Source organism: Panthera uncia (assembly GCF_023721935.1).
Source record: "Panthera uncia isolate 11264 chromosome E2 unlocalized genomic scaffold, Puncia_PCG_1.0 HiC_scaffold_19, whole genome shotgun sequence".
NCBI lineage: Eukaryota > Metazoa > Chordata > Mammalia > Carnivora > Felidae > Panthera > Panthera uncia.
In genome coordinates, this window is record NW_026057588.1 from 25705383 (window position 1) to 25777471 (window position 72089).

The 72089-nt window shown below is 42.6% G+C and overlaps 1 protein-coding gene and 2 non-coding genes across 3 annotated transcripts; 2 read left to right on the forward strand and 1 right to left on the reverse strand.

Moving 5' to 3' along the window:
- Positions 1-11611: 11611 nt before the first annotated feature.
- LOC125915729 (nuclear receptor coactivator 5-like) lies at positions 11612-57501 on the reverse strand. Its single transcript, XM_049621702.1, has 10 exons — positions 57439-57501; positions 49085-49151; positions 29405-29485; positions 26794-26876; positions 26517-26643; positions 22483-22682; positions 19264-19539; positions 17912-18106; positions 15360-15506; positions 11612-11942 (listed from the first exon to the last, which is right to left on the reverse strand). The coding sequence occupies exons 2-10, from the start codon at positions 49141-49143 to the stop codon at positions 11887-11889; spliced, it is 1224 nt and encodes a 407-aa protein (XP_049477659.1). The 5' UTR covers positions 49144-49151; positions 57439-57501; the 3' UTR covers positions 11612-11886.
- LOC125916210 (small nucleolar RNA U3) lies at positions 42812-43020 on the forward strand. Its single transcript, XR_007455829.1, has one exon. It is a non-coding gene; the product is annotated as a small nucleolar RNA U3 (small nucleolar RNA).
- Positions 52463-52569, forward strand: LOC125916215 (U6 spliceosomal RNA). Its single transcript, XR_007455833.1, has one exon. It is a non-coding gene; the product is annotated as a U6 spliceosomal RNA (small nuclear RNA).
- Positions 57502-72089: the final 14588 nt, after the last annotated feature.

Consider the following 72089-nt stretch of genomic DNA (forward strand, 5'->3'; position numbering starts at 1 on the left):
ATGGCAGCAAGGAGATAAATGCCATCACCAAGGGCATTCCTAGAACAGAAACTAGGGAGGAGAGGTCACCTCTGGGATGTCTGAGGATGGAACATAGGGTTGAGTCAGGAAGGTGGAAAGGAATTCAGCAGGTACATTAAAGACTCCGGGTGGGGGGCTAGGGAGGGAGCCATGGCACAGGATTCACATGGGCAGAGACTGTGAAGGGGAACATGAGCCTGCACACAGAGGTCCCTGTGAGCTGGATGTAGGAGTCTGGCTTTAGCTCATTACCCAGTGCTTCTCGAAGTTCATACAGCTACACACACACACTCTCTCCCTCTCTCAAAAACACCACATGAACAGTTAAACCCCTAACACTTTGGATGTTCTCTTGGCACCAAAGCAAGCCAAACAGAAATGCAGGCACTTAAATCGCACAACAGGATCAGTTATAAAGTAGTGATCCAGATAATCTAGTGTAAGCTTATATTAAAAATGTCTTGAAGAATATCATTAAAACTGAAACACGAAATCAAAATATCCTCATGGAACTCATAGTCATCTTGGTACAATTTTAAAGACCCCCAGGGGGTCTGTGTCCCTAATTTGAAAAATACTCCTGTAGGCAATGAAAGGTTTTAAGTATATATTCGGGGTGGGGGAAAGCACAAGGGGGCCTGGATTAGATTTATGCCACTTCCCTAACACGGACTCAGCGTTACAGAAAACTGCACCTGACAGCAGGCAGGAGGACCTGGACTGAGGGCACCACTGTGGGGGTGCCTGCAGCCCCACAGGCAACGAGAATGGGGAGGAGAGACTACATTTCCTACACACCTTCTATGTTCAAGGCCAGGAGCTCCACACGTGGAGACTCTGAAGGAGAATGCGTCCCCCCGACTACTGGAACATGGACCCTAGCTGGAGATCTGAGACAGGAGCCTCACCAAAGAAAAGAGCTGAAAAATCATTAAAAAACAAAACACTTAAATGTCCATCCATGGACCAATGGGCAGATAAAATGTGGCATGTACATATATATTTTTTTCCTTAAAAAAGGAAATTTTTTTTGCTACGATAGGGATGCTACATTTTTTTTGCTACAATAGGGATGAACTTGGAAGACACTGTGCAAAGCGAAACAAGCCAGACACGGAAGAGCAAAGACTACAAGATCCCACTTGTATGACAAATCTAAAATCGTGAAACTCCTAGAAGCAGAAAGTTGAATGGTGGCAACCATGGGCCGGGGGTGGGGGGCAAGGATCAGAGAGATGTTGGTCCAAGGGTACAAAGTTTCACTTAGGCAAGAAGAGAAAGTCCCAGAGACTTACTGCACAGCACAGACCGTGTAGTGAAGAACACTGTGTTGTATACTTACAAACTTGTTAAGAGGGTAGATCTTATGTTAAACTTCCATACCCAAAAGACAAAAAAAAGAGGGAAGGAGGAAACTTCTAGAGGTGCAGGGCATTGTACATGGTGACAATTTCATGAGCATATACTTATATAGTTACCTTCAGACGCACTGAGATACGCACATAAATATACACAAATGTTTTGTATGTCAGTCACACCTCAGTGTAAATATATATACAAACACATACATATAAAAACAACACCAAAAAGTAAAAAGCCCATCAGAAAAAGGTAGGATTCTACTAAGGGCAGATTGTCCTTCAGACGACGAGCCCGCTCCCCATAGGAAAGACTTCAAGGCGAATGAGAACTTGATTTTTTTAAACGTTTATTTATTTTTGAGAGAGAGAGGAGAGACAGAGGATCTGCGCTGAGAGCACAGAGCCCAATGCCGGGCTCAAACTCACAAACGGTGAGATCATGATCTGAGCCAAAGTTGGGCATCTAATTGACCGAGCCACCCAGGTGCTCCAGAACTTAAGACTTTATTTTTTTTTTTAATTTTTTTTTTTAACGTTTTTATTTATTTTTGAGACAGAGAGAGACAGAGCATGAATGGGGGAGGGGCAGAGAGAGGGAGACACAGAATCGGAAGCAGGCTCCAGGCTCTGAGCCATCAGCCCAGAGCCCGACGCGGGGCTCGAACTCACAGACTGCGAGATGTGACCTGAGCCAAAGTCGGACGCTTAACCGACTGAGCCACCCAGGCGCCCCAAGAACTTAAGACTTTAAAGCTTGGAGAACTGGGGCAAGAAAATGGCATCTGTGGAGACAGGAAAACACCATCCATGGAATGTGCTGGAAACCTAAGGAGCAGGTCCGGCTTGCAGAGGCCAGTCTCTTTTCCTGTCCTCCCGGGAGCTCCCAGAGCAGCACAGTGCATTCCATCAGACACCCAGACGGACCCAAAGAAATCACAGTGCACCTGTTTGTCACCGCCCTCCCCAGGGACAGGCTTCTAATCCCAGACAAGCTGCACCTCCTCTAAAAGCAGAAATCAGGATGAAGCTCAGCGCCATGGGACTCAAAGGTGGTTCTGCCATGTGCACTTTTTCTCAATTCAGAAAAGCAAACTCAACTGCTTTTAAAGGTTGATGACTGGGGCGCCTGGGTGATTTGGTTGGTTAAGCGTCCGACTTCAGCTCAGGTCATGATCTCCTAGCTGGTGAGTTCGAGCCTCGCATCAGGCTGCGTGCTGACAGCTCAGAGCCTGGAGCCTGCTTCGGATTCTGTGTGTGTCTCCCTCTCTCTCTGCCCCTCCTTCACTTGTGCTCTCTCAAAAATAAATAAATAAACATTAAAAAAAAAAAGGTTGATTACTTCCCTCTGGCTGGACGCTGAATAATAAATATTACCCTTAGGAAACCACCCTCAACTTTCAGTAAAACAGGAGGCTTTTTCCAGTTGCACTTTCTCACCTGAAACTGAACTTCACTGCCCAGCGTCCTTCCTTTAGGGCATCATAACCATGCTCCAGTTTCCCTTTGGCAACTCTGGTCAGATCTGAGCCCCAAGCACAAGTTCAGAGGTGGTTCGTACAGACTAATAGAAAGGGCTTTCCCCACACCAGCCCCCAAAACGAGATTCCCTAACACCTATGAAAGCAGTGGAGTTAAGAGATGAGAACATTCCAGACGGTGGGGCACCTGGGTGGCTCAGTCATTCAGCAGCCGACTCGTGGTTTCCTCTTGGGTCGTGGCCTCACGGTTCATGGGATTGAGCCCCGTGTCAGGTTCTGCGCTGGGCATGGAGCCTGCTTGGGAATCTCTCTCTCCTTCTCCCTCTGCCGCTCCCCTATTCTCTCTGAATGAATAAATAAATAAATAAATAAACAAATAAACAAACATTAAAAAAAAAAATGGAATTCCAGAGGGCACACGAGGATGGTGGTGGAAGGAAACACTTCTCCAGCACAATGATTCTTCCTGTCTTACATAGTGGTAAAAAGACTCCTGCTATTAGACAACAGTATTGAGAACGATTAGCAGCCCAGGGAGTTGGCCTGTAATGAAATAACATGATGTTTTAGGGTTGAAGGAAAGAAACAGAGAAGACTCTGACAAGAGAGATCCCTTCTGAAAAGCCAATGGTTTTGACTAGGATGCAATTAAGGTAGGGACGAGCGGAACTACTCACCTGTCCATTGTGATTTAGGGACTGTCTTACATAAAAGGTAAAGAGTAATAATTGTCCAGGGGCGCCTGGGTGGCTCGTTAGTTGAGCGTCCAACTTTGGCTCAGGTCATGATCTCACGGTTCATGAGTTCGAGCCCCGCATCGGGCTCTGTGCTGACAGCTCAGAGCCTGAAGCCTGCTTCGGATTCTGTGTCTCCCTCTCTCTCTCTCTCAAGAATAAGTAAACATTGAAAAAAAAATTTTTTTTAATAAGATAAAAAAACATTTAAAAAATTTATTAAAAAATATTAATAATTGTCCAATTACTAAGTCTTCATAAAGAAAAGGTGTAACAATTCTAGCTTGTCCCCCTATGGCTGCAGCACTTAAAACTCCAAAGCATGCACCGAGGGAGCCAGAAACCTAAGACGACCCCCAAGATTCCTGCCCCCTGGTGTACATGCCTTGCATAATCCCCTCTCTTTGGGTGTAGGTGAAACCAATTAATATTATGGGAGAACGCTTTGAGTCCACCAAATGGGAGACTATCCTAGGTGGGTGGGCCTGACCTAATCAGTTGAGCACTTTAAAAGGTGAAGCCTCGGAGTCACTCAGTTTTTGTGGGTAGACCTCGGGTATACATGCGGTATTCATGTTATTAAACTTATTTATTTTTCTCCTTTAAAAACAAACCGTGTCTCCTTTGCTGTCCTGCCTTCCCCTCCCTTGCGGTGTATTCAATAAACTACTATCTTCTCTATTCTGCCTTGGGTGAATTCTTTAATCGCCCTGTGCTGTGGGCCTCCACCCAATCCGATCACCCCACATTTGGTGTACCCTGCACGGGGAGCATTTGCTGACCCTGGGGCTCTCCCGGGTTCTCTGGGGATTTCTCAGGGCTTTCCCTGAGATGACTCTAGCACGCCTTGGGGAGCTGACGACCTCCAGGGGCGGAGGTTACTCCTTGGTGAGGATCTGAAGCCCCAGGGGGAACCCACCAGACCACCCTTGCCTGAAAGAATGAGGGACTTCCCCTCTTGCTCTCTGGAGGGATCTTTCCCTCTCCCTTCTCTTTACGGCCCTCCGGCGGCCTAAACCTAGTACTCCTCAGACCATGAAGGTCCCTGGCCAGGGCGGTTTCCAGGCGCGGTGTGAGGGCGATGGACCCCTTTCCTCTCCTCTCCTACTCCATCTGCAGCTCATCCAAGGCCAATCTGCACACTTGGTTGGGAACCTTTCCTGATGCTGCCAGACTCCCAGCCACCTTGCCTCTTTCAGCTTCTCTCCTCTCCTTTGTTCCCACGGTCCAGCCACCACCTTGATCTATAGGCAGAATACATTCTCAGGCATCTGAGTGAATCCAACAACTCCATATACAAATGATGGTTCAGCAAGGAGTCCAGCCCATACCATGGGAGGGTCCCCTCCCCCTAAATGCCATGCATCTGGCCACCAAGGAGTTCCATTCAAATTGTCTATCAGCACGTTAACCTAATACCATGCTCTGGTCTGTAACTGCACAGAACCCCTGATGGGTGACAAGTTTAGGTAGGGACCGCGTCCCCACCCCCACCAATCTAGTATGAAGCAGCTACTGAACACAAGACCTCCACCCAAACGCAAAGATTTGTCATCGTCCATTGTCAGGGGGGAATGGAGGCCAATTTTAGGCAACAGACTTGAGCAATGGAAGCCTGAGTTAAGTAAAAGGGCCCACGGTGACCACCAGGCTGAATGCAAATAGGCCCATTAGATGACCCACCTCGAAATATCCACAAACCCTAGCTGATCAATGGGCTACTTGCAACCAGGCACAAGTACCAAAAAAGGAAAATTCCATATGTTCTCATACTTCTTCACCTTCCCCCCTTAAGTACAGCACCCGCCTCCCCACCACTGTCTCCTGGAAGACAGTCTGTTTTGCTGTCCTGCCCACTGCTCCCTTGCATCTCCTTAAATAAAAAAAGGTGAAGCCTCAGAGGCTCTCCTGGTGGCCTAGAAGAAAGCAAAATGCCATGTTATCTGAAGAAGCAGCCACATGGCAAATACCTGAGAAAGGTCTCCAGATGGGCGTCTCCAGCTGACAGCCAGTAAGAAGATGGGGCCCTCAGTCATACAGCCACAGGGTGATTAATTCTGTCAACAACCTGTGAGCTTGGAAGTGGACCCTGAGCCTCAGAAGAGACCCACCTCTGCCCATCACTGCTCTTCAGGCTGGTGGCACTGAGGACCCAGCTAACCTGTACCCAGACTCCTGCCCTATGGACACTGCAAGACAATAAATATGAGTAGTTTCAAGCTACTAAGTTGGTGGTAATTTGTTACATAACAATAGGAAACTAATATAACCACATATCAACAGGCCCTTAAAAATCTGGACAAAGGGGGTGCCTGGTGGCCCAGTCAGTTGGGTGTATGACTTCGGCTCAGGTCACAACCTCATGGCTTATGAGCTTGAGCCCCGTGTTGGGCTTTGTGCTGACAACTTGGAGCCTGGAGCCTGCTTTGGATTCTGTGTCTCCCTCTCTCTCTGCCCTTCCCCCACTCATATCCTCTCTCTCTCTCTCTTTCTCTCAAAAATAAACATTAAAAAAAATCTGGACAAAGGCTTCAGCCTGGTTCTTGTCTTCACTCACATAACAGCTCAGACAGACCTGCTTTGCTCCCAAGGCATTTAAAACAAAAATCACAGACTTAAGTGGAAAATAAAAATATATTTAGCAAACTATAGAAAAAATAGTATTAGAAGTTTGTCTAGCAAACATTTTTATCCAAAATCCATATGGGATAAATCAGTGTTGATCATTATACCCCAAATTTCCTACTGTAATGCCAGAAAGTATACCTCATTGGACCTCCTTTCCAAATATTACCCTAGCCTACTAATTTATGGCCTGAAGATAGGCATACGTTTGGCCAAAGTGATATACTTTTATTTGTAAAATTCACAACACGAGTTTTCTTTACACTCCTAATAGCAGAAATCACTTTTGTCATTTCTTATTGAGTAATAATTAGGAATATTTGAAACCAGCTTCAAAACTTGTTGCTTAAAGCAGAAAAAGATTAGAAACGACCTAAACTGTCTGTCAGTAAGATCTGATGAATTAAGGCAAATCTATACTCCAGAATGATGTGTAATCATTAAAAAAGAGGCAGTAATATGTTTGACGTTAAAATCATTTTCAAGATACAATGAAAAGCCTACCTAAAGAGGCAGAACAGTGTTCACAGGATGTTACCATCTGAGCATAAGTCTGTATACGTTTGCATATGGATAAATATCTATACAAATATCTGTGAGAAACCATTACTAGAAAACAGAAATGGGACAACTATTTTTTACTGTTTACTTTTTGATTTTTTGAATTTCGTATTGTGTATATGTATCATCTACTTTTTAAAAAAGAATAAACCAACATCAGAAAAATCTGTGTTTTTAAGAAATATACAAACTATCTTCAAAACCTTAACACAAGTTACTGTTCTAATCTTGTTCTACTAAATTATTTATATCCCTATAAGAAAATAAAGTCTTTTCCCTGTAGATGCTAGTGATTCATCCCACAACTCTGTCTCCAGAAAGAGACAGATGTATATTTGTCTCTTATGTATATTTATGTGCAAAGGAGGGCTCAGACGCCCCTCAGGAAGTCTCTTGAAGGCCGGCAGAGAGCAGAGAGCTTGGTGACTAACACCAGCATCATCTGAGGGCAGACTCGCAGGACAGGACTTGATGGCTCCATTGGGATGAGTTTCTTAACCTCCTATCCCTCTACAACTTGGTATATGACCACCAACCAGGGCCTCCACCTTGCCCCATGTCACCCACTTGGCAGGGCAGGACACTAAATGTCAATAGAGCAAGCCAGAGAACTCCCAGCCAGATGTAAGCCTTCCCAGTATGCAGGAAAAGACCTACAAGTTTGTGTCATCTAAGGAGATGCCTTGAGGTAAAGGGGAAAAGGTTTCTTTTTAAAGCTGTTGAAGGAAAAAAAAAAAAAACCATGCATAGGGTACAGCCAACATAGAGACATACGAGGAATGATGGCCATGTGACAACAGAGGCAGAGATGGGAGCGGTGCTTCCACAAGCCGAAAACCACCAAAGATCCCTGGCAAACGCCAAGAGCTAGAAGAATCAGGAAAGGGTTCCCCCGGACAGGTTTCAGTAGGAAGCAAGGCCTGGCTGACACTTTGATGTCACACTTCTAGCCTCCAGAACTGTGGGACAATTTCTGTTGTTTTAAGCCACCCCGTTTGTGGCACTTTGTTACTACAGGTGGTGCTCAGAAACACAGAGAAAAAAAGCCTTTCTAAGTCTTCACTAGCCTGTTCCCGAAACATAAACAGTGAAAAAGAAAAAGGTGCTCCACATCCTTAGTCATCAAGGAAACGCAAACTAAAACAAAAATGACAAACATTTCATGCTCGTGGCAAGACTGACGGGACCAAAAGCGAGGCAGGGTGTGGAGACACCAGAGCTCTCAGACACTGCTGGCAGCTTTATCAAATGGTGGTGCCACTTTGGCAATTCTTATTAAATTCAACAATTCTGTCCCTAGGTATTTACCCAAGAGAAATGAAAATGTATGTCTACAAAAGGACCTGAATAAGCAATCTTATAATAGCCCAAACCTGGAAACAACCCCAAAGTCTATCATCAGGGGAATGGATGGCCTGTGGTATATCCATACGATGACCTTCCCTATAGCAACAAAAAGGAACAATCTATGCACTCAGGCAACAATAAGGGTGAACTTCTACAGCATTCTATGAAGCAAAATAAGATAGTCTCCATAAAATATATACTGCAGGATTCCACTTAAAAACATTTTTTTTAATGTTTATTTATTTTTGAGACAGAGACAGAGTGTGAGTGGGGGAGGAGCAGAGAGAGAGGGAGACACAGATCCAAAGCAGGCTCCAGGCTCCCAGCTGTCAGCACAGAGCCCAACGTGGGGCTCAAACTCACGAACCACGAGATCATGACCTGAGCCGAAGTTGGACGCTTCCGACTGAGCCACCCAGGTGCTCTCCCCCCGCTTTTTAAAAAAATTTTTAATGTTTATTTATTTTTGAGAGAGAGACAGAGTGTGAGTGGGGGAGGAACAGAGAGAGGGAGACACAGAATCCAAAGCAGTGGATTCCACTTTTTAAAAATAAACATGCATTAAAAATTTTATTTAAATCACTATTAAAGAGGCAACCAGTAAAGTGTCACAACCAGTTTAAAGAACAATGCAAGCAAAGTCACACTTTTATTTTTATTTTATTTTTTAAGTAATCTCTCCACCCAACATGGGGCTTGAACTCACAAACACAAGATCAAGAGTCATACACTCCACCAACTGAGCCAGCTAGGCGCCCCCAAAGTCACATTTTTAAATCAGAAGTATTGAAATGAATGTACAAATCAAAACAAAACTGAACTCTTCTATACTGGAGAAGGGAAGTCAATAAAACCTCCACTGGAAAGAGTTTATTTGCATATCTATAAAAATTATCTTTAATCTTTTTTGTTGTTCAGGTATAAAGCACATACATTATTAGTTTCAGGTGTACAACACAATTGGGTATTTGTATATATTGTGAAATGATCACCACAATAAATATATACAATTCCATTTACATAACCTATAAAAACAGACAAAACTAAGGTGATAGAAGTCAGAAAGGGCTGGCGGGAGGAAGGGGAATGCCTGGAATATTCTGAAGTGACAGAAATGTCTATACCTTCTTTTGGGTGCTGGAACCTTGGTTTGTACAATTTTTTAAAATTCAGTAAACTGAACACTTAAGATGTTATACTTCAGTTAAAAGAAGGGACGGAGTTCCTGAGTGGCTCAGTTGGTTAAGCATCTGACTTCGGCTCAGGTCACGATCTCGTGGTTCGTGAGTTCAAGCCCCATGTCGGGGTCTCTGCTGTCAGCATGGAGCCCACCTCGGATCCTCTGTCTCCCTCTCTCTCTCTTTCTCTCTCTCTCTCTCAAAATAAATAAACTTAAAAAAAAAGGGGGGGAGGGCCCAATATAGTAATTGAATCAGGCAAGAATCATCAGTGGACACTGAAACAATTAGGTCAAAGTTGTTGGGGAACAGGTATTTGCTTGATGCCAAAGCATCAAGCCTCAAGGGAGAAACCTACCTGCTCCAAGGCAGTAACCACCTCACCTTAAGGGACCAAGCCCAGCAGCATTCCCAGCAGGACAACTGTTACGTGCCTTCTGATGCAATGCAATAGGAATTAGCACCATCTGTGAAATATCCTTGCCAAAATATAGGACTTGAATCTAATCAAGCCTCTAGACCAAACTTCGAGGATACACAAAATATAAGGAATAGAAGAACAGTTACATGATGCCCTGAAGAAACAATCAGACAAATGCAGAAAAAGGTAAGTGGCTTAGATTCAAAGTCAGTATCACTGGGGGGGGGGGGGGGGGGGGGGGGTATTCTAGATTAAAATAAACTAAGCACACATAAAAACCAAATGCAGGAGGCGCCTGGGTGGCTCAATCAGTTAAGCATCCCATGATTCTTGAATTTGGCTCAGGTCATGATCTCAGGGATCAAGTCCTGGTATCAGGCTGTGTGCTGAGGATGGAGCCTGCTTCAGATTCTCTCTCCCTCTCTCTGTGCCCTGCTTCCCCCTCCTCACCCCCCACAGCTCATGTAGTCTCTCTCAAAAATAAAAACTAAAATAAAATAAAAACGAAATGCGGCGCCTGGATGGGTCAGTCGATAAAGCAGGAGACTCTTGGAATCATGAGTTCAAGCCCCACATTGGGCATAAAGCTTGCTTAATTTTTAAAAAGGTGGAGAGAGGGGTGCCTGGGTGGCTCAGTCATTTAGGTGTCTGACTTCAGCTCAGGTCATGATCTCACAGTTTGTGAGTTCAAGCCCTGCATCAGGCTGTCAGTGTGGAGCCTGCTTTGGATCCTCTGTCCCCCTTTCTCTCTGACCCGCCCCACTTGTGCTCTCTCTCTCTCTCTCTCAAAAAGTAAACTTCAAAAAAAAAATAAAATAAAATTGGGGGCAGATTATTTTTAAAAATGCAATATAGAAACCAATTAAATCCTGGTGTTTTTTTTTGTTTTTTTTTTAAATTTTTTTTTTTTTCAACGTTTATTTATTTTTGGGACAGAGAGAGACAGAGCATGAACGGGGGAGGGACAGAGAGAGAGGGAGACACACAGAATCGGAAACAGGCTCCAGGCTCTGAGCCATCAGCCCAGAGCCTGACGCGGGCTGGAACTCACGGACCGTGAGATCGTGACCTGGCTGAAGTCGGACACTTAACCGACTGCGCCACCCAGGCACTCCTAAATCCTGGTTTTTAAAAAAGGCCATGTAGGGGTGCCTGGCTGGCTCAGTCAATGGAGTATACAACTCTTAATCTCAGGGATATAGGTTTCAGCCCCACACTGGGTAAAATAAAATCTTAAAAAAAAAAAAAAAAAAACGTCATAAAAGCTTCTGGGGGACAAATGAGAAAATTCAAATCAGGAAACCAGATATTAGATATTATAGAATTATTATTAATTTTTAAGGTGTGAAACTTTATCATAATTATACAGGAGAACATTCCCAGTTTTAGAGATGCATGCTACAGGCTTAAGTATTTAAAGGTAGGGTGTCATGAACTCTGCAACTTACTTTCATGGTTGAGAAAAAAAAATTTATTTACACAGACATATGCACAACTTAAGAAATGGCAGAATGTTAACAATTCTTGATACAGAGTATATGGGTGTTCATTGTACTCATCATTCAAATTTTCTACACATTTAAATGTTTCATAAAAAAAAACTGGAACATAATAAAGTTAAAGGAGTATAAATGCAATGTGGTACCCAAAATAGTTCCTGAAACAGAAAAATGACACTAGCTGAAAAGCTAGTAAAACAAAAGTCTATAATACAGTTAACATTATTGTACTAATGCAAATTTCCCAGTAAAGGTACCATGGTTATATAAGATGTTAACATTAGGGGAAGCTAGATAAGGGAACTCACTGTACTATCTTTGGGAATTTTCTGTAAATCTAAAATTATTCCAAAATAACAAGTCCTTAAAAAGTGGCAACCAGTATGTGAAAGCTAGAAGTTTTTATTATTTTAATATGTATATAATCAAACAACTTTGAGATCCAGTATCTGTAACAATGATCTTCCACAAACCTCCAGTTTGGAACAAAGAACCTCCAAACATGAAACACGTTGCCAGGGACCGTGTACTAGACAGAAAGGAAACACGTTCCACCCACTGCCTGGACACCAGGATCAGACAGGCACCCGGTCCTCCAAGGAGGGCGAAGCTGCCATCTGGGCCGCAGCCACCTTGTTTTCCTAGCCCCAGGGAGCTTTCCTTAGTTCAGCAAAGACGTGGATTGAGCTGCCTGCCTGAGCAGCACTGACTGGAGATCTATAAAGAGGAGGGACATGACAGCATCAGTATGTGTCCCTCTTCCTGGTCTGCAGAGCCCCCAGGTGACCGACGCCTTCCAGCCACACCCACCTCTGCAGGAAGAGTCTAACTGACCTAGCTGCAGCCCCAGCAGACAGACATACGTGTAATTCTTGGGGCGTCTTAAAAGCTGTTCATTAGGGGTGCCTGGGTGGCTCAGTCAGTTAAGCATCCAACTTCTGCTCGGGTTATGAGCTCCCAATTCGTGAGTTTAAGCCCCGTGTCAGGCTCTGTGCTGACAGCTCAGAGCCTGCAGCCTACTTCCTATTCTGTCTCCCTCTCTCTGCCCTTCCCCCACCTTAAAAGATAAATAAACATTAAAAAAAAAAAGCTGTTCATTCATATTATCTCATTTAATCCTGGCACCTGGTGCTAGCCCTCATCTTACAAAGGGCTAGAGGACACCTAGTCCCATCCCCACCTGTGCTGTTATAAACACTTCACCCAAAGGTCCCTCTCGATCAGCAGGAGACCTGGGTGCCTCTCCCTTTCAGGTACCTAATACCTGACTTCCGCCAAGGCTGCCCCACATTGACCACAGCCACTCTTTCCTCAAAATCTCTGCAGCCCTTACACTGTGACTAGAAGGATGTGGTTGAAATCCAAGCAAAAGTCTACGACCTTTTGGATCGTGTGGTGAGTGAGAACACAGAGTGTGGAGCTTCACGGCTGGTGTGCAGTCGCCACTCCATCACGTACCACTACGTGACCTCATCCAGGCTAATCACCCTCTGAGCCTTGGGTGACTCATGTAGAAAACAGATAATCTCACTATTAACCCACAAGGTTACTTGAAGACTAAATGAAATTACCTCAATGCCTGAGACGGAACAGGAATTCAATACATGGTAACTATTACGGTTATACCTTGCAATGGCATGCTTCCTGTTTTCCTTTTTGTTTTTTTAAAAACTTTTTCTCCAGGGCACCTGGGTGGCTCAGTCAGTTAAAGCATCTGACTTCAGCTCAGGTCATAATTTCACGGTTCATGAGTTCAAGCCCCCGCATCCGGCTCTCTGCTGTCAGCGTGCAGCCTGCTTTGGATTCTCTGTCCCCCACCCCCACCTCTCTCTGCCCCTCCCCTGCTCGCTCTCAAATAAATAAGCATTAAAAAATATATACATTAAAAAAATGTTTTCTCTAACTATTAGTCCTGGAATTTGGGGATGAGCCGGCCTTCAGAAGCCAAAGAGGGCCATCTTAGGGGTAAGGAAAATTCTCGAAATTTCCCTAAATGTGGTCTGTCAGATGAGGAACTTCAGAATTAGACAGATTGTCTGGGTTCCCAGAAGGGTGGGAATCACTGACCTATGTCTATTCCATGTCTTGCTACCATTGTATAAAGATATATCCTTTATACCACAACCACAGCAATGTATATCTTGCAGAGCCATGTTTGACTAAAACACAGAGGACTGAAACTTAACTTACTTTTTTTAAGTATACTCTACCCCCAACGTGGGGCTCAAACTCACAACCCTGAGTTCAAGAGTCCCATGCTCTATCAACTGAAACAGCCAGGTGACCCAAGGATTAAAACTTTAAAATGGCAGGGGCGCTGGGTGGCTCAGTCGGTTAAGCGGCCGACTTCGGCTCAGGTCATGATCTCGTGGTCCGTGAGTTCGAGCCCCGCGTCGGGCTCTGTGCTGACAGCTCAGAGCCTGGAGCCTGTTTCAGATTCTGTGTCTCCCTCTCTCTGACCCTCCCCCGTTCATGCTCTCTCTCTGTCTCAAAAATAAATAAACGTTAAAAAAAAAAATTAAAAAAAAAAAAAAGATTCTGTGTCTCCCTCTCTCTCTGCCCTTCCCCTGCTTCTGCTCTCTCTCTCTCTCTCTCTCTTAAAAACAAATGTGAAAAAAAAAATTTTAAATGGCAGTACGTTTCAAGAAAAATGTTTCTTGCAGGGCACCTGGGTGGCTCAGTTGGTTAAGCATCTGACTCTTGATCTTGGCTCAGGTCATGATATCATACAGTGTGTGAGTTCGAGCCCCGTGTCGGGCTCTGCACTGGCAGCAGGGAGCCTTCTTGGGATTCTGTCTCTCCTTCTCTCTGCCCCTCCCCTGCTCATGCTGTCTCTCTCAAAATAAATAAATAAACTTAAAAAAAAAAAAAAGGGAAAGAAAAATGTCTCTTGTATAAGGAACAAAGAGGGACAAAGGCTTGTTTTCCTAAGACCTGGGGCTTCAGCACCAAATCTCAGGAGAGAACTCAAACATAACAGTGAACTAAGAGGAACTCTGGGCAGCGCCTTTACTTAGGCTTGGTAAGCCTGAATGACTAGAAATGAAGTCAGCAAAATGCCTCCTTGGCTGCCTTCCACCTAACCCAGAGTGCATCTCAGCTCTTACCACCACCTTTGGGCCTTAGTGGGGTTGGGGGCAACTTGAGGGCCTCTGGCCTCATGTCTCCCAGCCATACAGGAGGGAAGGCAGCATCAGAGAAGAGCTGGCCAGGCCTGCACTGAGAAGGAAGACAGAGAAAAAGCTGTTCTTCCTGTGCAGCCTCTGGGCTGGGTATCAATCAGTCAGTACCTTAAATATGACCGGTCAGGTTCCTGTCCTTCTGCCAGGCAGCAGAGAGGCTGTGCGTCTCCTTGAGCCAAGCAGAAACAAAGCGCACACCTCTGAACGATGTCAGGGATACTCAGGCGCACAATTACACGACACTCAACCTCATTAGAAGATACTCCCTTTGCCAGCTTCTTGTAATCCTTCTGAATAGTCATAGTCAAGGACAGTTTCTAGCAGTGCTGGTGTCCCATTAACACCTCTCTGACCCTTAGTAATCTCCTTTCTTAATGTTTATTTATTTTTGAGAGAGAGAGAGAGAGAGAGAGAGAGAGATGGAACATGAGCGGGGGAGGGGCAGAGAGAGATGGAGACACAGAATCAGAAACAGGCTCCAGGCTCTGAGCCGTCAGCACAGAACCCAACACGGGGCTCGAACTCACAGACCATGAGACCATGACCTGAGCCAGAGTCGGACACTCAACCGACTGAGCCACCCAGGCGCCCCAAGTAATCTCCTTTCTTAACCACAGAGCAAGTCTTAAGCATAGAGACTGAGACAGGCATTAGTTTCTAGCAGGAATTTAGTGACACTCTTTTCCCTCTTGACATGTCCAATAGCCTAGAACTATTCTGACCATTACAGTAGCCACTAGCCGCATGTGACTACTATGTAATTATACATGACTACAGTCATTTAAACTACTTAAAATCAAACAAAATTAAAAATTCAGTTCTTCAGTCTTACCAGCCACACTTCAATAGTCACATGTGGCCACACGGCTGTAGAACATTTCCTCTGTCGCAGAAAGTTCCCACCGGACAGCATGACCTCAGAATGCCACTCACAGCTCACCTGCCTACTCACCTGGCGGTGGTGCTAGAAGGCCTGGCTTCTCCCCAAGTAGTGGGCGCTTCGCACGCTTGGGATGGGGGCATCGCAAAGGAACAGGTCTCCTGGAGGGGGCTGCTGGAAGCAGGGGAGGGACAAACAGACCTTTGGGGCTGACCAATCCTGCAGAGCACAGACACCAAAACATAAACAGGAAGATACAGGGTGAACCTGGTTCCAGCTGCTCTTCCCACAGGGACTTTTCCTTAATCATTAGAAAGGGCCGGAGGACGGAGCACCTGCCACACACACAAACCTCAGCTCCTCCGAGCTCTACCAAGTCCTCTCTGGGACCAGACTGTGCCTCAGTGGTTGTGCAGGGGTCAGCAAACTAGTGTCTGGGGGCCAAATCCAGCCTGCTGTTTGTTTTGGTACAAACTGTGAGCTGAGATAGTTTTTTCATTTTTAAATGGTTATATAAGTATGTACATAATATCCTTGATTTTTACTTCTTGGCCTGCACTAAATATAACCTATAACACTAAAAATAACCTATTTCTATCTGGCCCTTTAAGATGTTTGCAAACCGGGGGCGCCTGGGTGGCTCAGTCGGTTAAGCGACCGACTTCAGCTCAGGTCGTGATCTCACAGTCCATGAGTTCAAGTCCCACATCGGGCTCTGTGCTGACAGCTCAGAGCCTGGAGCCTGCTTCGGATTCTGTGTCTCCCTCTCTCTCTGCCCCTCCCCTGCTCATGCTCTGTCTCTCTCTGTCTCAAAAATAAATAAAAACATTAAAAAAAAATAAAGAAAGAAGTTTGCAAACCCGTAGTCTAGTCCACGCGTGTCTTGACATCCTGGTCCTCTACCCTCACCTTTTCACAAGTGGGTTTAGTTTCAAATGTTCTGTTTTGACACTTGGAATATATTTTCTCAAACATCCGAAGCAGTGAGGTTCACAGGTCATAAAGGCAGATCTATAACGTACCTGAAGCACTCTGTTCCTGAGGATCGAACATCCATCCGCCCAGAACACTGGCCCGGACACAGTCACAGGGATCTAACATATGGTCTAGCACCCTGTCTCTTCTCTCTTGGGCAGTTGGTCTGCCTTGCCCAGTCCTCACCCTATCAAACAGGGCTTTTTTTTTCCCACAGTTCACACCAAACCATTTCTGAGGGTCTGAAAGAATTTTGTTTTGAAACTTTTGGCAAGGATGAGAAGCAATTCAGAGCAAAAGATCTCCTCCTAAGCCCTTCCTTCTCTTCTTAATTCACTCACTTCTCACAGGAGCCAGGTGGTAAGAATGCCCAGAGGTGGACCAAGGGCTGGCCGAGGCACAGGGAGGCATGGTAAGAGTAGCAGAAGGAAAGAAGGAACAAACACAGGACAGCAAGAAAGCCCAGGCTGTGTCAGGAATGAAGAACACCTGAAACTATACTCTCAATCATCCTGAAAGTTGCCAGGTCAGAAAGGGAGGGGTGCACAGAAATATTCGTCCCTAGGGGCTGTGGATCTTCAACAGAGACTGACTTTGCCAATAACAGATGTACATGAGTACCGCTACCAAAGCAAGAGGGCACATTCCCTCTATTCTGAGCCACAATAATACTCAAGGTGGAATAATACTATGCTTGTAAGAAAAATCTGGGGCTAAAATAATCCCTGCTCACATAAAAGACCAAAGCAATATTTGACTCATGCCCAAATGCATCCCAGGTCCAAGTTTTATTCGAGGCCCAAGAGAAAAGCCACCGTTCCACAGACTTCTCTGCCAACTTTGTCTTTAACATGGCAGACTTTCATCCATTCCTTCCCTGCTGCCACTGCTAACACACAAGGAGAACACGAGAGGAGACAAAAGCATCCAAACATGAGGAACAGAGAAGGAAGTGACTAATTAGAGGTAGCTGCATCCCAGGTGCCTGCAGAGGAGTTAAAACTCTTTATCTTCAAGAAACAGGAAAGGCTCAGACACTTGGGGCCCCAGGAACCAGGGCCAGACACTGGGCTTGACTGGTAGTCTGTACCCCAAGTGGCTAGTCCCACACCCCGTGTCCTCCCAGAGGAAGAGATGCACGTCTGATGAGCGTGCTTGAGCAGCAGGATCCAGTTCGGCCAGAAGTTAGTCAACTCTGGGGCTTTTCGGTTATGGAAGCTAGTCAGGTCTCCTTGTTTGAAGCTAACTGAGTTAGGTCCCTGTCACTTACGATGGAAAAAGTCCACAGTAATACAACCTCATTTTAGGCAGATGTCAGATACTATTTAGCACCAAGGGCTCAGAAAAGCCTCGAAAACACTATGGAATTCAGAGTGCTTCTTAAGAGAACTGCGTGTAAGCCATTCTAAATGTGGCCACCAACCCTGACAAGAGAGCTCCCTGTGTTAAAACTTGAACTTCGGCAACTCATTCAAGAGGAATTGCATCCACTGAAGCCCCAGGTGTCTCCCCCAGGCCTCTGAAATCTTAACACTCAGACTATGACAACAAACATGGCAATGGCTCTAAGCTGTCCTGCTCTCTCAGGGCGATGCCTGGAAAGGCAGCAGAGCTACCGCTATCTCTTATTCCTAGAGGGACGCACTGACCTGGTAGTGAAAGGAGGGCCCCTCCTGGTCTGTCCCCTAACAATGGGGGCCTGGCAGGAAAGGGGGGATGAGGGCCTGAGAAGGATCCCTTTCCAGGGGTTGGAAGAAGTGGAGGCGGCTTGCCCACCACTGGGGTATTCCTGCCTTGAAATGAGGGATGATCACTGCCAGCCAAAGACTTGGGCGTCTCAAAGCCTGGAAAAATGAAGAAAACAAGTGGTCACCAGAAGTCTGCTACAGAGGCCAGCAAGCTATACAAACAACACTCGGGAATTTAAGGAAGACCTTCACTTGCCCTGATTGAGAGGTTTCTACGATCAAAGAGAAGCAGGATGTTAACTAGACTCACTGTGGTCATTAGACAATATATACAAATATCAAATCACTATGTGTACACCTGAAAGTAACAGAACATTAGTATGCTTCTGTCAATCAATTAATCAATTACATAGGCACCCAGAGGGAAAAAAAAACCTATTGTGTTATAAGTTTATGAGCCCCCCCCACCCCTGAGAAAGTACAATAAAAAATGTACAAAAGTAAAATACACTGCGAATTTTATAAGATGAAGGATTTCTTTAAAGTTTTAACATGGTCCTAGAACCTCAGCTGTGTTTTCCCACAGGGGACACGTGGTTATTATCTTCTTCTCATACTTAACTCAAAACAAGTAAACTGGGGGCACCTGGGTGGCTCAATTGGTTGGGTGTCCGACTTTGGCTTAGGTCATGATTTCACAGTTTGTCAGTTTGAGCCCCACGTCGGGCTCTGTGCCGACAGTTCAGAGTCTGGAGCCTGCTTATGTGTCTCTCTTTCTCCCTGCCCCTCCCTCACTCACACTCTGTCTCTCTCTCAAAAATAAATAAACATTAAAAAAAATTTAAAAAACAACAACTAAAAAGTCTCCATTTTAAGGAGTTTGGCTCATAACTGAAATGCACTTTACAATCTTCAAGATTAGGAACTGCTTCTTCGTGTTTACCATACACTTAATAATAACCTACAAATGTCGCAGTTAACAAGCTGAAACTTCGAATCACAAAAGTAAACCAACAGAGAAGAGAAATTATTTCCCACATGTCCACCTATATAGAGAAGTCATCCTATTTATATATTAAAAATCTGATGCAAAAGGAAATTTAGCTTGAGAAAAAGCATGTTAGCCTATAAAAGTTAAACATTAACATAGTGTAATTCCTATGCGGAACATGTTCATATCAGACACCTTTATATTACAGAGGTATATTCTCTCAATTAAATTAAAAAGTCCCTAGTTTTTTTCACATAGCAATTTGCAGAAAAGGATTTTCTGGGGTTTAAAATGGGGAAGGGGGAGAGACAGTGCCAAATACCTTTCAGTTGCCCTTTCCTGGTCTTCAGGTAGTCAATGAGCAGGTTTAACTCATTCCCACGCAAATGCTTTCCCTCAGTCAACAGGAAGACAAGGTGCTGAATGCCCAAAGGGACAGAGTAGCTGGGAAGGCACTCCCGAGCCAAGAAGTCGTCCAGGAGATCTCCAGCCCGCAGAGCAATTCCAGCATGTTCCTGCTGCTCCCGTTTAGAGAAATATCTCCTGTATTCTTTAGCTACCAGCACCAGGGCATCTTCCAGAGGCATATGACGATGTACTGAGGACAAGAAAGAGCCGGCTTTACATCAAATGGCTGCCCTGATTTCGTTTAAAATCAGAAAATAACGTTAATCCAACTACATGTCGTCTAAACTGTGTCAGCTTTCAGTACGATGTGATTGCCTATTGACCCGACGGTCTGGGACCCTCGGCAGCAGGTGCCCGGTCAGATTTCAAAATCAAACATTACATTCTATTTCAAAATTATAACATGTGTTGCTTAGTTTACCATTTCCACACAAACCCTCTTTTCACAATTGGACAGCTTCCTGCTACGCTGATGAGAGAGAGACAGACAGACAGAAGGAAAGAGAGAGCAAACAGGTGGCGTGTGTATCAATGGGAATTCTTAACGCTAAGCAAATCTAGCCTAAAAAAAAGACAGGATGTAACTTCAACCACTGCTGGCTACTAGGAAGTTAATTAAGGGCAAAAAAATCCTAGAAGTGAAGGTGTCTGATTTGGTTTCAGTGATCAGGGTGGATGACTTGAGAGGAGTGTGATCCACAGAAGAAACAAGTAGAAGCAGAGAACAGAGCCTTTAGGGAGGAGAGCAAGTGTGAAATGGGGCTGCTGGTTTTCACTGCAAACCTTTTAGTGTTTATCTTTTAACTCTGTGTATGTAACACTTTGATAAAAGGCAGACAGACAGACACAGACAGACCTGCGGTGCAGGGCTTCTAGGCTCTGTCACTGTAGCCTGGGGAGAAACCCACCATCGTCTATGTGGTTCTGCAGTCTGGCTCAGGCCCATGGGATCTTAAATCATGTTAAAAGCCTTTCCAGGTCAGGTCACATATATATCACATATAAAATAAGTTCTAGATACCAGGAATGGCTTTTATGTAACTTAATGGCTACAGTCAATGCATAGGTGTTTTCTGATCTCTCCTAGGTTTACCTATGGAGAATATGACTTCCTCAAAGTTTAATTTTAGATGGAAGGCCCCACCCTGTCTTGCCACGTATCACCAACTTCTGAAAAATTTAGGGCCCAAGGGGCACTAAAGAGCTACAATGGAGATTATGGTATTTGGCTAAATCCTAAGCAGTGTTTATGAAGGTTACATTTAGGACGAGATATGAATACATATTTGCCTTCACATGCTAAAGTTTCATTGTCTGTCTTAAATGTTTGTCTCGGCACAGGAGCAGCTCCACGGGCTTCTGAATAACGGCTACACGTGAGGTATAAAACAAACTGTCAGCTCTAAAGCAATGTGAAAGAGAGGCCAGCAAAGACTAATTTTGCTAAAACAGATGTAGCTTATAACAGAAAACAGGGTGTTCTTTTTACATATCATCTGAGTTCAATAATTAAATCCATGGATAGGAAATGAAATATGAACCTATTAATACTATTGTGGACATGAAAAAGAAACCCTTCTCTGAATGTGTAACATGGTAAAAATAGATCACATGCTTTTTTAAGTAGTGCTGGCTTTGTAAAAGTGTTTTCGTATCCGACCAATGATTCAACCTACTTACTTTAGTGAGGATTTCCTAAACCATCTTGCATGAACATAACACACGTGATTAGTCCTCTACACAACCTATTCAGATCAAGCCGTTCCCCACTCCCACCCCTCGGAGATGGGGATTCGTAATTTTCCGAACCTAAGTGTGGTTTAGTCTTATTATTTGTTTAACATAAATTAGACATTTTCTATGTTTAAAAAAAACCATAGTGGGAACAGTATTCTGCAAGAGCTGGCTAGGTGGGTGTGGGTTGCGACACAGCGTAAAAGTAAATGGAATGGTCAGAAAAAAAGACGTCCTAGCAGCCTCAAAACTATGGGAAGCCAAGTGTTCCTCACTGTTGTTTTTTCAGACTCAACATTACAGCTGGATTTTAGGACACCAATCTGACACCGACTTCTCTGAAGGCTCCAGAAGTCACAGGCAGGATATAAATCCAGCTCCCATACTCCACTAGGTCTCTGCCGAGGGGAAAGGTCTCCTGACTTAGCAGTGAAAACCCTACGCTGCTATGGAGACACAGCTGGGATGGGAGAAGCCTGCCTGGCTGCTGCTCACCTGGGCACAGGAAGGAAGCAGGGTTGACAGTGCCTGGCACACATGAGGAACTCAGTAAGTGAGTGTGGACTGCACAGAATGGTGCCAAGAGCTTCTAGAAAGACGAGGACTAGAGCACCTAGGCTCGTCTGGATCTGACTCCAGAGAAGCTGTCAAGGGGCCCTTCACAAGGCAGATGCCTCTCTGGGAGCAGCAGCTCTGACCAGGAGGGAAAGGTGAGGGTGGTCTAGGACGTGTGCATCTGCCTAAGTCTATGTGTTTTAGGGAGGAAAAGAGAGTTCATTTTTGTGCACTCTCATGAGCCTCAGAGTAAAGAAATGTTTGAGATATCACAGGAAAGGCAGAATCAGCAGAAAAATAGTCTAAGAGAATGCACAGGACGATAAACATAACATCCTTTAGACTTACCATTGAGCATAGAAAAGACGGTGGTGAGATTTGGTCAAAAAGTTTTACGTAAGAAAACTGACTTGTGGGGGTGCCTGGGTGGCTCAGTAGGTTGAACGTCTGATTCTTAATTTCAGCTTAGGTCATGATCTCACGGTTCATGGGCTCGAGCCCCATTGCTTTGGGATTCCCCCCTCCCTCTGTCCCTCACCTGCTCGCGCGCTCTCTCTCTCAAAATAAATAAACATTAAAAAAAGAGAGAGAGAATTGGCTTTTTACACAATATTTTGCACAATATATCCTGACAAGGAGCAATGAAGATGATTTGTTTCAATCACCTCTGATACACAGGAGAGTATTTTGTGATACCTATTCAAGTCACTTTTTCCTCAACTAGATCCAGTTTAGTTACTGACAAATGTGAACCTTCAAAGTGTACTAGCATACAAAGAAAAACTATTATATTTTTAAAGCAGGATCTATTTTAAGTGATAGTTCTAGATTAAGCTTAACTTACTTTTGATAGACTCATCAAGTATAATTACGGTGCAAGAGGAAAGTTCTACATTAGACTGTTCGACAAGAATGCAAAACGGGGACCCATCATCTTTAACTTCCTGGAGTGCTCGCGTAAGACTCGATTCCGAGGAGAGGTGAATCATTTCCACCATAAGGCCATGATCCTGCAACTGATGACCTATGCCTGTTGCGTAGTCCCTTAAAAACAAACAAAACGTCACACACACAAGAAACAGGTAGGTTATTTTCAATCAAACAAAAGGGAAAAAAATACGTCACCAAGCAGGTGTTCCATAGATATTTTGATGACAAATTTAAGCAAGTGAAGTGTAAGATACTATATTTTTACTGAACTTGGATAAGTGAAGTGAAAGATGCTGTAGTTTTTCAAAAATCATGCATGCTGTACAACTTGTTTTCATTCTTAGACACACTTGAAAACAACCAATAGTACATTATCTGTCTGATGGGATCAGTTAAGAGAACTGGAGGCAACTCTACCCAAAGGAAACTTTCCTTTCCGAAAATGTGGTATCCTCAAATGGTTGACTATGTACAGAATTTTATAAAGAAAGCTAAGTATGTCAAAGTCGTGTTTTTGTATGACATGATACACTGCATACACACCACAAATGTGGTCAGCATTTTTCACAATGGAATCATTCCAGGGTTATTTGATGAAGTCATTTCAATTTAAGTACATGAAAGAAAAATTAGGATTTATTGTAAAGAAGAGATAAGACTATTATCTTCAGAAAAATAACAGAATGCTCAATTACAATTAGTTCCTGGGACAGACCAGTATTTCTTAAGATCACTACCACTGAGACAACTCCTTGCTGAAGAGTAAACAGATGAGGGTGCCTGGCTGGCTCAGATGGTGGAACATGTGACACTTGATCATGAGGTTTGAGCCCCACATTGGGGGTAGAGTTTACTTAAATAAATAAGCAAATAAACAAATAAATGCATGTAAACAAACAAATAAATGCATGGCAAAGAAAAAAAAAAAGAGAGAGAATAAATGGATAATGCTGGAGTTAACCATCTCAGTTAATATCAAGCATCCCATAACCAACCTGGGATCAAACCCCAGAGTCATCTCATCTCCCATTTTCTCAGCCTCAGTCTTCAAGTCATAAAGAATCTACCCCAGACCTCTCCTTCAGGTTTATGCTTCCCTTGTGCCCGATACTTGCTCAGAAACCTGAATAGAGGGGTGCCTGGGTGGCTCAGTCGGTTGAGCACCTGACTCTTAATTTCTGCTCAGGTCATGATCTCACAGGAGTGAGACTGAGCCCTGCGTCAGACCCCTGGTTGAGTGTGGAGCCTGCTTGGGATTCTCTCTCTCTCCCTCTGCCCCTCCCCGCAGCTCGTGCGCTTGGTCGAGTGCTCTCTCTCTCTAAAAAAAAAAATCAAGATTAATAAAAATTTAAAGATTAAAAAAAAAGAGAAAGAAACCTGAATGAAAACTTAGAAACCTCAAATGACACTAATCCCTGAAACCAAGGACCCTGCAATGGTAGTATACTCCTCCTCTTACGTATCCTCTGCTTAGAGCAGGAACAACTCTTAACATACTCCATCTTCCACTTGTTATTTAAGCACATGTTTTATCTTATTAGGTTGCATGAGGTAGAAAAGAGGAATTGCCACTTAATTATCTGTATGTTCCTCACTGTGCTTTAGCACAGAGTTTTACATAGAACAGGTACACATTAAATGCATGTTCTGTGAATTAAAAATTAAAATGAGGGGCTCCTGGGTGGCTCAGTCGGTTAAGCGTCTGACTCTTGATTTCAGCTCAGGTCACGTCATGGTTCATGAGTTCAAGCCCCACATCGGGCTCTGCGCTGATAGTGTGGAGCCTGCTTGGGCTTCTCTCCCTCTCCCTCTTCCTCTCTCCCTCTGCCTCTCTCACTACCCCTCCCCTCCTCACACTGTCTCTGTCTTTCTGAAAATAAATAAACTTTAAAAAATTAAAAAACAATTAAAATGATGGCAGGAAAAAATGCTTTCCAGGCGATTTAGCAGAGTATAGATGATTGCAGAAAGTAAATTCAAGAGGAAAACAAGAACAACAAGACATGGTTCATATTTACAGAGTGAGAGCCTATGAGTTAAAACTATCACAATAATAACTCATGCTGGAGGGTATCATTTGAAAATTAATTACTGTTTTGGAGTATAAAAGAATGAATTTAGCCAACCAATATATCACTGCAAATCTTTCCAACATCAGAGTGACAACAGAGCAGGCAGCGTGGCCTAGTTCTCGGACTCCCTGGCAGATGCAGCCTGCGTGCGGCCGAGGAGTCCCTAAGCTGCACCCACTGAGGGTCCTAATCCATGGCTAGCTGCCAGAACTGCAGGATGCCGGGCGGAGGAGCGGTTTCTGAATACCACCCCAGACGGAGGGGGAGAAGAAAAGCAATCTCGAGGACTCCTCTCCACCACACAGTGCTGCACTCCAACCAACACCCAGCAGGCCTAGCTCTGAAGACGGGAGAGCAGCAAGGGCATCCGGGTTCGGGAGTCGAACAGCGCTGGAGCCCACAATTCTGAAAACGGTACAAGGCGCTACAGGTCAGACGTGACGCTTGCTACAAGTTCCGAGAAAACTGATTTAGTCAAAGATTAACGCAGTTTCCCTGGCTGATCCAAACTATTGTACCACAGTTGCTAAATGTTGAGGGAAAACCAAGCTACTGTGCATGCTGAGCTCTTACTGCCTCTTGTTCAAAACTGGTTTGAATTACCAGATGATCAGCTTAATTCAGGCCATGTCTGGTTGTCTTTCAATTATTAAAGGGAAATCCTATAATTTTCTAATGTAAAAGGAACTGGCCTCTCCCACCCTCCCCATGCTATGACTGACCTCACTTCTTCCAGGATGCTGTCCCTCAAGATCCAACCCAAATACCCTCTAAACGAGATGAAGCTGTAAGTTTGCTTTCACAAACTTCACCAGTAAAGATCCTATCTCTACAAATAAGTTAGATTTCTGTAAAGCAGATATCACAGAATAAGCAAGAATTCTGAGTCATTTTAAGATTGCCAATTTTCTCATAAAGAAAACCAATGCTGCCTTATGCTGAGTTATGTTTTGTGCATGCCTGGTCTCCTGGTCAGGAATGATTAGTTATCATGTCTGGGGTGTGCAGTTTCACTCACTCAGTACCTGGCCTGGAGTTAAGTGTGTATGCTTCCAACCAATCATTTGTCTACATGCTCCTTGCCAAGCACTACGAAACCCGACATAATCCAGAGACACAATTACCATCACACACTAAGTCCCCTGTCTGCCTTCGAGTGCCAGCCAATGGTGCGCAAGGTCAGGGCACTACACGGACCCAAAGGACAAGCTGGAGAGAGCCAAGAGAGCAGGTGACCAGGCCACAACTGCGCTTAAGTGGGCTGCCTGAGTTACAGGTATTAGGTGGCCTACACAAGTAACAAGTGTTAGTTGGCCTGCATGAGTTTCAGGTGGAGAAGAAGGATAAGGCATCCCACATTGAAGGGAAAACAGCAAGGATGCAGGCTGAAAGGAATTCAACAAGCAGCTAAGAAATGAGGAACCCTTGTCTGAAATTTCAGTGAGGCCAATTTGTGGCATCCTACACTAGACTGTCTGTGCCCCAAGGCAAACATTTGTCTGTTATGTTCATTAAAGTATCCCCAGAGCCTAGAATAGCGCCTGGCACACGGAACCCAGCCCTGAAAATAGCCTTGGTTTTTTTGTTTTTGTTTTTGTTTTCTTGATTATAAAATTGATAGATATTCATTACAGAAAAGTCAAGCAATACAGAAAACTGAGTAAGACAGTCATTGTCAGAAACCTCCCCATCCAGATGCCTCTGTCACCAGTTTGGTAAACCCAGCAGCACATTCTTGTAATTCATAGAGCAGTGTTCTAGCGACATTTTGAAAGTCTTGCAACTCTCAGTGACTTATGTATTGTAAGGCTGACTACTTAATAATTCCATTTGTACACATTCTCATTCGACAGGATAAAAAGAAATAAATGTACACCTCTGTTCGTTGTTGATAGAAACAATAACGCAATCTGAAGGCTTCTCTCGATCACGGGCTTTCTGAACCACTTGATAAAAGTGCTGGAAAAGCTCTTCTTTCCATGTGTTCCTGCCGCTGGCATCCCCTAAAAAATATTGACGTATTCATGTTTTCGCAAGGGCAAAGGCAATCACTGAAGGTTCTCAGGGTTTTTTACAAAAGTGGAAGTGAATGGCAACCCCTCTAGAAGGAACAGATGAGGAAAAGGGAAGTAGCTTCTCAGCAAGACTCTTACCTAACTGAGTGGACTGGTATCGCTCATGGTTCTCTTCATTCCTTTTTGAATAATCAGCCACATTCTGCCATAATTCTTTAATGCTATTGGATGCATGAAAATAGAATAGTTTGTGCAAACGTAGTTTCCCTCTATAAGTGTGTCCCCAAAAGCCAAAAAAATAAATACCAGGCCACTTAGCACAATCTGTATGCACCAAAATAAAGGCTGTGTCTACACAGAGGTAAAAAGTCACTCAATAATCTGTGCTCATTTTAGAATACTGTGAGTTTCTGGGATTTTTCTGCTCCCTCCCATTCACTTCCTCTTGCCTGTTACGATGAAAAGTACTATATGGAGCCACCGATCTTTGTCAAGTCAGACCTATACAGAAAAGAGACAGACTCAGACTTTAAGGTGTTTATTTTAAAGGAGAAGAGACCATTTTACCAGATGTGTGTATCCTTTGAGGTGCTTATCTCTGAAGGTCTTCATTGGATATGGGTAAAAAAATGAGTCAACAAGATCTGCTCACTTTACTCCTAAACAGTCTACGGCTCCTGTGAGCAAGCTATTTTCCCATGCTAAAGGCATGCAAAATAGTGCACAGATGCTGGGTAATCTATTAGCCATCTAAAGTAGTCCCCTTTGCTGTGATTTAACAGAAGAAAGGGGGAATTCGGTGCACTCTACACCCTAAATCAGGCATTTTTACTGCGGCTCTCCAGCATCCAGACACCAATGTGTCTGTCCACAAGGAATGTCCTGCCAGGGAGAGAACCACCTCGGCAGGCAGCAATTAGTTCCTTTCTCACCAGGGGCATCACGCCGCATGGCAAAGCAGCCATGGAACACGCTCAGTCGAACCATGACTATTCAGCAAGCTGCCAGCAAACGTCAATCCCTTTGCTCTGCCCCTGTACGATTTTCATTCGGGTTCTTGTCCACATCCAATTTCCTGACACAGCAGAGACGTAGCTCCAGACTTTTAGAGGCAAAGCTTTTGCTTGAATCCATGCCTCTCCTACTGCTTGAGAATCCTGAGCTAGACAAGAGTGTTTCCTCCCCTCAAGCAGGCTTTATCTTTGTCTACTATCTCTGACAAACACTAACCATTGACTCCAGAGGCCATTTCTTAAGCTGCCTGCTTTCTCCAACCCTTGCTAGGGTGTGTTCTTGCCGGCTTTCCCTCAAACTTCATACACTTTCTTTTAACGAAGTGGTATGTAAACTGCCCACCGCCACGCTAAGTAATTAGACGGGGTTGGGGAGTGCCCCAGAAGCTGGTACGTGGCCATCCAGGAAAGGCAGTATGATGTTGAAATTTGCAACTGCCTAGGTAGGAGTCTCAGTGCTGTCACTTACTAATTGGGTAAGCTTGAACGAGTTACTTAACACCATCATGTCTCAGTTTCCCCACCTGGAAAATGGGGCTATTAGAACCTACCTGGAAGCACTGCTATGAAGATTAAATGAGTTAATGCAGGTAAATCCCTTAGAACAGTGTCTGATGCAGAGCAGGCCCTCAATAGATGTGAGCCACTATCACCCATTTCTGCCTTCAGGTTTCCTTCACACCAGAGCTAAGAAAACCAGTCCTTCCAAAGATCACCTACCAGTGCAAGTATTCTGAGCCTCACTGTCAGGAAATGTTACCTGAGAGAGACTGACCCCCAATTAATAGTCACTCCTGAATTCTACACTTCCAAGTGCTTCCGCAGTCAAGGAAGGCATTTTTCAATTTTGAATTATTAATCTAATCTGACACAAATCTCATCTTTAATGCAGGCAAGAGAGAGGCCCTGTCAAGGTTCGTACATATAAAAATCAATTCAAATACAGTTCAAGGAAAACTGCTTTTACCAAAACTAGAGGTAGATCCAAAGCGAAAATCCTGAAGTGCCATGTTGATTTACCTACTTAGTTACTTAGAGAATCCACAGCTGAATATAAAAGACACAGGAAACTAAGTAAGACCACCTTCAAAACTGGTTTACATACTTTGGAATACTACACAGTGGTCAAAAACAACGAGGATGTATAATCCTCCCTCACATACTGTTATGTGAAAGAAACGAATTCCAGAACAATATAGCACTGTGAGCCATTTCAGGTTAAAAATAAGGGGGAAAAAGCCAGGGAGGGTTCTGAAAGGGATTTTCACTTTTTACTATCAAACACTTTTACATCTGTTTATCTATTCCTTGGGGGGGGGGGGGGGATAAGCCATTTTTATGTGACTTTATATTATACGAGAATACTGATTCATCTCATAATAAAGTAAATTTCCATATTCGGAGCACAGTTAGATGGTAGCAGAAAAAAGGTGGGGCGGTGTGGAAGAAGGGAGTGGAGGGCCAGCCAGTCACCCAAATGAGGCTCCCCTGAGTGGCTCGGGTGGCCGAGTCCCATCAGCCTGCAGGTCTATTTTAGTTACTAGAGTCCAAACGACTATGGAGAGGGAGAAGTTAAAGCAGAATGGCTTAATATGATCAAGCTGACCTGAGGGACTTCCCAAAAAGCAAATATTAATAGCATCAATTTTAACAAACACATAAGTCTGCACAGTAAGAACACATCTAAATTACTACTAAAGCTTTTAGCAAATTGAGCCACAACAATAAAACTTTACCTTAGCATGTCTTCACCCTCCTCTAAGTAGCCCTCTTGGGGAGAATAAGAAGTCGGCAGCAAAGGTTTATACGGCTTGCTGCTAAAAAACCAACAAAGACAAAATTACACTTAAGAAGAAATTATTTCCCATAGCCCACACATTAGTTTCCACAGTCCTGGTACACTCAGAGGTGATTAAATCTTCAGTTAAACTGAATTTCAAAAACTCAAACAATGCTTTCCTCAAGACTTTTTTTTTTTTTTCCCAGAGCCTCTATTCTAGTTTGTAATGTTTATTTCTATTTTTGTCTAGTTTGTTTGCACAACTGCTTTTCCAGAGTGGACCACTGAAGGCACAGTTCTGTCACAAGAAAAGAAGACCATTATAAATTTACCAGCAGAAAGGGGCTTCAACATAATGAATGTGATTTGCCCCAGTGAACTGAATTAAAACTAAAAGCAAAAAAAACAACAAAAAAAAGTAAGAATGTAATGTTGGTGGTGTTTGGTAATTAAAAAAAAAATCTCTGTGGGTTTGTTTTTTTTTTTTTTTAAGATTCTCTTTGGTAGATGTTCCCACCAACATCACCATAAATTTTCATGAATTATCTGCCACCTTTAATATATCTGGCACTAACTCCACAATGATGCTTATGAAAGAACATGCTTGAATGATTTGTGTGCATCAATTCTAAGTACTAAAGGTCCTCTATTAAGACCACTGTTATGTTTACATACCAAACGCATTTGACACACGTCGACACTGTCCCCCTCATTTAAAAGTCATGTGGTTAACAAATAACATAAATCTAAATCTAAGACAAAAATAAGGGGCAAAACCTAAGAAGAAAATGCCTGTTCCCAATTGTAGCTGAAAGAAACAAGGGGCTAAACAAGATTTAACTATTATGAATTTGGACCGAGAGGGTTAAAGAGTTATTAGAAAGCTTTCCTTTTCCAAAAAGGATCAGGAGCACAGATGCTCCACTCGACCCTCTTCTCAATGATCCTAGCCAAGTTTGAAGGCCATGAGAAGGAATAAGCAGATGGTTCAATGTGAGTAAGTCAAAAGGAAGTTGCATTTGCCTTATTCGGCTTCCTAGCAACTAGACTGAATGATGCCAAGAAAGCCAGCCGGCTCTAAGGAGAAACGCTGCAGGACACTTGGAACCCAGCGGTCGGGCAGGGGAGAGAAGCCCCCCAGACACCCTCACCTGGCAAAACAAATCCAGTGCCTACTGACACCCACATTTCCCGCCTCGCTGGGACCATCCCCTCCCCTTGCAGTTCCCACCCCAGCCTATCCCGGCCACACTAATGCCAACCACTTGACTACCAGGACAACCTTTCAAACTCCAGTAACATCAGATGAGCAGTCTGGCCCAGCCATCAAAGAATAACTTCCCACTTCTCCACGGGAGGGAAGGCCCCAAGCACTCAACGCACCTCAGCCAGCTGGACAAAGGATTCCGCAGGCCAAAAGGCCTGCGCTCAAACACTGAAGCCCAAGCACTGAGAGAGGCAGACGCGTACGCTGGCTGGGATCCCAGAGGCCTGAGAAACATCCGTCCCAGAGCCACGGTATGTTCCTTTTCTCCTCCTTAAAAACATCCCCTAAGTAGCGTGGAAGCTGGGGGTTCCCAAATGGACTGCTTAAAGGAATCACACTCAGGCAGGAATTGTCTTTGTGTAAGCACATAAACAGGCATGTGAAATATATTCACAATACAATGGCCAAAGGAAGGCTTGGATGTTATTAAATATGGCAAGGTTACACCAAGTCCTGGCAATGCCACTGTATTTCGCCATCTCCTCAGGGCCTCCCGCTAATTGGTGGCACCCATTAAAACTTCAATTCCTCTCCTACTCAGTGGGTAGAAGGTCAAATAGAAAATGGAACTTCTAATTACACATATATCTTGGGAAATGAATACAGTTTCCAACATGCTCAACGAAGATGCTTTCAAATGCATTATATTTAAGCCTTATAACAACCACACAAGCTGGATAATGTCAACCTCCCCACACTTTTTAGAAACAGATGAGAAAACTGAGAGTCAGGCTACATAACTTGCCACACACAGCTTAGCAATAAAGTCCAAATTCAAACCCAGGTGTGTCTGACACTAAAACCCAGGCTCCCTCTAATATCCCATAGCCCAGAAACTCTGGGATTAACCCAGGAGGTCTGCAAGTAAAGAAAACAAGACAGAACAAAAACAAACAGCAATAAAAGAAGGACAAATATAAGGGATAAAGATATTAAGTCATTCTATATTTTTATGGAAAGTAAATTCATGTAGGCATAAAAAATTCTCATTCGAGAACATAACAAATATGGCAGAGGGTTCCACAGTGACACGGCTGATTTCTTTCCTTTCCATGTCTCTCCTGGCCATGTCTCAGCAGGCCATCCAGGTCTACCTTTGGATGGACCACCTAAGTAAGAGCAAAGACTGACGTGGAAGAACCAGAGTTCTCATACGCCAACAGTCCGAAAGCAAAATGGTATAATCACTTCAGAAAATCGTCTGGCAGCTTTTTAAAAAGTGAAACACATAATCCAGCCAGTCCATTCCTAGACCCAATAAAAATGAAAGCACATGTCTACACAAAAATTTGTGTATGAATGTTCACAGCATCTTCATTTGTGATAGCCCAAAATGGGAAATGTCCAACAAGAGGATGGGAAAACAAACTGTGTATCCATAGTCTTAGCCTGCTTAGGCCACTGTAGCAAAACACCATCAGCTGGATGGCTAAAACCACAGAAATTTATTCATCAGAGTCCTGGAGGCTGGAAGTCTAGGACCAGAATGTCAGCATGGTCCAGGCCTAGTGAGAGTTCTCTTCCTGGCTTACTGGGGCCACCTCCTTGCTATGTCCTCACATAGCCCTGCCTCAGTGCATACACATGGAGAGAGAGATCACTATTCCTCTTTTTTTTTTTTTTTAATGTTTATTTATTGGGGGGGGGGGGGGGGGTGCAGAGAAAGAGGGAAACACAGAATCCGAAGCAGGCTCCAGGCTCCGAGCTGTCAACACAGAGCCTGATATGGAGCTTGAACTCACAAACCACGGGCTTGAACTCACAGCTGTGAGATCATGACTTGAGCTGAAGTCAGACACCCAACCCACTGAGCCACCCAAGCACCCCCACTATTCCTCTTCCTTTATAAGGCCAACAAACCTACCAGATTAGGACCCCACCCTTTTGACCTCATTTAACCTTAATCAGCTCCTAAAAGCCCTATCTCCAAATACAGTCAAGTTGGGGGTTAGGCTTCAACGTACGATTATAGAGAACACAGTCCATAGCACCATAAAATGGAATACTAATCATCAACAAAGAAATGATATACTGATCCGCCCACAGATATGGATGTATCTCAAAATAATTATTCTGAAAGAAACAAAAAAAAAAGAAACCAGAAACTTCTCCTCCATAAAAATATACTATATGATTCCATTTAAATAATTTATATAAATTATATAATATATAATTCATATAAATTCCTGAAAAGTACAAATTAATCTGTCGTGATAAAAGTGACAGATCAGTTGTTGCCAAGAGAAGGGGGACTTATAGCTGCAAATAAGGAAACTTTGGGGGATGACAGTTGTGTTCATTATCTTGATTGTAGTTGCTGGTCTGACATCCACATGTCAAAACTCAAGTTGTACATTTAAAACTTTTTTTTAATGTTTATTTTTGAGAAAGAGAGAGAGAGAGAGAGAGAGAATGCAAATGGGGTAGGGGCAGAAAGAGAGGGAGACACAGAATCTAAAGCAGGCTCCAGGCTCTGAGCTGTCAACACAGAGCCCGATGCGGGACTCGAACCTGCAAACCATGAGATCATGACCTGAGCTAAAGTCTGGTGCTTAACCATCTGAGCCACCCAGGTGCCCCTCAAGTTGTACATTTTAAATATGTGCAGTGTATTATTATACATCACTATTATGCATCAACAGTCATATATCAATAAAGCTGAAAAAAATCCAAGCCTCTTTTCGGCTTCATTTTTTTCCTTCTTTAACATCACTGTTTTTTTTCTCTCTCTCTTTTTAAGTTTACTTACTTATTTAAATGTTTATTTACTTTTGAAAGAGAGAGAGAGCAGGGGAGGGGAGGGGAAGGGGACAGAGGATGGAAAGCTGGCTCTGTGCTGATGCAAGGATTGAACCACCAGCTGTGAGATCAAGACCTGAGCCTAAGTCGAACGTTTAACTGACTGAGCCACCCAGGTGCCCTTACTTATTTATTTTTAAGTAATCCCTATGCCCAATGGGGGGCTCAAACTCACAACCCCAAGATCAAGAGTCGCACACCATTCCACCTGAGCCAGCCTGGTGCCCCAACATCAGTGTGTTTTCAATGTGTTTCAAGTTTTGGTGCTGGTCAGAAATCATGCAGATTCTGATGTCTTTATATGGAGAGAACTTTACACATCTATGGAAAGAGAATCTGTGGAAACACTTCCTCACTGTTTCAAATTAAATGTACATGTCACTCCCAAAGCCTCCAGGAATGCTGGTACGATTATTTTTAACTTGTTACTATTGTATCTCAATTACTTCAACTTATTAGACAGCTGATCTATTAAGTTCTCAGGGTAGGACCCACTGGGGATAAATTTTAAAATTAAAAAGATTTTTAAGAATCTACTCTTAGAAGTTCCATCATAATTTCAAATTTCACTGAAAACAATTTGAATTTTAACACTCCTCTGGAGAAATTTCAATCAAGCCTCCAGAAATAGGAAGAGAGTAGTACCATGGCACTGTCAAAGGACCCAAACCAAAAAAAGTCATAGGCTTCTTTTATGATAGTCTCAAAAGCAGAGTGAATACACAGCTAAACACAGCGTTACCTTGTGATTCAGCAATCACACCCAACTGATTTGAAAACGTATGTCCACACAAAAACCTCCACATGAATGTTTATAGCAGCTTTATTCATAACGGTCCAAAACTGGAAGCAACCAAGACGCCCTTCAATAGGTGAAACAGATAAGCAAACTGTGGCACATCCAGACAATGAGTATTATTAAGTGATCAAAAGAAAAGAGCTACCAAGCCACAAAAAGACTTGGAAAAATCTTAAATGCATACTGCTAAGTGAAAGAAGCCAGTCTAAACAGGCTACATACTATATGGTTCCAATTATATGACACGCTGGAAAAGGAAAAACCATAGAGATGGGTGAAAGGATCAGTGGTTGCCGGAGGTTTGACAGCATGGAGTTGAATAGGTGAAGCACGGGGTTTTTTTCCAGGCAGTGAAATTATTCTGCACGATACAGTGATGGTGGATACGTGACACTATGCATTTGTCAAAACCCACTGAACTTCACAGCATGAAGACTGAACCTTAATGTATGCAGATTTTAACAAATCATTTAGTAAGTCGAGAGGATCCCAGGATGGAATACAAAATGTGAGAAAACAATTACAAATTGTCTATGAATGTATGAAACAACCTCACGGAGAGGAGGGAGGGAAAAGGTACAAGCTCACCTTTGTACAGCTTTGCAGAGAACCCAGTGGGATAGGATTTGGCCCACGGCTGTAGTTTCCAAACCTTGCTCTAAAGCCTAACGAGGCCCTCAAGTGGTAACTTTCAGAAGCCTGTGAAAGGAGGGCCATGTGATGTGGGATCCATGCCACAGGGAAGAAGGCCAGGCCCATGGCTTTGCCCGCATCTGGTCCAGAGTCGATGCCAAAGTCCTGACTCGGACTTAAAAGATTCCTAATGCCCAGCCCCCACCCTTCCGACCTAATTCTCTGTTTCCACCTCCACTCCTGGGGGGTTCCCCCCATGGCAACCAGCATGCCTTTTACTTGCTCCTTCCAGGAGGCCCTTGCCCCTTGCAGGTCCCTCTGTCTTACACATCCCCTCACCCCAGATACCCAATGGCTACTCCCTCACTTCCATCCAGGGCTTTGCCCGATTGTCACTGCCTCTGGTGGGGCCCCCCATCACTTTCCCCACAACCTGTGCTCCCTGCCCCTCTGACCAAGCTTCACTTTTCTCCATGTCACTCACACACACACACACACACACACACACACGCACGCACACACACGCGCGTTTTAAAAACAAACTTTATTTTTGTTTCTCGGACAGTTCTAGATTTTCAGAAAAATTATAAAGACGGTCCTATGTAAGATAGTTCCCATATAACCTACATTGAGTCTCTCCTATTACTAACATCTTACACTTGAGGTACATCTGTTATAACCAGTGAACCAATACTGATATGCTATTATTGAAAGAAGTCCATACTTTATTCTGATTTCCTCAGTTTTTACTACTGTCTTTTTTTCTGGTCTAGGATCCCATTCAGGATACCACATTCCATTTTGTCTTCAGGTCTCCCTAGGCTCCTCTTGGCTGGGCCAGTTTCTCAGACTTTCCTTGTTTTTGATGACCCAACAGTGTTGAGGAGCACTGGTCACATACTACATATTTTTACTTATTTGTGTCAACTCATCCCAAGCAGGAAGGTAAGCTTCTAGAAGACAGAGATTTTTATCTGTCTGTTTACCATTTCCCCAGCAATCAGAACAGAACTTGCCACACCATGAGTGTTTAATGAATAACTATAGAATGAATTTGCTAAAATGAATGATTTTTTAACTCTAAAACTCCACAGACCTTCAGGTTTCATAGAGCCCAACCCTTCTCATTTAGCACATGAAAACAATGAAGTCTTGAGGGGTTAGGTAACTTTCCAGGTCTTCCAGTTACAGGAACCAGAACTAGAACGTCCTCTGCGTTTTGTGACCACCATACCCAGAAGCCAGGATCCATCAACCACTGTCATCCAACACTTCAAGTTGCCCACAAGGAACCTGGGAGCCCATACTCATTCTCAGCAACCTCCACAGCTTTTTCTGAATAACAATGTTTATTTGGGTCAACAACTTGAATATTTTATTGCATCTTTATATACATCCTTTCTATAAACATAAGTGAAAAAAATAAAAGGACAAAATGTTGACACCAGTAATCAAAAGTCATCTAGCAGGTGACAAACAGGAGTGAGATCTTTTAGGTCAAATCAGATACTTTTTAGGCTTTAACTGATCACCTGAAACCAGCCCCAAGTGCTAGAAAACCCTATGAATGGTTGTGTGTAAATGGAGAGACATGAATACCCTGCCACATCAGATAGATGACACTATTTTTTTTTTTTTTTTTTTGAGAGAGACAGCAAGCAGAGTGCAAGAAGGAGAATCTTAAGCAGGCTCTACGCCCAACTCAGAGCCCAACAGGGGGCTCGATCTCCCTACCCTAGGATCATGACCTGACCTGAAATCAAGAGTCAGATGCTCAACAGACTGAGCCACCCAAGCACCCCTAGATGGTTCTGTTTTTAACTCAATCCTTCCTCTTTAGTATCTTTTCAGCTAAAGATATCAGGGATTCCCTACTCATTATACCTGTTTGGCAACCTTTCAACATGTGCTCAGGGACAACTAAATAAGAATCCAATTTCATTTATTGATAAGTAACTGTTGAGCACCTAAAATCTGCTAAGCATGAACTTCAAAATGTGTCCTTTCTCAATTCACCCAGAGCCCAGTAAATAGCATGCTCTAAATACTTACACACTTTAGAAGGCTTCAATTCCTCAAATAAGAGAGTCCATCAATACTAACCCCACAGGCCTAAGGATAAGTTGACATAAGATTTTAAAATTCTAGCCCTCATGGGGTGTCTGGGTTGCTCAGTCAGTTAGGCATCTGACTCTTGGTTTTGGCTTAGGTCATGGTCTCACGGTTTGTGAAATCGAGCCCGTGTTGGGCTTATAGCCCTCAAAAAAGCACACAACTAAGAAAACAATCAAAGTTACAAAGGCAACCCAGATCTTGAACTCATTTATACCATATACCATCTTTAAGAGGCATTCTTAGTGGGAATTAAGGACATTCCCAAAAAACAAACACAAATGGTAAAAACTGCTATAAACAGGTTTAAAAAAAATTTTTTTTAAGATTTTATTTTTAAGCAATCTCTACACCAAACATGGGGCTCAAACTCACAACCCTGAGATCAGGAGTCACATGCTCCACTGACTGAGCTAGCCGGGTACCCTGAAAGTTTTAATTTTTTAAGGAAAAAAAACGAAGTGATTCAAAACTTTATCAGAAATGAACAATATGGGGGTGCCTGGGTGGCTCAGTCGGTTGAGCATCAGACTTCAGCTCAGGTCATCATCTTACAGTTCATGGGTTCAAGCCCCACATCTGGCTCAGTGCAGACAGCTCAGAATCTGGAACCTGCTTCGGAATCTGTCTCCCTCTCTCTCTGCCCTTCCCCAGCTCACACTCTGTCTTTCTCTCTCTCAAAAATATATAAACATTTAAAAAATTAAAAAAAAAAAAAAAAAGAAATTAACAAAATGGAAAGTACTCAGTGCTTTCAGATTCCTCTTCTGTGGTAAAAAGAGCATGACCTTAAACTTCAAGAACTATCTATTGTACCGTCCCCTGCTCCCCAAAACTCAAACACAATATGACAACAGGATATGTGACCTGAGTCTTCAGTAAGAATGTTACTTCCTCCAAGGTAAAACAATTTCAAAGTGCCACTTTAAACATTCAGTTTACTCTCTGTTGCGGGCTGAATTGTGTGCCCTGGTACCCATGACTATGACTTTATTTGAAAAGAGGGTCTTTGTAGATGTAATCCAGATGAGGTCATGCTGGATTAGGGTAGATCCTAATCCAAACACCAGTCTCATTGGGAAATTTGGGCATAAAAGGAAAATTTGACACAAAGACCCAGGGAGAGAACACCATGTGACTACAGAGGCAGAGACTGGAATGATGCAGCTCCAAGCCAAGAAATGCCCAGCACTGACTACACCAGCCAGAAGCTAGAAGAGAGGCATGGAACAGGTTCTCCCTCAGAGCCTCCAGAAGGAACCAACCCTGCTGACACCTTGATTTCAGACTTCTGGCCTCCAGAACTGTGAGAGTAAATGTCTATCATTTTGAGCTACTTAGTTTGTGGTTCTTTGTTATGGAGGTCCTAGAAAACGAATATATTCTAATTCTTTCAGGGTCCTGTGGGCATTTGCAAAAAGAACCTAAGATCATACTGGAGGAAGTACTGAACCCTGGTTCCAGTACTGGAAGTACTGGAGTGAGTGCCACACTCTTCAAAGCAGTTGCACGGTCATGCTTAACTCGTGGAAACTACTTTCATGAATTAATGTAACTAGAAACGTCATATATACACATAAACATGTGTGCAGGTATGCACATCCTCTACCATATTCAGATTATACTAATGATGGGGGTGCCTGGGTGGCTCAGTTGGTTGAGCGTGCGACTTCGGCCCAGGGCATGATCTCACAGTCTGTGAGTTCGAGCCCCAGCATCAGGCTCTGTGCTGACAGCTCGGAGCCTGGAGCCTGCTTCAGATTCTGTGTCTCCCTCTCTCTCTGACCCTCCCCTGCTCATGCTTTGTCTTTCTCTCTCTCTCTCTCTCTCTCTCTCAATAATAAATGAACGTTAAGAAAAAAAAAAAGCATCCAAGTCTTGATTTTGGCTCAGGTCATGACCTCACAGTTCGTGAGATCAAGCCCCTTGTCAGGGTCCATGCTGCAGCACGGAGCCTGCTTGGGATTCTCTCTGCCTCTCCCTTGCTCATGTGTGCTCACTTGCTCTCTCAAAATTAAATAAATAAACATAAAAAAAAAAGGAGAGAGGTTACACTAATGAAGAAAATGTCATCCCAAGACACTAAAAAATATTTCGGGAATATAAAATAGGGAATTTATCTTCATAAGCAATTTCTGATTTTATAACTTCTGATTTTGTAACTTTTCCAGGACTTCCCCAGGAAAAATCTAATCGCAACAGTTTTCAGATGGTTGGCAGTAAAGCCCAGGTTAGCTAAAAGGCCCCATGAGGTAATCTTGACTTTGGTAAAGGTCTGCATAGGTCTTCAGCTTTGCAGGTTCAGAAGCCAGATAGTCTCCCAAATCACACAGGTGTGATCAGGTCCAGGAAACAAGTTCACAACAATCCAACCCACAGATCCCAATTTCCAAGTCCAAGGACCAATTCATTAATTTTCAACGTATCTTTCAGTGACCGGAACACTTAGACCTCCCTCACTCCTGATAACAAGTAACCAAAAAACTAAAATGGAAATCCAAAGACTGTTTGGCTAACATGTAATAAGGAGTCAGACATCCAATCTAGAACCTAGAACATTTGACTTCTTCCACCATAGAACATTTGACTCCCCCCCCCCCCCCCGCCACCAATACAACACCTGCACAGAACAGTACAATCTTTATATCCACTATGCCATCTGTACCGGCTACACTCAGTAGAGTAGACAGAGACCTCTGTATTTTATAGGGAAGTAAACTAATGCTAAGGAAGCAAAGAGGGTGGTTTATCCATTCATTCAACACACGCTGACAAAACTCAACGTAACAAGGTCAACAGTAGGTAGCACTTAACTCCAATATCCTGACCCTCAGTCAAATGCTCTCTTCACTACATACCAGTCACTTCTGGAATGTACCTCCCCAGCAATGCATTCATATCTGCCAGATCATGTGTCTCTCTTCCTTAGAATATGCTGCATAAACATGGAAAAATTACTTCTAGTGCTTTTACTCTTCTATATATTCCATGTAAATCCCAATATATTGATATATTACCAATAAACAAAACATATTACATGTTAGATATGTAAGATATCTTACATATCATACAGGTAACATATAAGATAGTTCACATACACACATAGTGTCAAAGATTTCACTTTAAGCTTTTCCTTTTTAAAGTTTATTTTGATAGAGAGAGAGAGAGAGAAAGAGAGAGAACGTACACACATGGGGAAGGGCAGAGAGAGGGAGAGGAAAAAAAATCCCAAATAGGCTCCACACCATCAGCATGGAGCCCAATGGGGGGGCTCCAACTCACAAACCGTGAGATTATGACCTGAGCCAAAGTTGGACACTTAACCAACTGAGCCACTCAGACACCCCCACTTCAAGCTTTTTCCAATAAGCCTTTGTAAATAAAATGTACTAGACCCATCCCGTCCTTCTTTAATAACTGAAATAGTTTTTCATCATTTGTCTGTTTCTTGGCTACTCAAGGTCAATTATGACCACCACTACTGTATTTTTCTCAAATGTAAAACTTGCACTTTTGCATATCTGAAATTAGGGAACCTTCTTACAATAATATATACATTTAATGTTGTGCATTTTCCTTTTAAAAGGGACTATAAAGGGGCACCTGGGTGGCTCAGTCGGTTAAACATCTGACTGTAGCTCAGGTCACGATCTTGTGGTACACGGTTTGTGAGTTCGAGCCCAGCATTGGGCTCTGTGCTGACAGCTCAGAGGCTGGAGCCTGCTTGGGATACTGTATCTCCCTCTATCTGCCCCTCTTCCATTTGCATTGTGTCCCTTTCTCTCTCTCAAAAATAAACATTAAAAAATTTTTTTAATTAAAAGGGACTCTACAGATGAATGATTTTTCTTTCCAATTGGAACCATATCTGAGAATAACCAAACTGTTTATAAGGGGGTATTATATAAGTAGTCCACCTAATAAATAATGAGAGAATAATCAAATAATAAATTATCAAACATCCTGCAACAACCAGTAAATGAATGGACACAGATAAAAATCAATGGTTGCTGGGGTGCCTGCATGGCTCGGTCAGTTGAGTGCCTGACTCTTGGTTTCAGCTCGGGTCACAATCTCTCAGTTCATGAGTTCAAGCCCCACGTTGGGCTCTGCACTGACAGTATGGAGCCTGCCTGGGATTCTCTCTCTCCCCCTCTCTCTACCCTTTCCTTGATTGTGCTCTCTTTCTCTCTCAAAATAAATAAAATGAACTTTAAAAGTTAAAAAAAATTTTTTTTTTAAATCAATGGTTGCTAACAACATATATAGGACAACTAGGCATTAGGTTCTTTTCAATAGAAGTGTATATCACCTATGGAATTATGTTGCCAAAAAAGAACCTGAATCCTGTCACACATCTATATCTGCCTATAATTTATAGGAAATACAAGAGGCAGAAAGACAAGTTAAATGACACCATAAGAGGCAACTGGCATAGCCTGTGGAAAACCCTAGAAAACAAAGCACCTGCTTCTTCAATAACAACAAAATATTAGAAAAAAAAAAAAAAAGATGAGGGAACATATAGATTTAAGAATTAAGAGGCATCAACCACTATAGAACACTCAACCCAACAATAGCAGAATATGCATTTTTCAAGTACCCGTTGAATATTCTTAAGGATATACCATGTTAGGTCACAAAACAAGTCTTAATAAATTTAAAAACATGGAGATCAGGGACACCTGGGTGGCTCAGTCGGTTAAGCAACTGACTCCGGCTCAGGTCATGATCTCACCGTTTGTGAGTTCGAGCCCCGCGTGGCGCTCTGTGCTGACAGCTCAGAGTCTGGAGCCTGCTTCGGATTCTGTGTCTCCCTCTCTCTCTGTTCCTCCCCTGCTTGTTCTCTGTCTCTGTCTCTCAAAAATAAATGTTAAGAAAAAAATTAAAGAAAGAAAGAAAAACTGAAAAATCCATAAAAATGGGGAAATTCCCCCCCCCTTTTAAACACCAAAAGGTCAAAGAAACTACAGTGAAAATCAGAAAATACCTGAGACAAATGAAGATGAAAACTTCTGAAATGCAGTGAAAGTAATGCTAAGAGAAAAAAGGAGAGCTGTAAACATTTAATTTAAAAAGATCTCAAATCAACAACCTAACTTTACCACTTAAGAACTAGAAAAAGAAGGGGCACCTAGGTGGCTCAGTCAGTTAGTATCCCACTCTTGATTTCAGATCAGGTCATGATCTTATGGTTCGTGAGTTTGAGCCCCATATCAGGTTCTGGGCTCCCAGCGTGGAGTCTGCTTGGAATTCTCTCTCTCTCTCTCTCTCTCTCTCTCTCTCTCTCTGTCTCTCAAAATAAACATTAAAAAAAAAAAGGAACTAGAAAAAAGAACAAATAACCCAAAGCTAGGAGGAAGGAAATAATAAAGATTAGATCAGAGATAAATAAAATAAAGACTAGAAAAACAATTGTGGAAAAAAAAATCAATAAAACCAAGAGTTGGTTCTTTGAAAAGATCAACAAAATTAATAAGCCTTTAGCTAAAAGACAAAAAAGAAAGAACATAAATAACTAAAATCAGATATAAAAGAGAGGACACTACTACCAGTTTTACATTAAAAAAAAAAAAAAAAGGATTATAAGAGAGTACTATGAGCAATTATATACCACAAATGGATAACCTAGAAGAATTGGACAAATTCCTAGAAACGCACAACCTACCAAGACTGAATCATGAACAAATAAAAAATCTGAAAAGACATGTAATGAGTAAGAAGATTGAATCATTAATTTAAAACCTCCACAAAAGACTATACTTTCAGGGATCATTCCTAGAATTTGTTACTACAGAAGTTTCTCTGAATGTGTAGAGTACCCAAAACCATGAGAAGGAGGTATAGCATTCTCTCCTGAGGATGAAGGTGGCTCTGGGTGTTGCTTCTGCAGCTGTCTTTTGCTGTTGATGACCATTCTTCTCTTCCTTTGGGAGAGCAAGAGGGAGAAAACAAAAACAAACAAACAAAAAACTCCCATAAAGAAGAGCCCAAAACCAGAGGGCTTCACCAGTGAATTCCACCAAAGCTTTAAAGAATTAACACAGATCTTTCTCAAACTCTTCCAAAAAATTGAAGAGCAGGGAACAATTTCTCACTCATTCTATAAAGCCAGCATTACCCTGATACCAAAACCAGATAAAGACACTACAACTGTAAATCAATGTCCTTTATAAACACTGATGGAAAAATCTTCAAAAAAATATTAACAAGCAGGATTAAAATGATTATATACAGAACATTAAAATGATTATACACTGGGGCACCTGGGTGGCTCAGTCGGTTAAGTGTCCGACTTCAGCTCAAGTCATGATCTCACAGCTCATGAGTTCGAGCCCCGTGTCGGGCTCTGTGCTGACAGCTCAGAGCCTGGAGCCTGCTTCAGATTCTGTGTCTCTCTCTCTCTGCCCCTTCCCTGCTCACATTCTGTCTGTCTGTCTGTCTGTCTCTCTCTCTCAAAAATAAACATTAAAAAAAATTTTTTTAATAAATAAAATGATTATACACCATAACCTCAATGCAAGGATGGTTCAACATATGAAAATCTATCAGTGTGATACTCTGCACTAACAGGATGAAGGAAAAATTCACATGATCGTCTCAACTGATGAAGAAAGCATTTTGACAAAATTCAACACTCTTTCATAATTAAAAACAAAGAAACCACTCTACAAACTAGGAATACAAGAAAACAACCTCAACATAATAAAGGCTATATAGAAAGAGACCAAAGCTAATATGTTTAATGGTAAGATTGCAGGCTTTCCCTCTAAGGTCAGGAACAAGACAAAGAGGTCCACTCTCACCATCTCTTCCCAGTATAAGACTGCAAGTCCTAGTCACAACAATTAAGCAAGAGAAAGAAATAAAAGGCACCCAAATAGGAAAAGAAGAAGTAAAATTATTTCTGTTAATGGAATGATGTTATATATGTAGGGAAAACCCTATAGAGATTGCACCAAAAATAACTTAAAAAAAAAACTATTAGAAGGGGTGCCTAGGTGGTTCAGTCAGTTGAGCGTCTGACTCTTGATTTCAACTTAGGTAATGATCTCTCCTGTGAGAACTAATAAATTAAGCTAAATTCCAAGACACAAAATCAGCTTGCAAAAACTAGTTGCAATTCTATATACTAACAATTAACAATATGAGAGGAAATTAAGAGAACAATTCCATTTACAATATCAACAAAAAAATAGGCTACTTAGGAATAAACTTCAACAAGGAGGTAAAAGACTTGTACACTGAAAACTATGAAGTATTTTTGAAAGAAATTAAAGAAGACACCAATAGGAAAGATATCCCATGTTAATTTATTGGAATATTTAGTATTATTAAGATGTCAATACTACCTGAAGCAATCTACAGATTCAAAGCAATTCCTACCAAAATCCCAATGACTTTTTATACATGAAAATTCCATCCTAAAATTCATATGGAATTCCAAGGGACCCAAAACAACCAAAATAATCTTGAACCAACTTGGAAGTTTCACACTTCCTGATTTCAAAACTTATTACAAAGCACTATAATAAAAACAATGTGATACTGGGGCGCCTGGGTGGCTTGGTCGGTTAAGCGTCCGACTTCGGCTCAGGTCACGATCTCGCGGTCCATGAGTTCAAGCCCCGCGTCGGGCTCTGTGCCGACAGCTCAGAGCCTGGAGCCTGTTTCAGATTCTGTGTCTCCCTCTCTCTGTGACCCTCCCCCGTTCATGCTCTGTCTCTCTCTGTCTCAAAAATAAATAAACGTTAAAAAAAAAATTAAAAAAAAAAAAACAACGTGATACTGGCATAGAAATAGACATGTAGACCAAAAGAACAGAACAGAAAGCCTAGTAATATACCTTCACATGTAAGGCTTAGATAATTTTTAGAAAGTGCTAAGACCATTCAATGGGAAAAGGACAGTCTTTTCAACAAATTGTGCTGGGAAAACTAGCATCCATTTACAAGGGAATGAAGTTGGACCCTTTGATCTTACACCATATACAAAAATTAACTCAAAGTGCATCAAAGATTTATTCATTTTTTAAAAATTTGTTTTAAGTTTATTTACTTATTTTTGAGAGAGAGACAGAGAGAGCGAGAAGGGGAAGGCAGAAAGAGAAGGAGAGAAAGAATCCCAAGCAGGCTCCACACTATCAGCATGGAGCCCAATGTGGGACTCAAACTCAGGAACCGTGAGATCATAACCTGAGCTGAAACCAAGAGTCAGAGTCTTAACCGACTGAGCCACCCAGATGCCCCAAAGTGGATCAAAGATTTAAATATAAGACCTGAAGCTATAAAACTCTCAGAGGGAAAGCTTTATGTCACTGGATTTGGCAATGATTTCTTGGATGTGATACTAAAAGCAAGGATGACAAAAGAAAAAAATAGATAAATTAGATTATACCAAAATAAAAAAAACTTGTGCAAATAAAAAAAACTTGTGCAAACAGGGTGAAAAGGCAACACACAAAATGGAGGAAAATATCTACAAATCATATATCCAATAAGGGATTTATATGCTGAATATATAAAGAAATCCTACAACCCAACAACAAAAAAGAAATAACCCAATCCAAAAATGGGCAAAGGACCTGAATAGACATTTCTCCAACAATATATACAAATAGGCAATCAGCACCTGAAAAGACACTCAATTTCACTAATCATCAAAGAAATGCAAATCAAAACCACAATAAGGTGCGCCTGTCTGGATAGTTCAGTAGAACATGTGAATCTTTATCTCCGGGTTGTGAGTTCAAGCCCCACATTGGGCCTAGAGCTTACACACACACACACACACACACACACACGATATCACTTCATATCCTTTAAGATGGCTACTATCAAAAAAACAGAAACAAGTATTAGCGAGGTTGTGAAGCAGTTGGAACCTTTGTGTACTGTTGGCGGGATTATGAAATGGTGCAAGAGCTAATAGGAAAATAGTCTGGCAGCTCTTCAAAAAATTAAAATTAGAACTACCATATGATCCAGAAATCCCACTTCTGAGTATATATCCAAAAGAACTGCAGTATCTCTCTAAGAGATATTTGCACATTCATGTGCATTGCAGCATTATTCATAATTAGCAAGAAGTGGAAACAATCCAAATGTCCATCAGTGGAAGAATGGAGAACTTAACATACCATATTTGTTAGTTCTCCAGAAAAACACAACCAATAGGATGTATACCTAGAGATTTATCATAAAGAATTAGTTCATTTGACTACAGCGGCTGGCACATCTAAAATCTGCAGGACAGACTGGCAGGGTAGAGACCCAAGAGGGCCAGTGTTCCAGTTTGAGTCTGAAGGCAGTGTGCTGAAGAACCAGCAAGAGGTGATGTGGTAAATGAAGTCCAAAGGCAGTCTTTTGGAGAATTCTCAATTGCTAAAGAAGGTGGATCTTCTTTATTCTATCAGGCCTTTAACTTATTGGATGAGGCCATTCACATTTTGGAGGGCTCCTTATTCAGAGCCCACCAATTTAAATGTTAATCTCATCCAATATCACACTCACAGAAGTATCCAGAATAATGTTTGACCAAATATCTGGGCACCCCATGATCCAGCCAAGTTAATATACAAAATTAACCCTCACACATACAGTGGAATATCACGCTGCTTTAAAAGGAAGGAAATTCTGTCATATGCTACAACATGGATGAATCTTGAGGACCTTATACTAAGTGAATTAAGTCGGTCCCAAAAGTACAAATATTATATGATTTCACTTATATGAGGTAACTAAATGTAGATTAAATGTCTGACATTAAACTTCTGATTGCCAAGGTACCCATTTTAAAAGATAGCCATCTTGAATAAACACATTGCCAGGTATATGACACAGCCACTAGGTAAAACAATCAGATTAGGAACCAGGTCACCCACACCCATTTAGTTCCCCTTACAGAAAGTCCTGGGTGACTTAGATAACTGACCACTTGAGTGACCCTGCTTCCACTTTCCCATGCCCTAATTTCTGCTCTTGTGTTTCAAATTAGCCAATAATGAGTGACCCCACAAATCGCCAGACATTCCACCCTTGGACTTTAATAAAATCATAGCCCCAGCTCCCCTCTCTATCCCTCTCTCTAATTGCAACCTCACTTGTACCATGTACCCTCCAAGACTTGTGAGTAATAAATTCTGTTCCTCAAATTCCCTAATTATTTTTGAAGTGCATCCTGCAGTCATAAGAACCATAAGGATTAGTCCAGTCACATCACTGGCCCCTGTGGGGGAAATATCAGTGGGGCTCACTGCGGTTAAGACAGGCCCAGGCAACTGCCTCAGGCATTCCTAGCTGAGAGCATCACCATCAATAGGTTGGGCAGGACTCAACACCAGAGTAGTCAAATTTATAGAAATAGCAAGAATGATGGTTATTTAAGGCTGGGGTAGAGGCGCCTGGGTGGCTCAGTTGATTGAGTGTCTGAATCTTGATTTTGGCTCAGGTCATGATCTCACAGTGGTAGGATTGAGCCCCAACACAAGCTCCTTACTGGGCCTGGAGCCTGTTTGGGATTCTCTATCTCCCTATCTCTCTGCCCTTCCCCTGTTTGCATGCATGCTCTCGCTCTCTCTCTCTCTAAAATACATGCATACATACATACATTTTTTAAAAATAAAAAAAATAAAAGGTACTGTTTAAATTCTGTAGGATGAAGAAGTTCTGGCAATGCACATATACTTAGCACTATTGAATTTTATACTTAAAAATGGCTGAGATGGTATAAATTTTTTAAAAAGGACATTCTGATCAGGCTAGGGGGAGGGGAAGTGGGGAGTAAGTGTTTCACAGGGACAGAGATTCAGTCTGGGACAATGAAAAAGTTCTGGAGATGAATGCTAATGATGGTTGCACAACTATGTGAACATAGTACTACTAAACTATAATCTAAAAAATGGTTAAAATGGTAATTTTTATGATATATATATATACGTGGAATATATATATATATATAATATAACTTATAAGTAATGCATAAAAATAACAGTGCAGGGGGAAAAAAAGTACAAAGATTTGATGGTATCTGTTTTGGTGATTACAGAGATAAAATGTTGAGTATACAATGAAGTTTGCAAACTACCCTCAAATATTTAAAAATTGAGAGGTTGGGGGTGCTTGGGTGGCTCAGTAGGTTGAGCGTCCGACTTCAGCCAGGTCACGATCTCGTGGTTCGTGGGTTGAGCCCCGCATCGGGCTCTGTGCTGACAGCTCAGAGCCTGGAGCCTGCTTTAGATTCTGTGTCTCCCTCTCTCTCTGCCCCTGCCCCACTCACTCACTCTCTCTCTCTCTCTCTCTCAAAAAATGAATAAACGTTAAAAAAAAATTTTTTTAAATCAAGAGGTTAGCTTGTTTACAGATTTTTCTAACATTATAACAAAAAGCCTAAAGAACATATAGTGAGTGGCAAATGCTCAGGGTTGGGGCACCAACCCCATAGAAAACCATACAAAATTTGCACTTCTTTGTGTTTTGCATTTCAGTGTTGTCTGAATATTTAGAAACAAATTTACTGTACTTCCAAGGAGTCTATATTCCAAAATTAAAAGCTGGAAAAAAAAATTACTACTAGAAGTAGTAATTACTACTAGATTACTACTAAATTACTAGAAGTAAATTGCTACTAGAAGATTTAAAAGAACGTCATTTTTTAAATTATATAAACTAAAATTAAAGTTGGGGCGCCTGGGTGGCTCAGTCGGTTAAGCGGCCGACTTCGGCTCAGATCATGATCTCGCAGTCCGTGAGTTCGAGCCCCACATTGGGCTCTGTGCTGACAGCTCAGAGCCTGGAGCCTGTTTCAGATTCTGTGTCTCCCTCTCTCTGACCCTCCCCTGTTCATGCTCTGTCTCTCCCTGTCTCAAAAATAAATAAAAAACGTTAAAAAAAAAATTTAAAGTAAAATCAACAACAATCACCAAAATTAAACCTTCATATCTGGATTATGTCTTCCTATAATTTTGCTATTTTACTCTGAGAACATCTAAAGACCAATACACATATTTTAAGAATATTTCACTTTACCTTTTAGCTACTGAAGATGTTCCATATTGTCTTCTGCGACGCCTGGCCACTGAAGACATCTTAAGTCCTAGAAAGATAAATTGTTTTAGGAATAAATTAGAAAACCATTCGCACAGTATCACTAGCACTGTGAAACTTTTACAAGCAGCAATGCTTGCCTCTAACCCCCACCCTGCAATCCCATCACACCAATTTTCAAGCAAACACAACAATGAAGACCAGCTAATCACAACCCTGAGATGCCCTCCCAACTCTATTTCTCTGCTAAAGAAAATGTCTAAGTCAACGCAAAATCTAGAGATGATGCAGGAAGCACTGGCAGAAAGCCTCATGGGTTGGAAAAAAGGGAAACAGGTAAGTGATGAGGGAAACAAAGGCAAGAGAAATGATGTAGCTTAAATTAAATCTCCTTACAGCTTGCAGCCCACTGACACCTGAAACACACAGAGCATGACCTTGCTGCCAAGCAACTCATGGCTGCCTTACTTCCTTGATGTTTTTGTTTTATTAAAGACTAAAAGTAACCTTATCTTAACAGTAGCTTAACCTTATCTTAACAGCACCCCTAAAGGTCTTGAAAGGCTTATTTTCAAATTCCTTAGAGACTTACATTCTCCCTAACCCCCACTAACTTAGAAGTATATACCCAGTCACTCTTCACAACGCCAGTGCAGCTCTTTCTGCCCACGGGTCCTGTCCCCGTACTTTAATAAAATCACCTTTTTGCACCAAAGATGTCTCAAGAATTCTTTGTTCTTGGGCCATTTGCTCAAGAACCCCATTGGTAAGTATGAACTAAAATTCACGGTGGCAATGTGTAATGAAACAAACAAACACATATGAATTTTATTTCACTGATTTCAGTTCCACTTTGGTGTCCCCTCTTCCTTTAGAACCACGTGCTGCTTGGTAAGGAGACATGGCAAAGCCAAAACACACTGTCCAAGGCCAAATTTGGGGCCAGCAAGGATGGCTTCCTTTTCCTTAACAAATTGATTTGTGCATTTGTCTACCTCCAAAAAGATGCTGAGATGTCTATGACTAAAAGGGAGAACCAGTAAAGCATTAAAATAAAGAGGAAGGAGCAGCACCAAAATAAGGAATTTTTCCATTATTTTAAGTGATATAATTCATACACCATAAAATCCCCCCCTTTTTTTTGAGATACAGAAAGAGTCTGCATGCACTTGTGCGAGCAAGGGAGGTGCAAAGGGAGTGGGGGAGAGAGAGAGAGAGAGAGAGAGAGAGAGAGAGAGAGAGAAAGAGAGAGAATCTAATAAGCCAGGTCCACACTGAGTGCAGAGCCCCACACAGGGCTCCATCTCACATTCATGAGATCATGACCTGAGCCAAAAGTATGAGTTGGATGCTTAACACACTGAGCCACCTAGGCTAGGCACCACTAAAATTCACCCTTGTAAAGGTAAATTTTAGGGGTGCCTAGGTGGCTCAGTCAGCAAAATATCTGACTTCCACTCAGGTCATGATCTCGCAGTTTGTGGGTTCGAGCCCCTTGTTGGGATCTGTGCTGATAGCTCAGAACCTGGAGCCTGCTTCAGATTCTATGTCTCCCTCTCTCTCTGCCCCTCCCCCATTCACACTGGCTCTATCTCTCCCTCCCTCTCAAAAATAACATTAAAAAACATTTTTTTTAATTTTTAAATAAAGGTAAATTGTACATTATGTGTTTTTTTAGTACATTCACAAAGTAATTCCAGAACATTTTCATCACTGGCCCCCTCCCCCAAATTCCAATAGTCACTCTCTATGCTCCCCTCCTCCCCACCTCCCCACCTCTGACAATCACTAATGTACTTTCAGTCTCTTTGGAATTGTATATCAGACATTTTATATAAATGGAATGTCCTCTTTTGTGTCTGGCTTCTTTCATTTAGCATACTTTGGAATGTTGTGGGATGCTTCAGTATTTGTTCCTTTTTACGGGTGAATAATATTCCAGTGTGTGGATATACCAGATGTCCATTCATTCACCACCTGATGGTCATTTGAGTTGTTTCCACTTTTTGGCTATTATGAACAATGCTGCTAGGAACAGTTGTGTAACAGTTTTCGGTGAACATGTACTCAGTTCCCTTGGGTATACACTTAGGAGTGGAATTGCTGAATGATATGGTAATTACGTTTAACTTTTTAAGGAACTGCCAGACTGCTTGCCACATATGCTATACCATTTTAAATTTTCAGCAGCAATACATGAGGGTTTCAATTTCTCTCCAACCTTGCCAACACTTCATATGAATCTTAAGTAGCAGTCTTCAAATTGGGTACATGGACCCGGGGATAGGAAGACCTTCCGTGGGGATCATGACTTTGAGCATGATAGATACTCTGAAGACAATTTCAGGCCCTCTGCTTCCGTCAGAGCTCTTTCCCACATATACTTGATCTAGCAGGCTGAGAAAATGCCTATGACCTCCTTCCCCCCTCTTGCTCAATCACCCTATGCACTGCACAAAAGAAGGACCAATTACTCACCACCCAGAATCTCCTTTGATCCAGTGCATCACCCCAGTGTGAAAACTTCAGAATGAGATTAAGGTAAATGGAGAAGTCAGAACAATGCAAAGAATTTCAACAAGAGACACTAAAGGAAACAGAGCCTTATTTCATCCAGTTCCCAGCATGGCTCTAAGTATTGTCCATCCTAGAAGAGTGGAATGTTCAACACAGGGATGGACCCTAAAATGTTTGATTACACCATAGCCAGTAATCAACTAAAAATGGATCACAGACCTAAATGAAAGAGCCAAAAGTATAAAACTCTTGGAAGAAAACATAGGAGTAAATATTCACAACCTTGGGTTACAGAAAGATTTCTTAGATATGGCACTAAAAGCACAAGCATAAAAAAGTTAGGAGTGCCTGGCTGGCTCAGTCAGTAGAGCATGTGACTCTTGATCTCAGGGTTGTGAGTTCAAGCCTCACACTGGATGTGGAGTCTACCTAAAAAAAAAGAAAAAAAAATTGATAAGCTGGATTTTATAAAAATTGTAAAATTTGTGAAAAGACACCATTAAAAACATATTTACAAATCTCATATCTGATAAGGGTGTCTGGGTGGCTCAGTCGGTTAATCCTCTGACTTCGGCTCAGGTCATGATCTCAACGTTTATGAGCTCAAGCCCCGCGTTGGGCTATCTGCTGTCAGCACAGAGCCCGTCTTAGATCCTCTGTCTCCCTTTCTCTCTCCCCTCCCCTGTTCTCTCTCTCTCTCTCTCTCAAAAAGAAAAAAACATTTAAAAAAATGTTTTAAAGAAACTCTTGCATCTAATAAAGAGCTTACATTTAGTACATACAAGGAGCTCTTACAATTCAATAATAAAAAGAAAAATAACCCAATTTTAAAATGGGCAAAGGGTGCTCGCTTCGGCAGCACATATACTAAAATTGGAACGATACAGAGAAGATGAGCATGGCCTCTGTGCAAGGATGACACGCAAATTCGTGAAGCGTTCCTTATTTTTATGAGCACTGGGTGTTGTATGGAAACCAATTTGACAATAAATTTCATATATTAAAAAAAAGAAAGAAACTAACTACATAAATAAATAAAATGGGCAAAGGATTTGAGTAGACATTTCTTCAAAGAAGATGTACGCACGGCACAAACCACATGAAAAAGTGTTCAACATCATCAGTCATAAGGAAAGTGCAAATCAAAACCACAATGATATCATACCCATAAGGGCCTCTATCAAAAAACAAAACAAAACAAAACAAAACAGGTGTGCCTGGGTGGCTCAGTCGGTTAGGCATCCGACTTCAGCTCAGGTCATGATCTCACGGTTTTTGAGTTCGAGCCCCGCATCAGGCTCTGTGCTGACAGCTCGGAGCCTGGAGCCTGCTTCAGATTCTGTGTCTCCATCTCTCTCTGCCCCTCACTCACTTGTGCTCTATCAAAAATAAATAAAATGTAAAAATTAAAATAAATAATAATAATAAATGTTGGTGAAGGTGTGGAGAAATTGGAACCCTTATGTACTGCTGGTGGGCATGTAAAATGGTGCAGCCCCTATACAAAACAAAATGGCAGTTCCTCAAAAAATTAAAAATAGAATTACCAGGTCATTCAGTAATTCCACTTCTGGGTATACACCAAAATTAATTGAAAGCAAGGTCTCAAGAGACATTTGTATACCCATGTTCATGGCAGCACAGTTCACACACAAGAGCTAAACCCAAGGGTCCGTCATGGAAGACGAATAAACAAAATGTGGTATGTCCATACAGTGGAATATTAACCAGCCTTAAAAAGGATGGAGATTCTGACGTGCTACAACAGGGATGAATCTTGAGGACATTATGCTAGATGAAATAAGCCAGACACAAAACAGCAAGTACTATATGATTCCACTTACATGGGGTGTCTAGAATAGTCAAATATATAGAAAAGGAAAGGACAACGGTGCTTGCCGGAGGTTAGGAAGAGGGAGAATAGACAGTTGTTTAATGGGCAAGGAGTATTGGTTTAGCAAGATAAAAAAGTTCTGGAGACTGGTTGCACAAGAAGGTGAATACACATAATACCACTGAACTGTACACTCAAAAATGGTTAAGATGGCAAATCTGTCACGTGTATTTTACCGCAATTTTTTAAAATTCAAGTATAGTTGACATACAATGTTTCACTAGCTTCGGGTGCACCACATAGTGAATAGCGAGTGACTCAACAAGCCTATACATTATGCTGTGCTCACCACAAGTGCAGCTACCCTCTGTCAACATACAACACTATTATGGCACCACTGACCGTTGGCTGTATTGTTTGTTTTTTTAAACCACAGTGAGATAGCACTTCCCATTTAGTAGGACGGGTATAATCAAAAGGACAAGTATGGGTGAGGATGTGAAAAAGCTGGAACCCTCACATATTGCTGGTAGGAATATAAAATGGTACGACCACTTTGGAAAGCAGTTTGGCAGGTTCTTAAAAAAGGTAAACATAAACAGCAATTCAACTCATCCACCCAAGAAAAGTGAAACCTATGTCCACACAAAGACTTGTGTGCGAATGTTCACAGAAGCATTATTCACAATAGCCAAAAGATGAAAACAATTCAAATGTCCATCCCTGGTGAACAGGAAAAAGTAAAAAAAGTCGTACATCCGTACCATCAAATACTATTCAGTGATAAAAAGGAATTAAGTACTGATATACACCACAAAACGAATGAATCTCAAAAATAGTATGCTAGGGGCACCTGGGTGGCTCAGTCGGTTGAGCGTCCGACTTTGGCTCAGGTCATGACCTTGCAGCTCGCATTCTGTGTCTGTCTCCCTCAAAAAACATTAAAAAAATGTTTGTTTATTCTTGAGGGAGAGAGGGACAGAGTGCGAGTGGGGGAGGGGCAGAGAGAGAGAGAGGGAGACACAGAATCCGAAGCAGGCTCCAGGCTCCGAGCTGTCAGCACAGAGCTCGACTTGGGGCTCAGACTCACGAGCTGCGAGATCATGACCTGAGCCGAAGTCGGACGCTCAACCGACTGAGCCACCCAGGCGCCCCTAAATAGACATTAAAAAAAAAACCAGCACACTGAAATGAAAGCCAGTCACAAAAGGCTAACATCTTAATGGTGGAGGAGGTCATTGAGAGTACATGACCACCGGCTGACCTGTGAGCAGATCGCAGCAACCGGAGGCTCCTTACTCCCGCCCCCATCCTTGGACCATGCCTGCCGCTTGCCTTTCACACTCCCGGAGACTGCCCGAAGGACAGAGCCTTGAGATAGCGATGTGGTACTAAGACCATCTGGACGGTACACATTACTGAACGCAGGTCAAATCTCGATATAAACGTTTAAGATTCGGTGGGTGGGTGTGGAGATCTACTCGTGCTATACCTACCACCTACCAATCTGCAGCGGCTTCCCTCTTTCTTCAGAAACATTGCTCTCTGTCCTCTGCTGGTTTCAGATTACACGCAGAAGCTCCCAACGAGCTGCCAAACCAACAACTATTGATTCCATTTATATGAAATATCTAGATAATATAAATTCATAGAAACAGAAAGATCACTGGTTGCCTGGGGCAGAACGGGAAGCATCTTTCTGGTGTCACAGAAATGCTCTAAAATGGGCTATGGTAATGGTATCTGTCAGGATGTCCCTGGAACCACAGTGGAGGGGACGGCCATCTTGCCAGCGCAACCCAAGGGAAAGCCCCAAGCGGCGCCAGAACGAATCGAAGGTCAACCAATCACCGCGCGACAGCACGACCTGGCGCGAAAAAGGCCCACCCGGACCTAAACCCGGAACCGCTGCAGCTTAAAAAACCCACCCCACCCCACCCAGGCGCGACTTCCCTGACTCCTGTCTCTCTCTGTCCCTGAGTCACGGAACCTCGCCCGAGACCTTAGTTCCCAATAAAGCCTTTGACTGCTAAAATTTTTTAGCTTCTGACTCATCTTTACCCTGCCCGATGCCTGACCTTAACAGTATCATGTAATTCTACAAAAAATCATTAAATTTAAAATGAGTCAATTATGTGGTATGTCAATTATATATACCTCAAGGAGCTGTTTTTAAAAAGTAAAGTCAGGGGACACCTGGCTGGCTCAGTTGGGAGAGCGCACAACTCTTGATCTTGGGGTTGTAAGTTCAAGCCCCATGTTAGGTCGTAGAGATTTTATTAACTTAAAAGTAAATTCTTTAAAAATAATAAAATAAAATAAAAAGTGAAGTCATTCTTCTGGGTTGGACAGTGAGGCCCAATTTGGCCAGATAGGTGCTCTGCCATATAATTTCCATAACCCGAGTGAAATCTACACCTCCTAGATTTTACTCAAAATAGGATGAAAACATGCATATGAAAACCATAGGACAGGATGGTAATGATATCTTTTGCAACTCTTTACAAGTATAATAAAAAAAAATACTCTAGTTGTCAATTTACAAATGTGTAAGGAGGACATAAATTCTTCCACCACAAGCTTGGGAGCAGGGTCACCCCACAAGTCCACGTGTCATGGGAACTGGCAAAATAAAACCTCACCCTAGAAGCTAGTGGTCACCCACCCAAATGGAGGAGCTGGGGATTCCAGCGCATTCTCAACACTTAAATAAGCGCAGAATTAGAAAGCCAACACTGAACTGCAGGTAGCCTCCTGTCTGCTCTCGCTCTTCCACTATGGCAGAGCCACGACACGAGGCATTTACATTGCGAAACAGGAGGTAGCCACGTGGCCCTCACTTCACTGCTCCCGGGACTGGGACAAAGCTGGAATACAAAGATGACCAAAAACAAAACAAAACCCATAAATGTCAGTTTGCAGCTTTCAAGATTCAATTCCTTCAAGAGTAATATTTTTTTAAGTCTATATATTTAAGTAATCTCTACACCCAATGGCGGTCTCAACCTCAGGACCCCCAAGATCAAGAGTCACATGTTCCTCCCAATGAGCCAGGCAAGCACCCTTCTTTCAAGAGTAATATTGACCTTAACTGATATTGCCCAGATGCTGAACTCCCCAAATAAGACCCAACCTAGCCATACTTGTTCAAATGCCTCTTTCAGACTGAGGGCACAGCCATCCGGATCACCCCTGTACGCCCAGCCTAGCCAGTCCTGGCTTCAGGCTCCTCCACACAGGGTGAGCAGGCAAGAGCACTGTCCTGTCCTCCTGGGAATAATTTATTAATCAAACATTAAGCAGTCAAGTAGGTTATCACTGAAGCAAAACTACAATTGCGAGGTAACAGGCTGAGAAGCGGAGGCACTTTGGAAATGTCGCAACAGGAAAATATATCTGCTCTAAACCTTCACATTAACTCATTTACGGTAGGTTCTGTTATTATCCCATTTTGGGGATGAGAAAATGGGGGCACAGAGAGGTAAGGTAACTTGCCCAGGGGTCACACAGCTCATCAGTGGTCCACCCAGATTCACACGCAGGTCTAACTCTAGAAGCCTGGTGCAATCACCAAATCGGCTGCAAGAGTAAACAGCGGAGGAAAAGCATGAACTGGAGCCAGCCACAGCAGATGAGCAAGTTTTCCCAAGAAGGTAAAGGGAGGCTAGGGGAAGGCTGATCCAGAGAGCTCCGACCTGCTCGTGATGAGGACACGCCAAGGCGGGAAGGCAGGAGGATGGGCAGGGAGGCTGTAAAGGAGGCAGGAGAGGTTGCTGTAGCTTCCCGGTTGATTGTAAGGCAATGCGTCCAGCCCACCTGCCCACTTCTCAAGTGGGGAAACTGAGGCCCCCAAGGAGGGGGAACACAGGTTCCCAGGCACCAGCCCGCCTCAGCCTCCCGGAACTCCCCATCCAGGAGATAGTAAGGGGCATAGGGACTGCAGTGAGGTGGCGCGAGGCCTCCCTGCCCTTGGCGGGACACTTACCGAGGCGTACTTCCACAGCTCCCTCAGGAAACCTCCCGCGTTCCTTGCCTCCAGCCTCTCCACTCCCACGTAGCCCTGCGCGCCCGCAGCTCCGCCCCCAGTGCCCCCCCCCCACCACAGCCCGCCCTGGGCAGCACAGGCGGCCCACAGCGCCCCCTTTAGGCAGGGAGGCGCGGGCCCACGCCCTGCCTTGTAGACTGTTCTTTTCCCCTTACTATTTCTCTTCCCTGTCGCTTGTTGCTGTTCGCTCCCTCTCCCGCCTTCCCTTTGCCTTTCATGTTTTCAATCACAAGTCGCTCTTTCACTCATTCTTGGTTTGTTTGTTTTTTTTTAAGTCTATTTATTTATTTTGAGAGAAAGAAGACGGGGGATGGGGTAGAGAGAGAAAGAGAGACTTTCCAGCATGCTCCTCACAGTCAGTGCAGAGCCCGACACGGGGCTCCAACCCACGAATCATGAGATCATGACATGAGCCAAAGTCAAGAGTCAGGTGCTTGACCAACTGAGCCACGCAGGAGCCCCTATTCATTCTTACACTTAACAATTATGTGTGTGCCAGAAACTGCTCAAAACATTGGGGATAGGGGCACCTGGGTGGCTCGGTCTGAGCACCTGACTCTTGATCTCAGTTTACCTCACGATCCCAGGGTGGTGGGATAGGACTTTGTAATGGGCTCCAGGAGCCTGCTTAAGAGTTTCTCTCCCTTTTCCTCCCCCTCCACCTCAAAATAATAATAATGATAATAATAATAATAATAATAATGATAATAAAGTAACGCTGGGGATAAGGCAGAGAAGATAGAATTCCTGTGCTCATTAGCTTACATTCTAGTAGATGAAAATAAATGAATGGCTTTCCAACTTTGTCACCCCCACCCACAGGTGCAACATTTTTTACATCACTTTCCAGTATACCTACACACACACACACACACACACACACACACAAACACCACCCATAAAACTAACACTGAGGTTTCACAAAGCCATACTTACCTTGTAGACTGGCAGCTCCTAAAAAGACAACCAGAAAGAGCGCCAGAGTGGCTCAGTAGGTTAAATGTCCTTTGGCTCACTCAGGTCATGATCTTGCAGTTCATGAATTCAAGCCTCAATCTCTTCCTCTCTCTCTCCCTCTCTCTCTCTCTCTCTCTGCCCCTCACCCCAAATAAATACATAAACTAAAAAAAAAAAAAAAAAGACAATCAAAAAACTGAAAAAAAAAAAAAAAAAGACAATCAGAAAGACCAAGCAAAACTACCTTTGTTAGATTTGCTGCAGTAATGGAGAATGCTACCATGACAATCTTAATAGTATGTCAGAATGGAGAGACATGGAAAGGAAATGTATAGGGCTGGGGTCTGGGCTTGAGTAGTTCAAGAAGGTCTTTCAAGACAAGAATTGATTGGGAGTCTGTGAGACCTAACAGGCAAGAAAGATGTTACAAAGCAGGTGGAAAGATTAAATTTTAGAAAGACATTTGTATTTCCTTTAGTTTATTGGCTATCAATGATTGTGTTTAAAAGGCTATAGAATTTCATCTTTAGTAATATAGCTTTAATGAAAAACACCCTCTTAATTTTAAAGAAATGTTAAATGTCATTTCCTTGATATTTATGGACTAAATAAATTATAAATTTGAATTATTTTATTTTTTAAAGTTTACTTATTTTGAGAGAGAGAGAGCATGTGAGCATGCAAAAACAGAAGAGGGGCAGACAGAGAGGGAAAGAGAATCCCAAGCAGACTCTGCACTGTTAGCGCAGAGCCTGACACAGGGCTTGAACTCATGAACCTTGAGATCATGACCTGAGCTGAAGTCAGATGCTTAACCGACTGAGCGAGCCACCCAGGTGCCCCTGAATTGTTTTTAAAAACAGGAATTGTTTGGGATTGGGCATATGTCTTGATGTAAATTTTAGCATTAGTGAGCACAGCACAGCAAGGGTCTTAAAGCAAGTTTTAATAAGTATACTGCTGTTTGATAAGTAACTTGATTTCCCAAATGGACAATCTTGATGGGATTCCTTCCCAATATGAGAGCCCATCCTGCAAACTGTCCAGATAAACAGGTTTGAATGAAGTCCCTAAACCAAACGTTTATTTGTTTATAGCCTTAGCTTACTGAGCACAGCATCATTTTTGCTGTGTTCTACAGGTCAAAGCAACAGGAAAGAGCACCCAGACTCAAGGAAAGGGGAACAGACCCCACCCTCTTAAGGATTGTCAGTGTGACCATCTTAAATCCTACACATTTAAGGGCGTCTAGCTGGCTCAGCGGGTAGAGCATGTGACTCTTGATCTTGGGGCTGTGAGTTCGAGCCCCATGTTGGGTATAGAGATTACTTAAAAAATAAAATATATATATATTTTTTTAATTTTAACGTTTTATTTATTTTTGAGACAGGGAGAGACAGAGCACGAACAGGGGAGGGTCAGAGAGAGGGAGACACAGAATCTGAAACAGGCTCCAGGCTCTGAGCTGTCAGCACAGAGCCCGACGCGGGGCTCGAACTCACGGACCGCGAGATCATGACCTGAGCCGAAGTCGGCCGCTTAACCGACTGAGCCACCCAGGCACCCCAAAAATAAAATATATTTTTAAAAACTCCTCCACATTTGGATTACTTGGAAAATAAGGAGTTACTTTTTCGGAAAGAAAGAAGAGGGATATAGGAGAGGCAAGCCACATGGATTGGCTGACCATTGCCAAGTAAACTTTCCTTCTGGCATGGAAACCTAAAAATAACTTCTCTTGCATTCTCTGGTGCCAACCTTGGGTCTCAAGATTGGGTCCAGTATCACCAAACACATTTTCCTTTTCTGCAAACGACATCATAACATGAATTAGGCTGGGATTCCTTAGGTCTATGACTATATTGACTTCCAAAAATGTCATTTTCCCCCATGTTTTTGTCTCTGAAAAGGTTTTGGTTACCTGTTTTGGCTAGGGAATGGGGAATATTGGAAAGTGACCAGCATGCAAAGCAAAATGGACATATGCATAGTGATCAGTTTTTTCTAAAGATTGGGTATTGAGTGAGCCATTTGTAACCACCTATGATACCATAACCAGAAAAACAAATAAGCCTTAAAAAAAAAGGTTAACATAAAAGCAATTCTTTCTGTCTTTACAAAATCAGCAGAGAATGAAGAGCAGCCTGACTTGAACAAGCCAAAGAAGATTTGAAGAGCAAAACCGGAAAGAAAGGTGAGATTTTGATTTGGAATTTTGCATGGGAAGTATTCTTCAGTTCATCTACTTGGTCTGAAAGCCTCAGAGTAGCTATTTTTCATCTCATACTGTTTGCTTCTAGGGGAATCTGAGAATCCTTAGATGGTAGTCCAATTGTCAAAGGGTAATGAAAGCATAACAAAACGTGGTAGATAAAGTGGAATATTATTCAGCCTTCAAAGGAAAGGAAATTCTGATGCATGCTACAACATGGATAAACCTTGAGGACAAGATACTAAGTGAAATCAGTCATTCACCAAAGGGCAAATACTATTTGATTCCACTGACATGAGGTACTTAGCGTCAAAATCATGGAGACAGAACATAGAATGGTGGTCACCAGGGACTGGGGAGAAGGCGAATTAGTGTTTAATGGGTACAGTTTTAGTTTTGCAAGATGAAAAGTGTTCTGAAGATAGACGGTGCTGATGGTTACAATAGTGTGGATGTACTTAATGCACCAGAATTGTACACTTAAAAATAGTTAAAATAAAAAGTTAAAATAGTATATTTTGTTATGTTTATTTTACTGTAATAAAAAACACATTTAAAAAGGCAATAAAGGGGGCACCGAGGTGGCTCTGTTAGTTAAGCGTCTGACTTCGGCTCAGGTCATGATCTCATGGTTAGTGAATTCATGTCCCGCATCTGGCTCTATGTTGACAGCACAGAGCCTGCTTCAGATCCTATGTAATCCCCTCCCCTGCACTCTCTCTCTCTCTCTCCCTCAAAAACAAATAAACATTTTTTAGAGGGAATAAAGGGGCACCTGGGTGACTCAGTCAGTCAAGTGTCTGACTCTTGATCTCAGCTCAGGTCATGTCTCAGTTTGTGAGTTTGATCCCCACATTGGGCTCTGCACTGACAGCACAGAACCTGCTTGGGATTCTCTCTCTCCCTCTCTCTCTGCCCCTTCCCCATTTGCACTCTCTCTCCCTTTCTTCCTCCCTCTGTCTCAAAAATAAATAAATATTTTTTAAAAGGCAATAAAACCCTTAAAATGAATTCACCTTCCTTGCTTTTGTGTCAGGGTAAGAATCTAATCTATGTTTATAGGAAATAGTCTCCAGAACAACCTTTTCAAACATCTGCAGCTAGACCCCTTTGGGCATTCTGTGCAGTTTGGGATCTTTTAGGTCATCTTCAGGGTTGTGAAAATTAACAAAGGGAAATCTCACTAAAATAAAGCCAGGCGGCCAGAAGGGGGAGCTCTCATGCCATATCGCAAGAGGTCAATCACAGGAAGAATCATCAATTACAGGCCCCAGCAAGGAAAGATGGGATTTCTACAAGAAATCCACCATCTCAGCAACTCAGCCAATGAGAAAGCATCATTACCCTGAAATCTTGCTTTTCTCGATGGACTTTTCTTCAGAACAACCCTTCCCAGCTCCCTCCTTATTCTCCATAAAAATATCATTTCTCAGGGTGCCTGGGTGGCTCAGTCGGTTGGGTGTCCAACTTCAGCTCAGGTCATGATCTTACAGTTTGTGGGTTCGATCCCCGTGTCGGGCTCTGTGCTGACAGCTCGGAGCCTGGAGCCTGCTTCGGATTCTGTGTCTCCCTCTCTCTCTGCCCCTCCCCTGCTCATGCTCTGTCTGTCTCTCTCTCTCTCTCAAAAATAAACATTAAAAAATTTTAAAAATAAAATAACATTTCTCTCCTTTGTTTGTTGGACTAGCTTATGGTTTTTGCCATAGCTTGCCTGTCCAGAATTGCAATTTTCTGCTATTCCCGAATAAACCCACCTTTCCTGGTAAAATTGTTTTAAGGATGTTACTTGATGTCTTAAGAGGGATCCAGACAGAATGTGCGTGTGCCTGCCTACACACACACACACACACACACACACACACCCAACAATTCAAGGTTGGTGAGACTCACAGAGCCCACTGAGCTCACTGCTTTCTTGCTGACCCTAGAGTTTGAGGGTAAATCTCTCCTGAATTTCTAACTCTGCTCCCTATGCATTTTGAGCTCCTGGCCTTTATTTGGGATCTGTTTGAAGTCTTTGTCCTTTTCCGAGAGTACTCATTTGGCCATTAGTCTGACTCCTTTTTGGAACTATACTGTTCCTATCAGAACTATGCTAGCCTTTGCCCTGATTCCTTTTGGAATTGAACTATTCCAATTGGAACAGTTTAGGACTTTTTTTTTTACTCTAGGGAGTAAATCTCTAAGGGAAACCTGACTGGCTCAGTCAGTAGAGCATGTGACTCTTGATCTGAGGGTTGTGAGTTTGAGCCCCAAGTTGGATGTAGAGATTACTTAAAAATAAAATCTTTAGGTGTGCCTGGGTGGGTCACATCTGGGTTGGACATCTGACTCTCAGCTTAGCCTCAGGTCGTGATCTCGCCGTTCATGGGTTGGAGCCCCACATTGGGCTCTGTGTTGACAGTGTGGAGCTTGCTTGGGATTCTCTCTCTCTCTGAGCCTCCTTTGCTGGCTCTTGCACGCTCTCTCTCTTTCTCTCTCAAAATAAATAAATAAACTTAAAAAAATAAAATAAAATAAAATAAAATAAAATAAAATAAAAATCTTTAAGAGGTGCCTGAGGTGGCTCAGTGGGTTAAGCATCTGTCTCTTGATTTTGGCTCAGGTCATGATCTCACAGTTCATGGGATTGAGCCCCGTTTTGGGCTCTGTGCTGACAATGTGGAGCCTGCTTGGGATTCTCCCTCTTCCTCTCTCTCTGCCCCTCCCATGCTCACTCTTTCTCTCTCTCAAGAATAAATTAATAAAATTTTTAATGTAAAAAAAAAAAAACCTTTTAAAAAAAAAAAGGAAGAAACCTCTAAGAAATGGGATTCCAGTCATCAAAATGCTTTGAGGCACCCCCACCCCCTGGGACTACAGCCAGTTTTATATTTAAAAACTGTGGTCCCTTGGGGTCCCTGGCTGGCTCCGTTGGGAGAGTATGCAATTCTTGATCTCAGGGTCATGAGTTCAAGCTGCATGGGAGGTTACCTTAAAATAAGAAAACTTTAGGGGCACCTGGGTGGTTCAGTCAGTTGTGTCTGACTCTTGATATCAGCTCAGGTCATGACCTCAAGCTTTCATTAGTTTGAGCCTTGCATCAATACTCTGCATTACCAGCACAGAGCCTGCTTGGGATACTCTCTCTGCCCCTCACTTGCTCACGGTGTCTCTGTCTCTTTAGAATAAATAATAAATAGGGGTGTCTGGGTGGCGCAGTCAGGTAAGCTTCTGACTCTTGATCTTGGCTCAGGTCATGATCTCATGGTTTGTGAGTTCAAGCCCTGCATGTGGTTCTGTGCTGTTGGTTCAGAGCCTGCTTAGGATTCTGTCTCTTCTCTCTCTGCCCCTCCCCTGCTAGTGCTTTCTCTCTCAAGATAAATAAATAAACTTAAAAAAATAAATAATAAAAATAAAACTTTAAAAGCATAAATAATAAACTTTTAAAAAGTAAATAAAAATCAACATATAAGTAAACTTAAAATAAACATAAACTTAAAATAAATATAAATAAATAAATAAATAGAAACTGGTCCCTTCTCATACACATTTCTGACTAAATCGACTGACTTAACCAAAAGGAATTTCAAATACCAATGGCCATTATAGGGAAATTTCAATCTCTCCAAACTTATGCTTGTCAAAACTGAATTGGACAGCCATGGCTTTAAAGTCGTCAAAGCTGAATGGGAAGCCTATTTGGATGTTGAAGCTTCCAAATGTTATCTTGAATCTAAAATTGTCCCTCTGTAGAATACAATTTCTAGACTAACTGAGGCAAACAAACCATTAGAAAAAGACAAAAAGGCTTCTGAGGGACAAAACAAACCCCACATTTCTTATGTTCCCTGGACTAAAGCTGGATTGTGAGCCACAGAGTTTCCTAAAGTGAATGAGGACCCCCATAGGTTCGCTGAAGAATTTAACATATTTACTCAGACTTACCAACCTGGTTTCTCAGATTTATATCACTTAGCCCACATGCCTGTTGGTGAGAGCCAGGCCAAACATTGGATGAAACTTGCCCATGGGAACATGCTAACAGGATTTAGAAAAACAAACCCTTAAGTTTTGGCAAAATACTAAAAACACATGCTGAAAACCTCCACTGAGCAGTTGTAGTAGCTTTTTCTAAGCCTGTTGATAGGAACAAAATTCAGGCTTGCATGCACAAACATCTGATGAACCTGTTTATGACTATTACACTTGACTTCAGATTGTTTTCAAAGAAAATTCTGGTCTTCATTTAGTTGTTGAATCCACTTGGGTACACTTTTTCTCCATATTTATGAATGGGCTGAACCAAGAAATTTCCCTTATAGTAAAAGGACAAGCATGAAATGGGAAACTGTATCTATTCCAGATTGAGTTAATAATTTGGCAAACCACCTCACCTGCATACTAGAAGAGTCACCTAAAAGAGAGACCACTAAAATTCTTAGTTTTCAACTCTGGCAAATGGAGGCCCCTAAACAAAACCAAAAACCTCCCGGTCTCTGCTGTTGCTGCAAAGAGCCAGAACATTGGGAAGAAGATTGTTACCAATTTAAGGAACCTGTAGCCCTCTAGCCAGCCTTCCCAATGGCCTCCTAATTTCCAGTGATGGGGATCTTCCCAATCCTCCCTCTTGTTCAACACAGAGAACAAACTCTCAGCTTAGGAATGAATCTCTCTCTGTCCTTACTGACACCAGAGCTACAGTCAGGCTTAACCCCACTGCTATAATGCAGGCCCTGCCTCAGAGTACTGAAATTGAGTTCAAATGGAGGGGGGGTGTCTCTAGTAAACCTCAACAGGTTCCTGTTTCTGAGCCTGTTCCTTTTCCTTTAGGTGCCTTAAGATACCCACCCTATTATGGGGCGCCTGGGTGGCTTAGTCAGTTATGCATCCGGCTCTTGGTTTAGGCCCAGGTCATGATCTCATGCTTCATGAGATCGAGCCCCGCATCCAGTTGTTCTCTGACGTGCAGAACCCACTTGGGACTCTCCCTCTCCCTCTCTCTCTGTCCCTCTCCCACTTGAATGCTCTCTTTCTCTCTCTCAAAATAAAAAAACTTAAAAAAAAAAGATACCCACCCCTTTCTTCTTAGTTCCCTGCCCCTATTCATCGACTGGGCAGAGGTTTCTTAGAAAAATATCATGCTGGAATTTCTTTCTCCCAAAAGGGGGAAATAATTCTAGAATTTGACAATAGTAATCAAAATTGCCAACTAGGTGAATTAAAGAACGCTTCCACATCTTTTATTTGCTTCATCTCTGACAGAACTATGCTCAAGCAGAGGACGCTAATCATTTGTCCTTATTGGATAAGCTACCATCCTGTTTATGGGCAAAATCTTCAAATAATATTGGCAGAATCCACAGATCTCCCATAGATCACTCAAAACCTCTCCCCAGAATTAGTCAATACTCTATAAATACAGCCCTTCAAGGCATCCAGTCCATAACAGAGGATTACAAGAATCTGGCTCTCATTATCCCCTGCAGTCATCCCTGTAATACCCCTATTTTACCCGTGAGAAAACCCAGTGACTGAGGATGAAAATTTTGTCCAGGATTTCTGAGTAATAAATAACATTGTTATCCCTTAGCACCTCATTGTTCCTAACCCCCATGTGCTACTGACATCCATTCCCACTGAAAGCAACTTTTTGCTGTAATTGATCAACACAGGGCATTTTTTTAGTATTCCAGTTGGTAAGTATAGTCAATACTCTTTCGCTTTCACCTGGGAAGAACAGCAATACATCTGCACAGTAATGTCTCAAGGTTTCAGAGTCCTTACTTTTCACAAATCTTCAAGGTGATTTGCATGATATGAAGTTTTCTGCAGGCTCCATTTTGTACAACGTACAGACTGCTTCTCTGCTCCATTTTCAAACCTCTTTACAGAAAGACCACATCCACCTGTTAAGCTTTTGGCCTTAAAAAAGACATAAAGTCTCTAAGGGTGCCTGGGGGGCTCAGTCGGTTAAGCATCTGACTTCAGCTCAGGTCATGGTCTCACGGTTCGTGTGTTCGAGCCCCGCGTCGGGCTCTGTGCTGACAGCTCAGAGCCTGGAGCCTGCTTCAGATTCTGTCTCCCTCCTCATTCGAGGTTTGGAGAATCAATTTCCTCCCATCTCGTGGATATAAACATGTTTCAGTCATGGTTTGTATGTTTTCTCATTGGTCTAAAGCTTTCATCTGTAAATGGGCCACTGGTTCTTCTATGGCTAAAGTTCTGTTAAAAAAGACTATCCTTGGGGTCCCTGGGTAGTTCAATTGGTTACGTGACCAACTCTTTATTTCAGCTCAGGTGATGATCTCGCAGTTCTGTGAGTTCAAGCCCTGAGTCGGGCTCTATGCTGACAGTGTGGAGTCTGCTTGGGATTCCCTCTCCCTCTCTCTGCCCCTCCCCTGCATGTGCACTCTCTTTTTCTCAAAATACATAAACTTAAGAAAAAAAGACTATTCTTACCTGGAGAACCCTTGTTGCACTCCACAGTGATCAGGGAACCTTTACCCGTCAGGAGCTTCAACGAACCTGTGCTGTTCAGCCAGTTTTACAACACTTTCATAGTGCATGCCACCCTTAGTCCTCAAGTTTACTTGAATACACTAATGGCACCATTAAGATTCAATTGGTAACATAACATTTGTAGAAATCATCCAAATACTTTGGCCAAAAGCATTGCTGTTGGTCCTTCTAAATCTCAGATCCACTTTTTTGGGAACTCACGGAGTCTCATCCTTTGAGACAGTCACAGGACATCCAATGCATTTGGTCCCTGCCTCCTTTGACCCACAGTTGATAAAAGATATACTTCAATAGTGTAAAGGCCTAATTGCTTCTGTTAAAAATAACCATGTTCGGGCGCCTGGCTGGCTCAGTCAGTATAGCATGTGACTTTTGATCTCAGGATCGTGAGTTCAAGCCCCATATTGGGGCGAGGAGCCTACTTAAAACACACACACACACACACACACGCACACACACGCACACACGCAACACAAAACCATGCTTTGGTAGAGCAGTCTTTTTACAGTGTGCCCTCAGTAGATCTTAAAGCATCACACGGTGCAACCTGAAGATTTTATCTGTTAGAAAAAACACCTCCTGGGGGGCCTGAGTGGTTCAATCAGGTAAAAGCGTCTGACTTCAGCTCAGGTAATGATCTCAGGGTTCGTGCATTAGAGCCCTACATCAGGCTCTGTGCTGACAGCTCAGATTCAGATTCTGTTTCTTTCTCTCTACCCCTACCCCACTCACTCTCTGTCTCTGTCTCTCAAAATATGAAAACGTTAAAAAAAAATTTTCTTTTAAACACACCCCCAAAAGACTCCTCAACCTCACTAGAAAGGCCCCATCAGGTTCTGCTAACCAATCTTGTGTCACCAAATTCCAGCAAATAGACTCTTGGAATTGCATGACACATTTAAAGAAAGCACCAAATCCTGACCGGACCTGCACACCAACTAGTGACCAGAAAGTAAAGATTTCCCAGAACTGTGGGCAGCTGGGTGGCTCTGTCCGTTAAGCGTCTGACTTCAGCTCAGGTCATGATTTCATGGTTTGTGAGTTTGAGCCCTGCATCAGGTTCCTCACCAGAACCTGCTTAGGATTCTTTCTCCCCCTCCCTCTCTCCCCAACTTGCATGCATGCATGCTGTCTCTCTTCCTCTCTCTCTCAAGATAAATAAATAAACTTAAAAAAAAAAAAGATTGGGACACCTGGGTGGCTCAGTCCATTAAGCTTCCGACTTCAGCTTGGGTCATGACCTCATGGTTCGTGAGTTCAAGCCCCGTGTCGGGCTCTGTGCTGACAGCTCAGAGCCTGGATCCGGCTTTGGATTCTGTGTCTCCCTCTCCCTCTGCCCCTCCCCTGCTCACACTCTGCCTCTCTCTCTCTCTCTCTCAAAAATAAAGTTAACATTAAAAAAAAAAAGATTTCCCAGAATTAAAAACATTTGGGGATACCTGGGTGGCTCAGTTGGTTAGGCATTCAACTTCAGCTCAAGTTGTGATCTCAGTTTGTGGGTTCAAGCCCCACCTCAGGCTCCGTGCTGACAGCTCAGAGCCTAGAGCCTGCTTCTGATTCTGTGTCTCCCTCTCTCTCTCTGCCCCTCCACCACTCACACTCTGCCTCTCTCTCTCTCTCTCTCAAAAATAAATAAACATCAAAAAAAATTTTTAAAAATTTGATGATGGGGCACCTAGCTGACTCAGTCAGTGGAGTGTGTGACTCTTGATCTTGGGGTTCTCGGTTCAAGCCCCACGTTGGGTATACAAGTTATTTGAAACAATACAATCTTAAAAAAAAAAAAAGACATCTGATGAGAGGACATCTAATAAGCCAGTTTTCCCAAAATTCCAGACCAGGCCAGTTAGAAGGTTCAGGATTCAGGGGCACCTGAGTGGCTCAGTCGGTTAAGCATCCAACTTCTGCTCGGGTCATGATCTCACGGTTTGTGAGTTCAAGCCCTGCGTCAGGCTCTGGGCTGACAGCTCAGAGCCTGGAGCCCACTTCAGATTCTGTGTCTCCCTCTGTGCCCCTCTGTTGCTTGCACTCTGTCTCTCTCATTGTCTCACAAATAAACAAACATTAAAAAAATTTAGAAAAAAAAAAAAAAAGAAGGTTCAGGATTCAAAGAAGCCTATCTTTTCCATCTGGGCTATTACCTTATTCAGGGTTCTTATGCAAATTCCTGATTTCTGTATTTATAACTTTACAGACTGTATAATTGATAACACATCTGTTTCCAAACAGTTATTTTGAGATAACAATACTGTTAAAAGGTCTTTGAAGTTTTGATGTTTTGCACAAAGTTCATCAGCTATTGCTCATGTTTATACCTGCACTGTATCTTCCCAAAGACACTCACTTGATTCTTTCCTGTGCTTTTACAGTACCCACTATTCTGCTTTCATGGCTGCTTTATACAGGGACTTCCAGGAGACATAGATGATTCCGGGTTTGCCTCCATAGGGAGAAATTTTCTCCTCTAAGTCAGAACAAGTGCCAATAAATATTTTCAATTGGCTACTTTCAAACCCTGGGTCCTGGCTTAGAACCATCATACAGTTTGGAATTGTCACTTTTAATTCTGTACTTATTGCTGTTAAACCTTTGTAAAAACAATATACCCAGGTCGCCTGGGTGACTCAGTCACTTGAGTGTCCAGCTTTGGCTCAGGTCACAATCTCACAGTTTGTGGGTTCAAGAGCCACATTAGGCTTTGCGCTGACAGTGAGGATCCTGCTTCAGATTCTGTCTCCCTCTCTCTCTCTGCCCCTCTACCACTCATTCATTCCCTCTCTCTCTCTCTGTCTCTGTCTCTCAAAAATAAACAAACGTTTTCTTAGGGGTGCCTGGGTGGCTCAGTCAGTGTCCGACTTCGCTCAGGTCATGATCTCAGGGTTAGGGAGTTTGAGCCCCGTGTCAGTCTCTGTACTAACAGCTCATGGCCTGGAGCCTGCTTTGAATTCTGTGTTTCTGTCTCTCTCTGCCCCTTCCCTACCTGCAGTCTGTCTCTCTCTCTCTCTCTCTCTCTCTCTCTCTCTCAAAAATTAATTAACATTTAAAAAAAATTTTTTTTTGTTTAAAAACACTGCACCCAAGAAGACTATCTCCAATGCTAATGATCTTGATAAATATGGATAGTAGATGGCAAATGCCTGAGAGTTCCTCTTCCTACCCCTCCTTATTGCACTAATGTGACCTCAGTAGGTTTCTAATCTGTACTATTTCCCTCCAGCATGGGACATGACACCCAAGAAACGTCCCTCCTGGGGACAAAAAGCTTGTAGATTAAGAAAAGCTGACTCTTGATCGTTCATGTTTTCCCAGAAAGATCTTGATCAAAAGGAGGAAATGTAAAAATTAATAAAGGGATCCATCACTAAAATAAAGTCAGGAGGCCAGAAGGGGGACCTATACCACTCAGAGTCAATTGTAGGAAAGAATGGTCAATTATAACCCCCAACAGAAAAAAGATGTACATTACATCTCCTACAGGAAATCCACTACCCCAGCAACTCAGCCAATGAAAAACCATCATTACCCTGAAATCTTGGTTTTCTCCAATTTTGGTTTTCACTCAAAACAACCCCTCCAAACTTCCTCCTTCTTCTCCATGAAATAACTTTCCTTTGTTTACTAGCCTAGTTTATGGTTTTTGCTGTGTTTCGTTTGTCCTAAATTGCAATTCTCTGCTATTCCCAAATAAATCCATTTTTTGCTGGTAAAATAACTGACCGTTTTATTTTTTAAGACAAGGGGCTTTCCTGATGTAACTTTTCTATCCAAGTTTTGCAGCCAAGCACCTAACCAACATATGAACCAACTGATAAAGATCCAGTCGGTGGAGCATGTGACTCTACACTTTGGGGTTGTAAGTTCAAGCCCCACATTGGATGTAGAGATCACTTAAAAATAAAATCTTAGGGGCGCCTGGGTGGCACAGTCGGTTAAGCGTCCGACTTCAGCCAGGTCACGATCTCGCGGTCCGTGAGTTCGAGCCCCGCGTCAGGCTCTGGGCTGATGGCTCGGAGCCTGGAGCCTGTTTCCGATTCTGTGTCTCCCTCTCTCTCTGCCCCTCCCCCGTTCATGCTCTGTCTCTCTCTGTCCCAAAAATAAATAAAAAATGTTAAAAAAATTAAAAAAAATAAAATAAAATAAAATCTTAAAGGGGCGCCTGATAAATGTCCGACTTCAGCTCAGGTCATGATCTCACCTGGGTTCATGGGTTCGAGCCCTGCATCGGGCTCTGTGCTGACAGCTGGGAGCCTGAAGCCTGCCTCGGATTCTGTGTCTCCCTCACTCTCTGCCCTCCCCCACTCACACTCTGTCTCTCTCTCCCTCTCTCTCTCTCTCTCAAAAATAAATAAACATTAAAAATTTCTTTTGACAATAAAATAAAATCTTTAAAAAATACTGATCTAGATCTAGAAGCCCTGGACTATATGTTCTTAGAACTATTTCAAATTCATCTGTAAGGATTTTTTTCTTTTTATAATTTTAACCTTTTATTCCTCAAGCACTCTGAATACAAGGGAATCTATATGCTTTTCATGTGAGTTTTTTAATTATTATCTTTAATTACTGTAAAATTATAGTAATTATAAGTAAAATATCTTTAATTATAGTAAAATATGTATTATTATACATATACATAATGTAAAATGTACCACATTTTTTTAAGTGTAGAGTTCTGGCCAATAAGTCCATTCACATTCACACTGTTGTACAACTTTCACCACCGCCCAGAACACTTTTCTTCTTATAAAGCTGAAAGCTTATACCCATTAAACACTAAGTTCTGATTTCCCCCCCATCCCTGCAGGTTCTGGAAACCACCATTGTACTTTCTGTCTGTATGAATTTGATACTCTGAGTATTTCATATAAGTGGAATCATATAATATAATCTTTTTGTGACTGGCTAATTTCACTTAGCATAA

What these genes read in the sequence shown, in the direction of transcription:
- LOC125915729 (XM_049621702.1), bottom strand. Translation starts at nt 49,143, where the DNA reads ATGTCTTCAGTGGCCAGGCGTCGCAGAAGACAATATGGAACATCTTCA. An exon ending in GAGGGTGAAGACATGCTAAG is followed by an intron (nt 26,877 to 29,404) that starts GTAAAGTTTTAT and finishes TGCATCCAATAG; the next exon opens with CATTAAAGAATTATGGCAGA. An exon ending in CCTTCTAGCACCACCGCCAG is followed by an intron (nt 11,943 to 15,359) that starts GTGAGTAGGCAG and finishes TCCTCTTTATAG; the next exon opens with ATCTCCAGTCAGTGCTGCTC.